At 36.4% G+C, this 72,089-nt stretch overlaps 1 protein-coding gene and 1 pseudogene across 1 annotated transcript; both read right to left on the reverse strand.

Annotated features, from left to right (window-relative positions):
* Positions 1 to 11,478: 11,478 nt before the first annotated feature.
* LOC109679767 (nucleosome assembly protein 1-like 2) lies at positions 11,479 to 13,754 on the reverse strand. The gene has a single exon (XM_020154846.2). The coding sequence runs from the start codon at positions 13,669 to 13,671 to the stop codon at positions 12,289 to 12,291; it is 1,383 nt and encodes a 460-aa protein (XP_020010435.2). The 5' UTR covers positions 13,672 to 13,754; the 3' UTR covers positions 11,479 to 12,288.
* Positions 13,755 to 21,451: 7,697 nt separating this feature from the next.
* LOC109679766 (leucine-rich repeat flightless-interacting protein 2 pseudogene) lies at positions 21,452 to 22,592 on the reverse strand (annotated as a pseudogene).
* Between the last annotated feature and the right edge of the window lie 49,497 nt (positions 22,593 to 72,089).

The raw sequence follows: 72,089 nt of genomic DNA on the forward strand, positions 1-72,089 counted from the left end.
ATATTTATCACTGAACCAAATCCTTTCACCTTTAGATTATTTTATAGCTCAGTTTGCTATTGTCTTTCATATTGTATAGTGGATTAGAATTGAAACCTAGGCTCTAATGAAAACTAAAATAGGTATAACATCTCCTCAGTAAGAATGCCTACTTGAATAATACTATATGTAATAGCTGCTGGGATCCTTTGTACATTGTTGCTGAGAATTTATAACCATCTGACCTAGCAATCCCACTACTGAATATACAACCAAAGGAAATGAAATCAGTATGTCAAAGAGGTCAAAGAGGCATCTGCATTTCCATGTTTATTTATAATAAGAAAATACCAGTATCCATCAACTGATGAATAAATATAAAAATGTGGTGCTTATACACAATAGAATGCAATTTAGTCACAATAGAAAAAGAAATCCTGTAATTTGGGGCAACATGAATGGACCTGGAGATCATTTTCTAAATGAAGTAAGTCAGGCACAGAAAGAAAAGTGTGGCATGTTTTCCCCAATACATGAAAGCTAAAAATGTTTATATGAATGTAGAAAAATGATTTTTGAAGATTGGGAAGGAGATTGCATTTGAGCAGTGTACCATGTATATATATGTTGAAATATCACAATGAACCCATTTAATATGTACAATTGGCAAATGATAATTAAAAAATTTTTAAAATAAAGGAACGTTTGATGGAAAAGAGAATAATGGAGGGCGTTTCAAAAATGAGATGTTAATATATACTATAAACATTGTAATACTTATACAGAATGATATAACAGAGTATAAGTTTCAAAGGCAGACACCAATATAGAAACATTTATTATTTGATAAAAGGATTTATTTCAAATCATTGCTAACAGTCTCAGAACACCAGCTAGAGTTTTTTTAAAAAAAACTTGTATTTGTATATCATATCATGTACTAAAATGAAATTTTTTGAATTTTATTTTATCATTTTTACATTTACTTTCATACATGTGTATACATCATTTAAGCCACCTTCCCACCCCCCTCCTTCTGAGCATAATCTGTTCTGCCCTCTTGTTCTCAGATTTTGTAGAAGAAAAAATATAAAAGAGAATAAGAATAAACATGGCATTTTTGCTAGTTTGAGATTCCTTGTGTTGTTTACATGCATATGTATGTTACAACCCAAATAGGTTCATCTCTACCAGACCTCTTCACTACTTCCTAGTCCCCTTCCCATAGTGGCCCCTGCCAGTTTAAGATTAGCATATTCATTTCTATACAATGACCACATTAACCACATTCAAGTTTTTGGTTTTCCTCTTTTTCCCTATCCACCCTGCGTGCAGTCTCCCCTTAGTGTGTGATCCATGTCCAATAATGTTACTGCCTTTGTTTTAAGTCTATAATCTGTATATGAGAACATGAGATTTTTGGTCTTCTGAGCCTGACTAACTTTGCTTAAGATGATGTTCTCCACTCCCATCCATTTACCTGTGAATGACAAAATTTCCTTCTTTGGGGCTGAATAAAATTCCATTGTGAATAAATACCGCATTTTCTTAATACATTTGTCAGTAGTGGGGTATCTTGCCAGTTTCCATAGCTTGACTATTGTGAATAGTGCTGCAATAAACATGTGTGCAGGTGCCCTTGTAGTAAGCTGAGTCACATTTCTTGGCAGTACATCCCTAGGAGTGGTATTGCTGGATCATATGGCTGATCTATGTTCACTTTTTTTCAGAAGCTTCATATTGTTTTCCAAAGTGGTTGTGCTAGGTTACATTCCCACCAGTCATGCTTGAGGGTTCCTTTTTCTGTATCCTTGCCAACATTTGGTGGTGGTGGTGTTCTTGATGGTAGCAATTCTAAAAGGGGTGAGATGAAATGTTAGTATAGTTTTGATTTGCATTTCCTTTATGGTCAAGAACGGTGAGCATTTTTTCATGTTTTTTACTGATTTGCAATTCTTCTTTTGAAAAGGTTCTGTTTAATTCAGTTGCCCATTTCTTTATTGTGTCATTAATTTTTGGGGAGTTTAGTTTTTTGAACTCCCTCCCTGTATATGCCTGTTATCAGAAAAAGTCACAATGTAAAATTATAAAAGATTAAGTCATTAAAGAGATAATTGGTGAAAAGTAGGTAAATTTAAGACAGTTTTTTTTTATTTTTAGAAAGTTCTATCACTAGCTTCTATTTTTAAAATCCATAGACAAGATGCTTTATTTTATAAACATTCACACACACACATGCACACACACATGTATTCAGACACGTGCACAAATATACATATGTTAAAGGCTAGTGTGAATATGCAGCAGGAATGCTCTGTTGAATCAATAAACCATGCTTCTTTGAAAGCATCAACCATGAACAATTTCATACCCCAGAATGTATGAACCAGAAGCAATGACAAGAGAAAAGACAGCATGGTGCACTATTGCACCACCACACTGAAAGTACACTTTGAAAGGTTCACTAAGGATGCATTCATTGAAACCACAAAGAGCAGCATACATTATGTTTACTGTATTTGAGTATCATGCCTCACTGTATAATAAATTATATGTCAACTTAAAATCTGAAATTATAAAGGGAATGTGATAGGGTGCCTCTAGAGAAGAAAAATGTGGAAATTCTTGCAGCTCTTCTCTCACTGTCATTTTGAAAACCTAATAAACACATTTCTCTGACATGTTTCTTAGCTAAAGGGAGAAAAGAATGAGAACTAAAGTATTTCAACATCATCTACATAAGTATATTAAAATGGAGAATTAATGTAATAATCTAAGATGATCCAGGAATAGCAAATTCAAGAACAGGAGAAGCAACTTGGGTCTCTGTTACCTGGATGATTCTATAGTGATTATATATCTTGAGCAAAGGTTGAATTCTCTATTTTAATTTCTAGTTGATTCCATAGTAAAAAAAAACACAATCACTCTTGGGTACTAATAATGAAAGTCAAGTATAGTTTTAAAACAATTATTAAGATGATTTGAGGCCATAGTAACTCTGGGACAACTACACTGTAACACTACACTTGACTCTCATTCTCCACATTGTATCTTTTCATCCTACATCTGATTTAACCTGCAGCATCAGTGGACAATTTCACCTGTGATCAGACTCAATCTTGTTCTTGTAGAATCTAACCTTAAGAGTGTGATAGATCTTTCTCTTTCCTTCTCAGTCCTTCTCCAATAGCATGGAAATAAATGCTCCATGTACTAAAGATGTGAGATTATTATCCCCAAGAGTAATCCTTAACTAATAAGGAACAAATAACAATGGATTTTGCATCTTCTCATTTAGTGGAAAGCTCTAGCAGGCATTCTGTACACTTTGGAAATTTCAACGTAACTGAGACCTGTTGCTCACAGAGGTAGTCTCAGTTACATACCTCATATTGATGTATATATTTTTCCACCTTTCCTGTCTTCCTCTCTCTGTTCCTTTAATCATGTCCATGGAAATAACTTCCACATAAACCACCTGCATTTTCGTCTTTGTCTGGCTCTACTTTCAGGAAAACCTCAAATAAGACAATGTTAAAGAGAAATTTTTCCTTTTTTTTTTTCATTTTTCTTTTATTATTCATATGTGCATACAAGGATTGGTTCATTTCTCCCCACTGCCCCCACCCCCTCCCTTACCACCCACTCCGCCCCCTCCCTCTCCCCCCCAAACTCTGGTGATCCTGGTATAATCCTATCAGTCATGATTGTTATCTTAAAATATTGCTGTAGCAATTCCACTCCTAAGGATATACCCAAAGGAATATGTCAGGTTACAAATGAAGGCACCTGCACACCCATATTTATTGCAGCATTATTCACAATAGCTAAGCTATGGAAACAGCCAAGATGCGCCACTAATGATGAATGTATTAAGAAAATGTGGTATTTATATACAATGGAATTTTATTCAGCAACAAAGAAGAATGAAATTTTGTCATTTGCAGGTAAATGGATGGAACTGGAGAACATCATCTTAAGCGAAGTTAGCCAGGCTCAGAAGGCAAAAAATCACATGTTCTCCCTCATATGTGGAATATAGACTTGATACAAATACAGCAGGACTATGGAAAACAGGTCACACTAAAGGGAGGTCACATATGAGAGGGAAAGTATACAAGAAGGAAGTTAAGAGAGAGAAAGAGAGAGACAGAGGGGAGGGGAGAGAGAGAGACAGGGACAGAGTGCTGTATTGGTGCAACAACTGTACACCAACAAACTGGATAACTTGGATGAAATGGAAAAATTCCTAGAATCATACAACCTGCTAAAGTAGAATCATGAGGAAATAGAAAATCTGAAGACCTGTAACTAGTAAGGAGATTGAATCAATAATCAAAATCCTCTCAATGCCAAAAAGCCTGGGTTGAGATATCGTCACTTTGTACTACCAAACATGTAAAGAAGAAAATTTCTAAAAATAAAGAAGAGTGCCAGCTAGTGGTGCATGCTTGTAATACTGGCACTCAGGAGGCCGAAGCAGGAGGATCATGAGTTTGAGGCCAGACTGGACCTCATAATGAGACCCTGTCTTAAAAAAACTGAAGAGGAAGGAACATTTCCCATCTGATTTTATGAGGGCAACTTTACCCGGACACCAAAGCAACATAGAGCCTATAAGATAACTTCAGACCAGTATCCCTTAAGAATATTGATGTAAACATCTTTATCAGTATTGGCAAACTGAATTCAGCAGTCATTAAAAGGATTATATATCATGACCAAGTGAGATTCATTCCTGTAATACATGGATGGTGGAACATATGAAGATCAATCAATATAATACACCACATAAACAATGAAGCACAAATCACATTATCATCTTGGTAGATGCAGAAAGTCTTTGACAAAATTCAACACATTTTCATAATAAAAAAATTCAATAAAGTAGGCTATAAACTACCTGTAAAAATATTAAGGGTGTAATGAAAACTCTACACTAACATTATGTTCAATGCTGAGAGACTATAAGCTTTTCCTTTTAACATCAGGAAGGATGTCCACTTTCATCACCTTAATTCAACATACATAATATCGGAGTTTTAGCTAGACTAATTAGGCAAGAAACTAAAATTAAAGACATCTATATTAGAACAGAAGAAGTAAACTTTTCTTTCATAAATAATATAATCTTATATGTATAAACTTCTATAGATTACACAAAAATAATATAGAATTAGTAACTAAATTCAGTAAAGTTCCATTATAAAAAAATGACATACAGGGCCTAGTAAAGTTGCTCAAGTGGTAGAGCACATGCCTAGCAAGTGTGAGGCCCTAAGTTAAAACCCCAGTACCCCAAAAAAATTAAATACAAACCAGTTGAATTATCATGAACTAACAATGAGTGATTGAAAAAGGAAATGAACAAAAAGTTTGTTCAGTTTAATTCAAGTGTTCAACACAATTCAATTTATAATAGTATAAAAAATAATTAAGTATTTGAGAATAAACTTAACCAAAGAGGCAAGAAACTTATACATTGTAAACTACAAAATCTTGCTGAAATTGAACAAGTCATAAGTGGAAAGAACACCCCATGTTGGTGAATTGGAAGAATCAATATTGTTACGATGACAATACTGCCTTAGGTTATCTACTAAATCAATGCAATCTCTATCCAACTATCATGGATGTTTTTGCAGAAATAGAAAACACCATCTCAAATTTCACATTAAATCTCAACTACCTCAAGTATCTCAAATAAGCTTTAAAAGAACAAATGTGAAGGGTTCACACTTATTGATTTCAAAAGTCATTACAAAGTTATAGTAAACAAAACAATAGGCAGCTGGCCTAAAGACAGACTTACAGGCCACTGGAATATTAGAGCTGAGAAATATACCTTTTCATATATGGTCAAATGAGTTTTGACAAGGAAGCCATGACCACTCAATGGGAAAAAGACAGTCTTTTCAATGACTATAGCCAGAAAAATTTGATATCTGTATGCAAAAGAATGAAGTTGGAAAATCCCTGTCCAAACTCACTTAAGTGCTGAAATGTTCTACAAAGACCATGCTGATTTGTACTAAGAGTATAAAAGTTTAATGCTTGAACATGGCATTACCAAGGAAAACCTTCTCAATTCCTCTAAGCTATAAGATGAAGAGTACCCAGTTATAGTGGGGAAAGGAACTCATCACAAATCACTCAATCTTTCCTTATCCATACCCTTTTCCTTTTCCTTATCCTTTCCTGGCAAACTCTAGGTGATATTTTGGACAGCAAACAGTATTGGCCAAACATTATTTCTACTTCTTACTGGTATGTTCTGCAGTAAAACAAGCACATACACAGAAATGTGAGCATGCACACATCTCCAAAGCACTTTTTAACACTTTTGCTCACCTGGACAGCCGATGGACGAATGTTAAATGAGAAAGCACTCATTGATACTGGTTTCACCTGCTAGGAATCTAAGAACTCCTTGTACTCTGGGTCATTCAGACTGTGTGTGTGTGCGAAATACAAAATTTAATAAAAATGTATTTTACTATTTTCACTAAATTGCCTTGTGATATTGTAACTTCAGCACTAATTTTACAAAATAAGAATGCTTAGACAGCTTTTTCCACCCATGGTCAAGTGTTACATTTGGTTGGGATGCAGAATATTTGGTATGAGGTTTAAATTAACAGGTAAATTCTCTACAGAGGTAGTAAACTGACAGATAACAGATTATCTATTCCTTCTCCCATATACACCTACACTAGGATGGACATGGAAGTGCTCAGAGGGTGTCAGAACCAGTAATGCACTGTTGATATGCACCACTTCTTTTAAAAAGCAATTGATAGTACTGGGATTTAAACTCTGGGCCTTGAGCTTGCTGGCTAGGTGCTCTACCACTTGAGTCATGCCTCTAGCCCTATACACACCACTTCTTGTGTGCATGTACATACTTGAATTTATATACACCCGAGTCCCAAATCTGCCCAGGACCAAGGTACCAAAAGAATATTTATTGTACAGTTACTTGTTCACCCCAAGGCCGAACTCATCCAAAACCTCCCAGATTTCCCATATCCAGGACTCTCCTTTCTCCATCCACTTGATTTTTTGTTTCCTCTGGTTATCTGTCAGAGCAGTGTTAACTAGGTTAGCACCCTCCCTCTATACTGCCACCTATCCTTTCTTACACTCTATATAGTTGCTTTAGTGGGCAATCTAGAAGACCTAGACTTAAATGTGGGTGAATTTTCACACTTACTCCCAGCTTTCTGCAAAGCTACTTAAGGCACCCTATACCTGTATGCCTCGACAGGGATTTCCATTCTTTTCACCCACCACAGACCACATGCACATGTACCCTTACACACAGAACATGATTTCATAAAGTAACTGGGCCTGACCGATGATTCACCCATTCCTTTTGACTGCTTCATGAGCACACCAACCTGGGTACACTTTCTGGTGCTCTCAAGCCAAAGATCTGACTAGTTAAGCTAGAGAAAGCGGCCTCTGGGAGGATTTAACCTCTTCTCTCCATCCAGTCCCCTTAGGTATATAAGTACACACTCACAGAGGGATGTTTTAAGAGGGATGGGGTCCTTTATGATGAGTGACTACCCCCCTCCTCATGCACTCCCATCTTACTTCATGCTTCATCACTCTTGCTCATGTACATACACACACACACACACACACACACACACGCATGTGCGGAGTCAGTGGGAGTGTGGAGGTGTGGAGGTTGTGTGAATAAGAAATATGTGGAGAAGCAGGTTACACACTGTGTGCATGACCTCCAGAGTTTTTATTGTCTTAAAACACAGAGAATAGGTCAACAAATGGATCATTTGTAAGCATTTCCCCATACTGGGGATTGAACCCAGGGTCTTGCATTTGCTAGGCAAGCCCTCCACCATTCCCCCAGGCTGTAGTGAGTATCTTTTAAATGGCAGAGATTGCTTTGTTTTGAACATTATTTTCTCTTTTACTTTTAAAATTGTATTATTTGGTAAATAAATTGAAGAAAATACATCTCAGAATGATGTTCTACTTAAAGTTACATTTTAAAAGACTTTTGGGAGGATATAAGGAAAGGGTGTAGGAGGGTGAATGTGGTGAAAATATTATGTACTCATGTATGAAAATGGAAAAATGAGATCTGTTGAAACTATTCCAGGAGTGGGGCAGGGGACAATGTGAGGGGGTGAATTTAGCTAAGATAGACTGTGAGCACTTTTGTAAATGTCACAATGTGCCTCAGTATGATAATAAAAAAATTTTTAAAGACTTTCTACTTTGTAATAGTCAGCTTCATGTTGCATATATCTGTGTGTTAACTGAAAACTCAAATCTGTTATATACCTATGGATGACATATAATTTCATGGGACTTTATTTCCTGTTTTTCTCTGGTTTCCAAATAGTTTAAAAGAGGATCATGATATATTTATTGGGTGGTGAGCAAATGGCCCGTAATGAGTATTGAGCTTAAGAATACACAAATAAAAGGCTAATGAGTGTAGTTGGCAGTGAGAAAGTAGCACCATACTCTCTATATTTTCTTTTTTATGAGCCAGGCTTGTGAGTAACTTAAGTACCACTCCTTCTCAATACTTGCAGATATCTTGGAGATTCTGCTATTGAAATACAAAGTATGAACTTTCAATTTTACTGAAATTAAAAACATATTAGAGGAATAATTCTTAATAACTTAATAAGAATCTACTGCACCCTACTGTATACAGTTTTGAGTATTTATAAACTTAATAATGATAGATACACCCATATAGCATTTATGTACCATGCATAAGTTCTTAGCACTTTATATAAACGGTTTCTTCGTAGTAATTTTTTTTAGTGGTACTGGGTTTTGAACCCAGTGCTTCACACTTGCTAGACAGGCACTCTACTACTTGAACCACTCTGCCAGCCCTTTTTTGCATTGGGTAGTTTCAAGATAAGGCCTCGTGAACTATTTGCCTGGGCTGGTTTTGAAGTGTGATCCTTCTGATCTCTGCCTCTTAAGTAGCTAGGATTACATGTGTGATCTACCAGTGCCTGGCCTTCATAGTAACCTTATGAGGTAAATGCACAGGTATCACAGTATTTTTACAGATATGAAATCTGAAATAACTTGCAGAAGATCATCCAACTAATAAATTACAGAGTTGGGACTGGAATTTTGGCAGACAGACTTTAAAGACTAAACACTCTACTATATACTCCTAAATATTACAATTTACAGTATTATTATGTTTCCAAAAATTGAATTTTATTATATTTATGTATTTCACAATATTCCCTAGAAATGCCAAAATTCTAGCAAGGCCCAATAATTACCTCAATAATCCTTCCAGGACCATGTGAAAAATTCACTTTTTTTGCAGTGCTAGGATTTGAATTCAGGGCCTTATGCTTGCTAGGCAAGTACTCAACCACTTGAGCCATACCTCCAGCCCCCAAAATAAAAGAAAAATATAAGGAAAATTAAAGTATTGCATTTTTGGGGTCACACTTGAGTCCTAAACCCTAGTAAAGTGTGCTGTCTGGTGGCATGAGGCTGGTGGCTTATCTTCCAGCCATAAAGGACCCTTACACTAGTCTAAAGTTAAATCAAATGAACCTCCATTCCAGCATAAGCTATGGGAGAACTGAGAGCCTCAAATTCTTTCCTTGAGAAGAGGTGTAAGAGAAAGGAAATAAAAAGCAGCCCCTAACATCAGGAAGCTGACCTGGTACTCATGGCTAGGCCGCATTATTCTCCTATTGAACATAAACCATTCCATAGAGTACCAACCACAGACAAGGTTACTCTAGGAGTATAATAAAATGAGACAAAGAAAGACCACTTAATTTTGTCTAAGCACAGACAAAAACAAGGTCACTGTGCCATCCACATACTAAACAACCCCCATATGAGTTTAAATGAGTGGCTACAACTTCTTTATCAATTCCAGCTTTATCTTTGTTCTAGTCTTCCCTCCCTATGGATAGATTTATTGAGCTACTAATAATAAAACTGCCCTGATTTCCTGTCAGCATCCAATCTAGTGCACATCTTCACTTTTTAAGGCATTCCTCTAAATCACACAACCAAAGGCCAAGTTCTGCAATAATCCCCACTTACTGATACATACTGTGGTCCTCCCTGATGTGTTTTCCCTCACTGCAACAAGGAATAATAAAAGCTTGTTTAACCATAGGTGTGCCTGCTTTTGGCTGGAGGCCATTGACACAAGAGCTACAGCAAACAGGTCCTGGCCTGCTGAGTAAGTACAGAAGAAGCACCTTTGCCACTGCAGCGCATGGACAGGAGGGGTTGCAAGATATCTGGGTGGCCTCTGTGAAATAGGTGGAAAGATACACCCATGTTTTTCATTTTTTAAATGCATAATAATAGTAGCCACAACTAAAAGGGGCCTAATTTTTTGTGGAAGGAATTTGGGGGCAGTCAGAAATTTCAGAGGTCAAGATCAATGGTGATGAAAATATCTGTATTTACAAACTATACTCCTGTTTAGGTAACTTGACTTTTTCTATATCTTGCCAACTATGGCAGTCCCCACCACCCCAAAAACAATTGAACATCTACCATCATTTCTGGGAGAATGATTTGACATTGAGGAGGGTACTTTCTACACAGGAACAAGAAAGAAAAAGTTTATACGTTCTTTCCCTGCTGACTGTAGAGAGATGAGACAGAAATAAGAAACACAGGCAGTTTGTAAGTTTACCTCTAGGTCAAAATATGAAGAAGGAGGCATGTTCAGTGGTGGAAGAATAAGTCACAAGCAGAACTTTTGTTCCACTTGGTTTATAATTCTGTGAGATCACATCACAACCATCTGGGATAGAAGAGTGATAGGCAGAAATAATGAGACAGAATAAGCATTTCCTAACCACTCTCAGCTCCCACTTGGTATGGAAGGCACCAGGAAGTTCCCTAGGGGGATAGATGTGACCTTCACAGAGTTTGCCAAAGGGAGAAACCAAACTTCTGAGTTTTCACAGTTGAGGAAAGCAAATTTCACCTCTGGGACAAAGTCTGACCAACCACATCCCATTGTTCCCAGTCAGTGCCTCCTTCCAATGTCATAAAGTTATGTATGCCCTTATCATGCAGATGACATTGTGGAAAGGTAGGTAAGATGAAATATAGACTGTCACACAGGAACTTGTTATTTATAAAGTACTTACATTATTAAATAGCAGTGAATTTACTGGATTGATTAAAATTGAGGTTTTTGAAAATTTCCCTGTAACCTTGTGGCATGAAAGTCAACTTGAGATTAATATTAGATCAGTTATAAATAATTAAACATATTCTTTCTTATACATCTTAGTGTAGTGCTGGTAAATTTGCATACATGTATAAACACATACAAAAGTAACTAAAAACTAAGTCAAAGCATCAATAGTGCTTATCTTTGGTGAAGTTCTCATATGGGTTTTGGTTTTAATTAATGTATATATTTTAATATTTTGCAGAAGCCCTCCCATGAACATATTACTTTCATAATAAGACCAATTTTAAAACATGAAATGCCCTGAAATTTTTATTCATTTTATTTTACAGTGAAGGAATATGAAATATCTTTTCAAACTGGTAAACTGCTCACTTTCAATGAATGACTCAATATACTATAGAAAAAGAGAATTGTACACACTAACCATAGCTTACACGATTATACAGAACATTATTTGCAAACTTTTGAAAATACTGTGACTAACACTTCACTGATGAACACTAATCTCAATACAACTAAGTTTTATTATTTATCACAGTCACATAAAATGCAAGAGCCTGTGCACAAGCTGTTACTAACAATAAATGTAGTTTTACCTGAAGTTCTCAAACATGTGCCTATCTCTTCTTCAGCATTCAAGTTTTAAATTCTACTGTATTTCTACTGCATGTGAAGCAGGCACAACAAAATTAAACTCACTAGCTAAAGGACTAAGAAAACAAAAATACAAAAAACCAGCAAAAAGTCTTGGGTTGGTTTCCAAGATTTTCTTTCCAAAGAAATATTGATCTCATTTAGCATTTCTGATAATGTTCACAGCCACAGATTAATAGCTACATGACAAACGGATTTTAGGAGTGTTAAACTGCAGCATGCTACATTAATGTCTTAAATCATTTACCACATTCTACATGTCTTAAAACATTCTGCTACTAAAATGCAAGGTTAAAATTAGAATTCAAACTTTTATATATTATATATATATGTATTTCTGAGACATATGTTTTAATTGATGCGATAAGAAAAATACAGAACACAAGACCGTCATTAATGTCTTACATCTGGAGTAATTGATGTAGGGCAGTTAATTTCAGGGCCACTCTGCTTTAGCGATCAATATCTTCTACCAATGCCTCTGGGTTTTTGCAACAGGCTTTAACCTCCTCTATTGCAGCCATCCAATTATCATAAATAATTTTGTCATAAGTTGTATCATTAACTTCTCTAACTACCCCCTCCTGCTGAGATTCAAGTGCATCACCTGAAAAGAATAATACTGATCTTGGAATTATGTAAGTACGTAAATTGTGACCAAGCAAAAAATCATCATTTTCATCCCCTCCATTTAAGTTGATTCCATGAGGAGAGAAGAAATTGAAGAATGAATCCTTGGGAAAATCTTCTGTCACAGTTCGGATTGTTCCCCAGGTCCGATGCTTCTGCTTCTTCTTCATGGTTTTCAAAGTGACATTCTTTCCTTCATTCCAATCTATTTCACAGCCTGTGGAATACTCAATTGCAGATCCCCTATAGGGATGGGGATCATAATATCCTAGCTTTGACTTCAGCACGTAGGTTTTTGTCAACAGCTCATTTTTGAAATATTCATTGGGTTTGAAGTGAAATTCCAATGTGAAACTGAGAGGCTCGCCAGGTTCGGAAAGCTTGACTTTAATGTCTGTCAGGAGCTTTAAAATAGGCTCATCACATTTCTTAATCAAAGGAGTGAGTGTGGCAACGTTTTTTAAAACAGTCAGCCAAAAGTCCGGAATTCCCTTAGGGTCCTCTTTATTCTCTTCTCTTCCCGTGCCTGCAGCGCCTTCACCTTCCTCCTCCTCCTCCTCCTCAATGGCATAATCATAATAATAGTCCTCATAAGCATCATCTTCATCTACATACTCATGTACCATACCCTCCTCCCTACCATTCATCTCTTCCTCCCCATCCATTTCCTCATCCTTATAGTCCTCAGCGTCTGATTTATATTCACATTCCTCTTCTGTAGGTTCATAGATTGCATTGATGATTTCACGTCTTTTTTCCAGTAAGGGTTGATACATTTCAGCAAACTTTCTTTCGATGTCATGAAATTCCCTCAGGAATTTGGATTCTAAATTGGCTGCTCTAGTTTGAAGCTTTTTAAGGGCTAACACACGGTACTTAACTTTTACAGGGAGACTTTCAACAAAGTCTGTATCTAAGAGATAACCCATAAGCCCTTTCGGACGATCTGGTTCTAAGTCCTTATCAGCACCTTTACCCTTTCCCCCTTCTTTCCTGGACCCTGCAGCACCATCTTCACCTTTTCCTGCTTCTTCCCGGAGCCCGGCGGCGGCGGCTTCTTCACCGCGCTCCCCATCATCTCCGGGTCCAGAGGCGGCACCATCTCTGAGCTCGTGAGGGTCCCCGGTTCCCTCCGTCATTTTCTGGCTGTCAATCTCTTCTGGATTGGATTCTGACCGTTTCTTGTGCTCGGCTAACTCGGCCATTATTGAAAAGATTGTGAACGCCTAAACTGGCTAGCACCGAGATCAGCAGACCTGTCTCCCGCAGGAGAACACTCACCGAAATGTCAGATGCAAATGCAACGGTGGCCGGGCACAAACAGAAGGAGCAGTGGTGGCAGCGATGGTGGGCTGCAAGGGGGGTGAACAGCGGTGCTGAGGCTGCTGAGGCGGCGGCCTGGGCCGGGGAGCAGAGGACAGCGATGGCTGCGGTGATGGGTCCTGAAGGAGGCGGCCAAGCACTGCAGAGTCGAGTCGCAGGGGCAGACCTCCTCACAAGCAGCTGCAGCAGCCAGAGCGGGGGGCGGGGTGGGGGGAACGACAGACAAACAAAAACGGTGCGGCATATGATTACGCAGCAGACTCTGAGCTAAATTTTTTAGGTGCATGGAGCTTACTGCATCACCCTCTTCCCTCCCATAACTCTGCTCTAATCTCATTTGCCGGGCTGCAGTGATTGACAAACGCTGAGCCAGTAAATTATGAGATCTATCAAGTTTCCGAGTCTGCTCACCTTCTCTAATATGGCTGATTCATCCTCCTCCCAGCCATCCAACCACCCCACCTCCCTGCGGAGGTTTCTACAAAACCTAGTGTTTAATATTCCTTCAAATTTCAGCTGACCTTATAGTTTTATAATTTCAAAACTGCTAAAGGAAAATAGTAATTAAATTGTCAGAGAATGGGCGAAGACAAGGCACCCACCCATCCTAAATCTATCCCTTTGGTTTTATCCTAGGGTTCTGGAGAGAAGAGAGGTGGGTGGTAGACTAACTTACGAAGAGATCCTAGAAGGTAAATAACTCTGATTTCTACAGGTGAAGAATCGTGGCTAGTAATATTATGGTTTGTTGCCTACAAGCAAATTGAAGAAAATTTTACGTTTCAGTTATAGGTCAGTGAAAATAAAGGTCTGTTTTCTTCTCTTTCCAAAAAAAAAAAATTAGCATTGGTGGGCTTGGGGTGAAGTTACTGCCAGTGATTTAAATATACTACATTCTGTTTTTCTGTATTTTCAACAAGGTGTAAGATTTTTAATTGGAAAATTCTCCTAACATTTCCCATGGGGGAAGGAGCTGGTGAGGCACAGGTGAAGGTGAAGTGCTAATAATTATAGTGTATCTACCTACATAACTAGTGAACTCACAGGAGAATAAACCAGTCACTTGGCTTATCAATAACCCCCGTCCTAAACTGACTTTCCACTTCCTCTTTATTGATAGTTGCTTGAAAAGACAGTAGGAATTTTAAAAAGAAAACCCAGAATGTAAAGTCATATTTCTTTTTAATAATCATAGCATTTCCTTGACATTTTCAAGCTTATTGGAAATAATCTAAATCTCAGCATTAAGAGATGGTTAAATATACGATAAATTATTCATAGGATGAAATACTGTGTGTGCCCGTTTCCTCTGCATAGATATAGGTTGGTCTGTTTACTTTGTTTATATTTCATACACTGATTAATTGAACATATTTAAAATTTTTTAAGTGTCTGTTATTGTTTTTCAGATTTAAAGAACAGTTTGAATTGTGTTAGTACCACAGAGATATAGTTTACAGAGTGTTGTATTTATTTCCAGATTCTGTCAGTTTGTATGCACATTTTTCAACTTATTTTATTTCTATGTACTGCATACCACTACAGCCTTTACAAAATTCAATTTTCAGGCTCATTTCTCAGTCTGGAAGGTCCATAGTTATGTATCCCATACACTCAGTTTTCCTTCTCTGCTTTTGTAGTTTCAACATTCCTTGTAGTTTTCTGGTAGTAAGTACTGTACATGTTCATTGTAGAAAATTGGAAAATAGGGACATTTTAGGATATAAGAGAAATAACTAGTAATCTCAAAACCCTTAGAGCACCAATGTGGACCTTGTGATCTTTTTATTTCTAATTGTTTAAACATATGTTTCTCTTTTGGCCAAAGGGTTTTAAAAATAAAACTGGGATAAACTCATTCCTAAGCTTTTTCTTATTAGCATATCCCAATGTCCTTAAATATTCTTCAAGAATATGATTTTAAAGTAAACCCCATTGTTATTTAAAAATATTGTGGAGTTTAAACTAAAGTATTAAAAAGGACAAAGAGAAGTTATCTTCATTTACTTTTAAGGCTGAAGATTCCTCAGTCATTCATGCAGTCACAGGGACCACAGGAAGAAGGATGTCTCATCACATAAAACAAGAAAGACATGAGGACACCAAAAGCATAGGCAACAAAGAAAAATATAGTTATCTCTAGTTTTCGAATATGACTTCTTCAAAGTTAAAAACTTTGTGCATCAAAGAACACTATTACTATCAAAAAAAAATTAAAAGGCCACCAACAGTATAGGAAAATCACTTGCAAATCATGCATGTGATAGGAGATTAATATCTGGAATATATAAAGGATCCTACAAATCAGTAACTCAAACAAGAACAACAACAATCAAAACAGCAGTTCAGGCCTGGAACCTTGGCTTAAGTGGCAGAGCAACTGCCTAGCAAGCACAAAGCCCTGGTAACCACACTTTCCCCTTCACTTCCCCCAAAATCCATCAATTCAAACAGGGGCAAGGCTTAACCAGAGATTTTGCTAAAGAAGAGAAACAAGTGGCCAATAGGTCATGAAAAAATGATCACTATCACTAATTATGGAAGTACAAATAAAAACCCACAACTACATACTATTTCACACCCATTTGAATGGCTAAAAAAATGCAGAAAATAACAAATGAGGATATGGACAGTGGAAAGCAGTATGGCAGTTCCTCAAAATGTTACCAATATCTATCAATTCCACTTCTGGGTGTAAATTCAAAAAGTCAAAGTCAGGTCTCAGATATTTGTGCACCCATGCCCATCATTCACAGAAGTAAAAAGTTGGAACCAGCCCAAATGTTCACTGATAGGTGAACAAAATGTGTGTGTGTGTGTGTGTGTGTGTGTGTAATGTGTGTACTAGTGGTCATGGTGGAAATAGAGTACTATGCAACCGTAAAAAGGAATTAAATTCAGACACATGCTACAACAATGAATGAACCTTGAAACTATTATACTAAGTGAAATAAGTCAGACACAAAAGAAAAAATATTATGTGATTACACTTATTCAAGATTCCTAGAGCAGTCAAATTCATAGAGACAGAAAGTAGAATTGTGGTTGCTAGAGGTTAGGAGCAGAGGTTTCAGTTCAGGAAAATGAAAATACTCTGGAAATAGATCGCGATGTTGGTCAAAGCAATATGGGTATACTGTAATGCCCTTGAACTGGTAGTTTAAAAATAGCTGAAATGGTACTTTCCATGTATATTTTACCATTATAAAAGTGTTGAGAGAAACAACAAAGAATACACAATACTATAAAATGAGAACTATACACATAAACACACATATTTACAAATAAGTTATTTCTATGTAAAGAGAAATGTCAATGGCTAAAATTAATAAGTTTAGTAATTCCAAGCCACACATGGTAGCAAAAACCTGTAGTGCCTATAATCATAGCAGCTCAAGAGGCAGAGGCAGGAGGATCACGAGTTCAAGGCCAGCCTGGGCAAAAGTTAGTGAGACCCTAACTCAAAAATAAAATAGAAACAAAGGGACTGGGAGCATTGGACCAAGTGGTAGAACCCTTGCCTAGCATGTACAAGGCCCTGGATTCCATCCTAGTGTAATAAAGATAAAAATAAAAATTAAATAAAAAGTTTAATAATTCCAAATTTGGCAAAGATGTAGAGAAATTAGGACTCATATATATATATATAATATATATATATAATATATATTTATATATATATATATTATATATATATAATATATATTTATATGAGTGTATGGTGTGTGTGTGCTTATGGTACATTTTTTTTCCTTTATTCATATGTGCATACAATGTTTGGGCCATTTCTACCCTTTTCCCCTCACCCCCTCCCTCTCCCCCCCACCCCCTCCTCCTTCCCCTCTACTCCCTCCTTTCCCGGCAGAAACTGGGTACCGGGGTTTTGAACTCAGGGTTTTGAGCTTGCTTAGCAAGCCTTCTACCAATTGAGCCACACCCACAGTCCTTTTTGCTTTAGTTATTTTTTAAAATAGGGTCTCACATTTTTGTCCAGGGCTGGCCTCTGACCACAATCCTCCTACCTATGCCTCCTGTATAGCTTGGATTACAGGCATGAAGCACCATGCCTGACTTGTGATTTGGGGAGGGAGTCTCATTAAGTTTTTGCCTGAGCTGACCATGAACTGCGATCCTCCAGATCTCTGCATTCCTAGTATCTGGTATTACAGGCATGCACCACCACGCCCAGCTGGGACTCTCAGATATTGCTACTGGGAGTATAAATTGGCATAAAAATTTTGAAAAACTATTTGGCAGTATCTATTAAATGTAAACACTTGCCTCCTCTAAGACTCAGCAATTTCTAGTTTAGGTATACTACAAATGTTCTTTGTCACCTTTATTTATGTTAAAAATAAGTCCATTGGGACATATTTTATGCAACATGTTATATACCCTTATAAAGTACACAAATCAATGATTTTTAAAATTAAAATTACCAAGTTGTAAGGGGTTGGTGGAGTGCCTCAAGTGGCAGATCATCTCCCTAGCAAGTGTGAAGCACTGAGTTCAAACTCCCATACCATCAAAAAATTAAAAAAAGGAAAGAAATTTACCAAGTTGTACAATCACCACCATGGATTAGGTTTAGAACGTGTTCACCATCCCAGGATCTTCCTTCATGAACAATTACTGTTAATTCCTCTTATACCTCCTGTCCTGCTATTGGCACCACTAATCTACTTTCTGTCTTTATAGTTCTGCCTTTTCTGTGTTTTTCATACAAATGGAATCATGTGACATGATATGCAGTCTTGTTGCATCTGATTTCTCTCACTGAAAGCAAGGTTTCTGAGATTCATCTATGCCACAACATTATCATATTTGGTTCCTCTTTCATGCTGAATAGTATTTAAGCATATGGATACACCATAGTATGTTTAATTTTTCACCAGTTGATATATACATAAAATGTTTCTAGCTTTGGCTACCATGAATTATGCTGCAATGAACATTTGTGTGCAAGTCTTTCAAATTTTATCCCATGAGGTGTAATTTGCAACCCCAATGACTATCTTTTATTGTGCTCATTAGCCACTTACATATTTTGAGACATATAGATATGGAAAGTAAATCGCTTGTTCAGATTTAAATTGATTTATCTTTTTTTTAGGGCCGAGGCAGTACTGGGAAGGCACTCTACCACTTGAACCATTGAGCTGGCCCTTTTCTGTGTTGGGTAGTTTTGAGATAGAGTCTCACAAACTATTTGCCTGGGCTAGCTCTGAACCACGATCCTCCTGATCTCTTTCTCCTGAGTAGCATATGCTGAATATAAAAGTCCTTTATATTTGCAATATTTTCCACCAGTATCTTGCATTCCTTTTTTAAAACTATCATTGTTTAATGGACCATGTTTGGTGCCATAAACAAGAAATCTCCATATAACCTAAGGCACTGAAGACTTCCTCCTGCTTTTCCTAAGCATTTTTGCAGTTTTAGCTCTTAAGTTTAGGTTTTGAGTTAATTTTTGTGTATGGTGTGAGTTAATAGCCTTATTAACTTTCTGCCATGCAGATGTCCATTTGTCCCAGCCCATTTGTTAATGGCTCTCCTTTCTTTGATGAATTGCCTTGGCACCTATATCATAAAACTAGTTGACTGCAATATATCTGTATATCAGTCCCCAAGTTGTTTACTTCCTTGCTACCAACTAGAACTGTTAAGTCAAAGTGTGTTGGCATCAAACTCAAATTCTTACACATCCAAATGTTTTAATTATAGTCAAAATAAGTATATTGTTGGCATTTCTAGAGCCTGCTTGTTGCCACACAAAACTCTTTGCAGCATCTGCTAGCCATAGACAAGACAAACTTACAGTCTTAAGAGATCCCAAAGCACTGCTCACCCAGAATCTTTTTCATCTTGCTGCTGAAGGACATTATCTATACATATAAGCTACCACTCTGGTTCACCTCTCTCCCTACACTTCCCTTGCCCATTCGCCTTCCAGATCTAGCCCTGTGATGTTGTTTGTGGAAGGACTTCTATGGTGAGGAATTTACTCTCTCATAAAACCCTGTCGAAGCCCTATCCAATAAAACTTGTTGTGGACTATTGCCATTGTGTTGTCCCATTTTTCTCTTTTAATCAGTCCTGCAGTCCTCAAACTCTCCATAACCATAAATATAGGATCTATTTTGGGGTTTTGTTAATCTGTATGTCCGTCCTTATGACAGTACCATACTGTCTTGATTACCATAGCTTAATATTAATTTTTTATTGAGAAGTGAAAGTCCTCAATCATTCTTCTTTTTTCAAAATATTTTGACTATTCTGAGTCTTTTGCATTTCCATATATAATTTATAACTAACTTGTCATTTTTTGAAATTTAAAAGAACCCTAGAATTTTGATAGGTTTTACATTAAATGGATATCAATTTAGAGAGAATTAGCATTTTAACAAGATAAAGTTGTAGATGAACAAGTAAATTCTTAACTTATGTAAACAAATTTACTTTATTATTTTTATTTATTTTATTTTATTTCACTTGGCATAAGTTTTCATCCAAGTCAGCACAAATAGCAGTATTTTCTTCTATTTTAAAGCTGAATAATATTCCATTGTATGTCTATAGCTAGTTTTCTTTAGCCATTCAACTGTTAACAGACATTTAGGTTGTTCCCATGTCTTGGCTATTGTGAATAGTGCTGGAGGGAGCATGGGAGTGCAATATCTTTTCAAGTCCTGTTTTCTTTCTAGTTGGGGGAGGGATGTGGAAAAATATGTTTACTAGAAACTTCAGGTGCATTTCCTATCTGCTTGCCCTGCCTCTCTCTCCCTCTTTGGGCTTGTCTGAGGGTTCATCCAACAAATAAGCAGCAGATCAAATATCTGACAAGTATGCATTGGTGGTATAGTGGTGAGCATAGCTGCCTTCTTAACAAGATGCAGCAGAGTTAATATCGAAGAATAAGAACCTTACTCTTATTTTAACAGTTTTATACCTTGGAATTCCCTGATCTATGCAATAAAGCAAATTTTAAACACACTCTCCATATCTTTTTCTAACATTTTCTTAAATAAATGTAAATATTTTACAAAAAGGATTTTTCCTCCAAACATATAAATTTGAGTATAACATGGATTCTCCACCTGTGAACTTGTTTGCTCAGAAAATATAAATGCTGTCTGATATAAAAAGTAAATTCCTTTTGAGTGCTAGAATCTAAATGGCACTGTAGAGAGAACACCTGTGTTTTCTAAGGCCTCCAGCAAATGTCTCTGTGCATACTCATAAAATTGCTGTCCTCTAGAACCTGTGATGAGGCCTTGGGGTGTCCAGTCATTGAGGCAGTTGGGAGGAAAAGTTGAGTAAACTCAATTCTAAAATTATAGATATTAAAAAATAAAAGCAGCATGAACCAGTTTTTAGTCTTGCATCAAATTATAAATAAGAAACAAAGTGCTTATTCATGAAGATTTGAAACTATTTCATTCTCTCATAAATTATAAAATACAGTTAGAGGTGTGGTTAAAGTGGTAGAGCACCTGTTTTGAAAGCATGAAGCCTGGAGTTCAAACACCAGTCCCACCAAAAAATAATAAATAAAATACAAATACGGCTATATTAATGACAAAACTCAAATACCACTGAAAGGGTTTATATCAATGGACAAAAAGCATCAGTCCCTCTGGGCAGGGCCCCAAGGAGCAGCACCTAGGTCAGAGGGAGGTCAGGGTATTGCTGGGCCAGAATCACCGTTCAATTAGCCTTCATCTTTTCCAGCCACTTGACCAGGTGGTTGATGGTCATCTCCATCTCCTCAATCTTGTCTAGTGCCATTCATAACTCTCCTTGTAGCTTCCTGTTCTTTTGTTTTCAGTTCTTTAACTTTCTTAGCTTTCCCAACAGCAGCTTTGTAATGCTACACCTGTCCCTGAAGTTGACCAAAGTGGTTATACCCTGTTCTTCTCTTTTTTTCAAAAAGCTTAAGTTGCTCTTCTCCAATCTGTCTAACAACATCTCTTTGCATTTTGATGAACTGCAAGTCTGAGTCTTTCTACAGTCCCCCTAGGACTGGAGTTCTGCTGTTCTTTTTCTAACTGCAGCTTCACTTTTCTAAGCTGTGATAGTAGCTCTTCCTTTTCACCAGCATGTTTGCATAGCTTTACATCATCTAGTGGCCCTTCTGCTGACTCCAAGGCAAGCAGTTTCCTGAGACACAACAGTAATGGTTCCAACCAGTGGTTAATGATTTAGGAGTGTCACTGGGGATTATGACTAAGCCATGTTTCTCACTAAGCTACTCTTCTTTACTGAAGGTCTTTACATTCATCTATCTTATGCTGCAGTATGCTACACATATGGTTCTGCCTTTCTAACGCCTTTGATTTTCCCTTATTTTCACTACAAAATTCCACCATCTGTGACTCCTGTTCTTCAATAACATCCTAGTAGAGCAAATTGTTCTTTTTGTTGTCTAACTGTGAACTGCAGATGATGTCTTTCTTTTGTTTTGCTTCCACAGTTCATTTAATGAGATGTCTGGATCTATGAAGCTGCTGGTGTGTCCTCCCACCCCTTGTCTGGATAAGTTTACACTTGGGTTGTTGCCAGAGCAGAATTTCCAGATGAAGACCTTATGTAATTTTCAGCCTACTTTTGATCAAATTTTTCGTCCAGCTCTTTTGTTATTCCAGTTCCCTCATGCACTGAGCTCTTGCTTCTTCCCAGGCAGCCCCTTTTGCTACTAGATTTGCATCTGGCCTATAGCAATAATTCTCAACACTTCATCTTCTACAGAAAATTGGCCTTTCACAGGTGTTCTTTTCCTTTCAGAACCAGGAACTCCTATCATGTTTTCTTAATAGTCTTTTGACTCTGAAAATGATTTTTTGGAGGTAGTGGGGGTTGAACTAAGGGCCTTGCACTTGTTAGGCAAGCACTCTACCACTTCACAAAGCCTATTTTAAAATAACGTGTTGAATAGCTCATGTAGCTTATTGAGTATTATGCTGAAATTGAAACACAGAGTGGTTGTATGGGTATGCTTTCACACTATTGGAAAGTCGAAAATTCCTAAATCACACCATCAAAAATCAGGGACCATTTGTACGTACATATAAACATAAATACTGGTGATACCCAAATTGATACTTCCAGGTAAGACCTTTCTTCTAAACTTCGTACCCTATATGTCTATTCTCTAGGTAGAGAGTAGGAAGACAAATAAGCATCACAAATTTAACATGCTAAAATCAACCCTAATCTCTGTCCAGACTTATTCTACTCTTAGTCTTCTCCATCTCAGCTAATGGCAATACTATTCCTCCAATTGTTTGGGTCAAAATTCTTTTGCACAAATCCCACATATAATTGCCCATCTAGTCTATCTTCAAAATATATCTTCAGAAATATATCTAGTATCTTGTTCCTTCCCACATCTCCATTTTTCACAGCATGGTCAGCATAATCTCTCACCTGGGTTATTTAAGAATTTCTCATTCCCTGCTTCTGCCCTGGCACCTCTACAATCTTTTCTAAGCACACGAATTGTCACAATGAATCCCCCCATACATGAATATATCCTAATAAAAATGAAAAAATATAAGTCACTTTTATAACTTTACCATCTCGATCTCAATAAGTGTCAAAGCCCTTTAAATTGTCCACATGGTCTAACTCAATTTGCCATTGCCTTACCTCATTTTAAATACTTTATTGAAATACAGTTCACATGCCATAAAATTCAGCTATACAAAGAGTATAATTCAGTGGTTTCTAATATGTTCACAGAAGTGCGCAACAATGACCAAATCAATATTAAAACATTTCATCATAAACTGGATGTGGCGGCACACAATTATAATCCCAGCACTAAGGAGATAGAGGCAGGAGGATCATGAGTTCCAGGTCAACCTGGGTTGCATGGCAAGATCCTGTCTCCAAAAACAACAAAAAGTCATTATTACAAAAAGAAAGCCCATAGCCATTTGCAGTCACTTCCTATTCTTGCCTCACTCCCCAGCTCCATCAATCTATTTTCTGTGTCTATAGATTTACCTATTCTGAACATTTTGTATGCGTAAAATCATAAACTGCTTGGTTTTTATGTCTGGCTTCTCTAACTTCTCTAATATAATGTTTTCTAGGTTCATCCATATTGTATCATGTATCCATAATTTATTCCCTTTTATTCTAAAATTGAGATAGAAATCACATGACATGAAAGTCATCATTTTAAAGATTCAATATTTGTGGGCCACCAAAATTCAGATGTTAAAATATATGGGATACTTTTTTCCATTCATTTACTTTCAGTCTATGTATATCCTTAAATCTGATGTGAGTCCCTTGAAGATTGGATATAGTTGAATATTGGGGATTTTTAAAAATCCATTCAGGCAGTCTATGCTTTTTGATTGGAGAATTTAATCTATTTGCAACTAAGGTAATTATTGATGGGTAGGGATTTATTGCTGCCCTTGAACTGTTTTCTGATTGATTTAGAGTTCTTTTTTTCCATTCTTCCTCACTTGCTGTCTTCCTTGTAATGAGGCAATTTTCTGTAATAGTATGTTTTGATTCCTTTCTCTTTGTCTGCATGTGTTGTAAATTTTTGATTTGTGGTAACCATGAGGCTTACATAAAATATAGTTATAATAGGCTGTTTTAAGCTAACAGCAACTAACTGATCACACTCAAAAACTCCTTTTACCTACCTGTCTCCTACATCTTATGTTACTCTTTTTTAGATAGGGTCTCACTATGTGTCCAGGCTGGCCTCAAACTCATGATCCTTCTACCTCAGCCTCCAAGTGCTGGGATTATAGGCATGTCCCACTGCGCACCACTGTGACCAACATATCTTATATTTTTGAAGTCATAATTTGCATCTTTTATATTGTATACTCATTTACAAAATGTTATACTTTTAATATTTTCTGAACCTTTATACTATTAAATGATTTTCATATAACCTTTAGAGTACTAGAATGTTATGAAATTGACTGTACCTTTACCAGTGAATTTTATACTTTCATATGTTTTCATATTACCAATTAGTGTCTTTTTGTTTCAGCTTGAAGAATTCTCTTTAGCATTTCTTGTAAGACAGGTCTAGTGGCCATGAATTCCTTTAGCTTTGGTTTGTTTTGGAAAGTCTCTATCTTGCCTTCATTTCTGAAGTATACAACATTGCTGGTTAGCAGTTTTTCCTTTCAGCACTTTGAAAATATCATTCTACCCCTGATCTTTATAATTTTTGTTGATTAATACGCTGATAGCCATACATGGGTTCCTTCAAGGATCTTTTTTTCTCATTTTCAAGAATCTTTGTCTTGATATCTAAAAATGTGATTATAATATGTTCTTGAGTAGACTTTTCTAGATTCAACTTTATTTTAGACCTTTGAGCTTCCTGTACCTGGATATTAAGACTTCTCCTAGATTCAGGAAGCTTTTAGCCATTATGTCTTTAAATAAGCTTTTTATCCTTTTTGTTCTTCTCCTTTTTAAATTTATTATGAAAATTTTGGTTGTCTTCATGGTCTAACAAGTCCTATAGATTTTTCTTTATTCATTTTCATTCTTTTATTCCTCCTCTAACTATACTCTGAATGTATTAGAGATAGAGAGAAATACATTTCTAAATGATTTGCCTTTGAATTCACAAATTCTTCTCTATCAGTTCTGTTGGTGATATATTCTATTGCATTTTTTCATTTCTTTCATTGTATTATTCAGCTTCAGAATTTCTGCTTGGTTCTGTATTATGATTTCAATTTCTCTGTGAATTTTCTCATTTTGTTCATGCATTATTTCCCTGAAATCTTTGTATTATCTGTGTTCTCTTGAAATCCACTGAGCTTCGTTAAAACAATTATTTTATTCTTTTTGTTTGGTGGTACGGGGGTTTGACCTCAGGGCCTCATGATTGCCAGACAGGTGCTCTACTTGAGATACTCCAACAGCCCTTTCTTGTAATGGGTTTTTTCGAGACAAGGTCTCACGATCTATTTGCCCAGGTTGGCTTCGAATGGCGATCCTCCTGATCTCTGCTTTCCAGGTAGCTAGGGTTACAGATGTGAGCCATTGGTACCCAGCTAAAATGATTATTTTAAATTCTTTGTTAGTCAGTTAAAAGGCCTCAATTTTGAGGGGAGTAGTTACTAAAAAATTAATGTGTTCTTTTGAAAATGTTGTATCTTGGTTTTTATTATTATTATTATTGCTTTATGTTGATTTATGTGCCTTGATGGAGCAGTCATCTCTTCCAGACTTTAAAGAGTGGTTTTGGTGGAAAAAAGACCTAGTTCTATGGGTGAGTGTGGAGGTTCTGACTGGGTAGGGTATAGAAGTTCTGGCTTTGCTGAAGGTTATTGCAGCATAATCTCCATACAATTCTGTCAGTTAAGGTCAGTGCTGGTGAAGATTGTAAGGATCAATCTTCAGTGGCTAAAGTTGCATGTATTCTTAAAGCAGCAAGGACTGTTGTGGTCATTGGTGCAGGGACACTTGATTTCTTTTTCTTCCACTGAGGAAGTTGTGACCAAGGAGGTGACCAAGGAGATTCTTCTTCACATCAGGTTTGACATGTGAGATACTTCAAGCTGGTGGTGGCACCAGTGTCTGATGGATGACACCCTTGAACTAAACCATTGATCCAATATCTGAAACATGGGTTCACATAGAAGGATGAAGACTATGAGGTCTGATTGATACTAGCACTTGTGCTTGTGCTAGAGATATCCCCACTTCCATACTGGTAATAGTGTATGAAGTGCAGGTGCTTGTGGAACAGATGGAGAGCTGGCATCTGGAGCATATGTACAGAGTCACAGCAGCTCCAGGGTCCAGGGTGCAGACTAACCCATGAGTGTGGTGGATCTGCATCTAAGGTATAGGCACATACAGTGCAGCTGCATAGTCATGGTCTGGACATTAGCTATAAAAATAGCTATTGTGTCTCTGAGGTTTAGAGATTGGAATGGCTCACCATACCTGTGGCTCAAATGTCAAATGCACATTGCTCATAAAGCAATGCAGTGATGCACAGAGTGACTGAAACTCCAGGGCTTGAAAAAATACTAGATCAAAACTGCAGAAGCTCCAGTGTTTGGGGTATTGGTGCATGCAGTGTGGTTACATAGCCAGGATATGGAAATCAGTCAAAGTTGTAGTGGCCATGGTTTCAGGGCCAGGAGTGCATATGGGTTTGGGATAGATGGTGGTTCCAGCTTCAGAAGGACACAACAGCAATTCCTTGGTTAGGACTGGAGTGCCGGAATATCTCCCTCTTAGAGTTCTACACAGGAATGGCTCTTGGTTATCTCAGAGGCAAAAGATGCTAATGCCTTTTGCAGAAAGGCCACTGGGGACCACAATAGCACCCACCATGTGCCTGATAATGTTAGCACCTTCCCTTCTTCTTTGTTTCTAGACATTAGAGATATGCTGGTCTCTCAGCAATCACTTCTTCAGAGGTATTTATCTTTCTCATGTCCCACTGTGTTGCTGCTGGTTCTTAAATAGACCTTGAGTACTCCCAATGACATTACTTTCTCATGATTAACTGTCTGTTTGTTGTTTTGTAGGAGAAAAGAGGCTTATAACTCTTACTTCACCATCTTCCTGACATCACTACACACTTAACACCTTTATTCAACATAACACTGGAAGTTCTAGTCAGAAAAATTGGGCAAGAAGAAGAAATAAAAGCCATCAATCTAAATTGAAAAGAAGAAAATTGTCTCTGTTTTCAGATGACATACACAACAAACACTACAGACTGCACACAAAAATTCAGAACTTGATGTACCAAGATGGATGAATAGAGCACCCAGCATTCACCTGCTATTCCACAAAGAAGAACCAAAGCAACAAGTGTATAGCTGCATATTGAGGTCAGTATTCACAGGAAAACACTAGGCATGCCTTTCAAAGGAATGCCCCCAGTGACTTACTTCATCTAACTGAGCCTTCCTTACTTTCCTACTTCTACCATCTCCAATAATGTCACCAATTTATGAATCCATCAAAGGATTAATCCATTGATTTGGTCAGAGCCCTTATGATCAAATAACTTTACAAAAGTCCCACCTGTGAACATTGCATTGGGGACCAAACCTTAAACACATGAGTTTTATGGGGGAACACTTCATATCCAAAGTGATGGAGAGCCTGTCTTCTGAAACACATGGATGCCAAGACTGAAGATATTTGCTTACACAATTCCCACCCCTCTAGTGCATCATATGGACACCTGTTACTAACAACATGAAGAAACAACTCTATGGTTTCACTGAACCCCTGCCCACAGAAGCATGCTGAGCAGTGTCAAGCAATACTACCACATATCTAGCCACCACCCCTCCTATGGGGTGTACTGCTCTCAAACACTCCTGAAATCATCTCAGCTAAGGAATTTTGCCCAGTTCCATCCATGATCTACTCTGACTCAATATCTGGCAGGCACCAAAACTGAAAGAATTAGAGTGAGAAAAATCTCTGACTGTTGTCCATCTTCAGGTGTGCAAAGATTAAAAATCTTAAACCAAAACTAAAGAAACCCCACATCCCCAAATAATTGAATCAATAAATGGGCAAATAACTGAACAGACACTTCTCAAAAGAAGTACAAATGGCTAATAAAGACATGAAAAACTGTTCAACAACTTTAGCTATCAGGGAAATGCAAATCAAAACTCCATTGAGATTCCATATCACCCTATCCAGAATGACTGTCACAAGCGATATGAAAAGAAAAACAATAAATAATGGTGAAAATGAGGGGGGAAATGATTCCTTATACACAATCGGTGGGGTCCTCAAAAAGCTAAAAGTATGGCTACCATATGATCCAGCTATACCAATCCTCAGTATATACCCAAAGAAATTAAAGTCACCTTACTATACAGACACCAATGTTTACTATGATGCAATTCACAATCGTCAAGCTATCAAATAAGCCTAGGTGCCAAACAACCAATAAATACAGAAAATGTGGTGTGTATATACACCATCGTGTTTGTTTAGTCATAAAGAAGGAAATCATGTCATTTGTAGGAGAATGGATGGAACTGGAGCTCATCATGTTAAGCGAAATAATCCAGACTCAAAAAGACAACTGTCATATGTTTTCCCTCATAAGTGAAGTCTACAAAAAGAAAGATCACAAGAAGGTAGAAAGGAGACCATTAGAGAAAATGAAAGGAATCAGGGGAAGACGAGAGAGATGAGCAAGTAGAGGGATAATGGTGGTGGGAATTATCAAAGTATATTATATTTATGTATGAATATGCCAATATGAAACCCATTATTCTGTATAATCAACATGCACTAATAAAAATTAAGATAAATGTTAAGGGCATAGAAAACCTATCCAATGAAGTAATAGCAGAAAACTTTCCTAATCTTGGAAAAGACACTTACATTCACGTGCAGGAGGCTAATGGAACCCCAAATAAACGTTACTAGAAAATTTCCTTACCATACATATTATATATAGATTTTCTTCTAGTTATTTTAACATTCTTTGTTCTTCTCTTCCTCACTTACTCATCTTTGCAGTGACAGAGAGAGAGAGAGAGAGAGAGAGCCAGAGAGAGAGAGAGAGAGAGAACCCAAATAAAATTAGACATGAAAAAGGAAACATTACCATTGATACCACAGAAATTCAAAGAATCATTAGGAGTTATTTTGAAAAATTATATGCCAAAAAAATTAAAAATCCAGAAAACAATGGACAGATTTCTAGACACATGTGCTCTACCAAAGCTGAACCGAGAAGTTTCAAAACATGAATTGGCCTATAAAAAGTAATGAGATTGAATCAGTAATAACAAGTCTCTCAAAAAAGAAAAATCCTAGAAGTGAATGACTTTATTACTTAATTTTAACAGACATTTAAAGAAATAACACTAATGTTTCTCAAACTATTCCCTGTAACTGAAAGGGAGGGAACACTTCCCAACTCTTTCCATGAGGCCAGCATTACCTAGTTAAAAAATCTGAGAAGGCCACAACAAAAGATACATAGACTAATGAAAAAGAATAGAGGGCCCAGACATAAACTCATACATCGACAGCCACCTGATTTTCAACCAAGGTGCCTAAAAGAACATCTTTTGGGAAAGGACAGACTCTTTCACAAATGGTGCTGAGAAAACTAGATATACACATGCAAAAAACGAAAATTTGAACCTATCTTTTACCCTGTTCAAAAATAAACTCAAGTTGGATCAAAGATCTTAACTTAAGACCTGAAACTCTGAAACTCCTAGAAGAAAACAGTTTGTGGTATTGGAATAGACAATGATGATGTTCTCAAGAGTACACCAAAAGCACAAGACACACAAAAAAATTGACAAATGAGATGATATCAAACTTAAAACCTTTAGCACAACAAAGGAAACTACTGAATGAAGAGGCAACCTACAAAATGGGAGAAGATATTTGTCAACTATTCATGGAAGAGGGAATTAACATACAGAATACATAAAAGACAAAAAAAAACTTAATGAAACAAGTAATCCAATTAAAATGGGCAAATGACTTGAAAAGGAGAAACACAAATGGCCAATATAAATGAAGAAATGCTCCATATCAATAGCCATCAGGGAAATGCAAATCAAAACTATAATGAGAGAGGGGACAAAGATGGCAGATAGGCGATAGACCTTGGAGCTCAGGGGAGCTCTCACCAGTCTGAAAGAAAACTTCAGATTTGTAGTAGCAAGGATTGGATAACCAGGCTTTTCCGCCAACTAAGATACTGCCAATACACAGGGGGAACATAATATACAAAGACCAGTGTTTAAGTTAACTTTTTATAGAAAATAACAGCCTAAGAAGCCTGGGTGCCATGGATCAGTAGCTGCTGGACTGCCCACTGGAGACCAATTTTTCCTTTTTATTTTTTGTTTTTCCTCTCTCTGAAGAGCAAAAACACAACACAGAGAACTGCAAGAATCTGGGATGTCCTGGACCCACCAAAATTCATGGACATGGAATCTGACTGGCACCTACCTATGGGGACCCAGGCTGACCTCATATACGACTGAGTGAAACTACAACCCTACCAGGTGAGTGTGTCACATCATCTGCTCTGGAGGAAACCACACAGTCCAGCACAGCTTATGAGCAGACTGCACCTCTCCTGGAAAAAACTGGTGGCCTAATAATCAGAGGGAAAAATTTCACCTCCATCTGGTGGGGATTGGGCAGAGTGATGAGCTGACTCAGTCTGTGTGGGGGCCAGGCAGCCTAACAGCAGTCTGGGGAAAATAGTTACATTTGGCCACCTTGGAAACTAACAGCCTTTCCAGAGAAAAGCAGTTGATCAAAATGCTCAATTTTAGCACCAAAGCTTGCCCTGTGGGTGGAAGGGGCTGGCAATTGCTCACATACCAGCTCCTTGCAGGACCACTCTGGAGAACCCATCTACAGAATAACAAGCTGACCCAGACAACCCATCCCCCCAAGTAGAGCCTGGGTTCAAACACCCTAAGTGGATCCCTTCCCCCAAAGAAGTCTGGTAGATAGAGGCACCATCCATTGCCACACAGCCCAAAATATCAACCTGAAGTAGGGCCAGGAACACAGAGAAAGCCCCTGTGAGAAGGAATAGCACCTGGATTAGAAGTCAGAGGAAAGAGACCAGACCAATCAATGAACTGAGAGGAAACCCAATTTTCTCCATAGCAAGGAAGAAATTTGGAAAATAATATATTTTTAATTAAAAATTTTTTCCTTTTTAAAAAAATTTGTTGCTATCTATCTCCTTTTTCCATTCTGTTCAAATTTCAATTTACTTAGCCTTTCTTGTTCCATTTTCCTTTTTCTCCACTGATTTTCTTCTTCCTTTCTCTCTTACTTTCTTCTTCTTACCTTCTTCTCCTCCTTCCTTTATCCCCCCTGCACTGTCCATACCTCCCCCACACTAACCACTCACTGAATAGCCTATTATACCAACTTTACACATTACTCCCATCCTTCCTATCCCTCTGCATTCCCTGAAAATAGATCCCACCCCACAATGAGTGAACTACACCTTTACACACATTAGGGCCTTATTACCCTGTAGCCCCCACACCTCATACCTCTTCTCTCCCTCACCCCTTCCCCTTCCCTGCCTCCTCGCAACATCATTTTAGTTGCCTAAGTATCAATCTCTATGCAAACAACTGTTATCTCCCCAACACCCACTGTCTCTAGATAATATTGCCAAGGGTTTTAAATATCATGTAAATAACTGGCTTAGCATTGAATCTGTGAATTTATTATTGCTAAGTTATACCTCCAAGTCAGTGAACAGAAATATTCCAACAACCTAGATAACAACTAAGCTAGTCAGAGCATAGAAATTAAGTCAAGGGAAAGATAACAGGTGATTAAAACCCCCAACAAACTAATCAACAACACATGCATATGCACAGAATAAAAACATGGGGGAAGAAAGAAAGGAGGGGAGTATGATTCCTGAAAAGGCTAAACTGATAAAATAGAGGATTTGGTGTAAATTGAAGAGGATGAGTCCTTACTTACTGATGTCAGAAGAATGATCATAAGAATGTTTAATGAGCTTAAAGAGGATGTACAAAAACAGCTCAATGAATCTCAGGGGAACATGGATAAAAAACGCCATAAGACACAGAAACAACTAAATCAACTGAAAGGATTTCAACAAATTCTAAAACAAAATGAAGGAGACTATAAGAAAAGAGATAAATAAAATAAAAAAGACAGTACAAGGTATTAAAGAGAAGCTTAACAAAGATCTGGAGAGTCTCAAAGAATCAAACAGAAACCCTGGGAAAAAAGTTCCTTAATCAAATAAAAAATACAGTTGAAAGCCACTCCAGCAGACTGGAAAAAGTAGAAGATAGACTTTCAGGACTCAAAGACAAAGCAGATATTAAAGAAAAAACAGAAGAACACTTAGAAAAAAGACTAACAACCTGTGAAAGTATATGCAAGAATTCTGCAACCCCATAAAAACACCAAAACTGTGAATCATGGGCTTTGAAGAAGGAGAAGAGGCTCAAGCCAAAAGTATAGATAATATATTCAACAAGATAATGGCAGAAAATTTCCCAAATCTCTAGAAAGAGATGCCTATTCAGGTACAGGAAGTCTCCAGGACACCAAGCAGACATGACCAAAATAGAACCTCTCCATAGCATATTATAGTTAAAACAATTAGCACCAAGAACAAGGAAAGAATATTGAAGGCTGTAAGAAAGAAAAATCAAATAACATATAATGGTAAACCTATGAAAATAACAGCAGATTTCTCAACAGAAACCTTAAAAAGAAGAACGGGATGGAGTGAGATATTTAGAGCACTGAAAGAAAACAATTTCATCCTGGGATACTCTACCCAGCAAAGCTATCATTCAAAACTGAAGGAAGAATAAAAACATTCCATAATAAACAGAAACTAAAATAATACATGACCACTAAATCACTACTACAGAAGATTCTGAAAGGAATCCTACACACAGAAGATGAAAACAAACAGTTATGAAAGGTTGAGAATTATTAAATCTCAAGAGAAGAGAAGACAAGTAATTAGAGTGAGCATAGAATTCGTTGCACACATACAAACCCTTAAACAACAAAAAACTAAAGGGCAGGAATTACCACATAATCTCTCAATATTAACATTCAATGTTAATGGCCTCAACACCTCTATCAAAAAACAATTGGCAAACTTGATTAAAAAGGAAGACCCAACAACTTGTTGTTTACAAAAAACCCAACTTGCAAACAGAAACAAACATTGTCTAAAGGTGAAAGGGTAGAGAAAGATTTACCAAGCTAATGGCCTCTGAAAACAAGCAGGAGTAGCAATACTTATATCAGATAAAGTAGACTTTGAACCTAAGTTAGTCAGAAGAGACAAAGAAGGTCACTTCATACTAATAAAAGGAGCAATAATACATCAAGAGGAAATAAGAATTGTTAACTTATATACGTCAATGTTGGTGTGCCTAACTTCATTAAATGTATACTACTGGACTTAAAAACCACACATAGACCCCAACATAGTGGTGGGAGACTTCAATACTCCTCTATCACCAATAGATAGGTCATCCAAACAAAAAAATCAACAAAAGAAACTCTAGAATTAAATGGCACCATAGATCAAATGGACCCCACAGATGTCTACAGAGTATTCCATCATGCAACAGCACAATATACATTCTTCTCAGTGGTCCATGGAACTTTCTCCAAAGTAGTCCACATTTTAGGTCACAAAGAAGTCTTAACAAATAAAAGAAAATTGAAATAACCCCCTGCATACTGTCTGACAACAATGCTATAAAACTAGAACTCAACAACAAAAGAAACAGCAGAACATACTCAGACACCTGGGGACAGAACAACACATTGCTCCATGATCAGTGGGTCATAGCAGAAATAAGGGAGGAAATCAAAAAGTTCCTGGAATTTAATGAGAATTAAAGCACAACCTATCATGACCTATGGGACACAGCAAAGGCAGTCCTAAGGGGAAAGTTTATAGCCATGAATGAGTATATTAAAAACACAGAAAGATCTCAACTAAATGACCTAATGCTGCATCCCAAGCTCCTAGAGAAACAAGAACAAGCTAAACGTGGAGCTAGCAGAAGGAGATAAAAAATAAGGGCCAAAATGAACAAAATTGAGACCAAAAAAATCATATGAAGAACCAAAAAAACTGGTTCTTTAAAAAGATAGATTGGCAGTCCCTCACAAATGTGACTTAAATGAGTAGGGAAAAGACCAAATTTAATAAAATTAGAACTGAAAAATATGGAACTCATAACAAACACCAAGGAAATCCAGGGAATTACAAGCTCATCTCTTTAATGAACTTAGATGCAAAAATCCTCAATAAAATATTAGCAAACTGAATTCAATATCATATCAAAAAGAACATACACCATGATCAAGTTGGTTTCATCCCAGGGATGCAGGGATGGTTCAAAATATGCAAATAATTAAACATAATACAGCATATTAACAGAAGCAAAGACAAAAACCACTTGATCACCTCAATAGATGCAGAAAAATCCTTTGACAAAATTCAACACCCTTTCTTAATAAAAGCTCTAATGAAACTAGGAACAGAAGAAATGTACATCAAGATAATAAAGGCTACATATGACAACCCTATAGCCAACATCATACTTAATGGGGAAAAACTGAAAACATTCTCCTTAAAGTCAGGAATGAGACAAGGGTGCACACTTTTCCCACTCCTATTCAATATAGTCCTGGAATTCCTAGCAAGAGCAATAAGACAAGAAGAAGAAATAAAAGGAATACAAATAAGTAAGGAAGAAATCAAACTATCCTATTTGCAGACATGATTTTATACCTAAAAAAGTGAAAAAAACCCACCAAAAAATTCTACCTAAAAGTAGAAATGTGATTACTGTGGACTGAAACCATTGCTGGAGGCTGGAAGTAAGGGTATGAGGGAGGGTCATGGACATGATCAATGCACAATGTAAGCATATATGAAAATTTCCTAGTGAATCCCATTAATTTGTACAACTGATATGTGTTAATAATAAAAAGTCAAAGAAAGGGAGATAGTGAGCTCTCATGAAACAGGAAAAAAATCAGAACTAATAAACAAGTCCATAAAGTTGCAGGATACAAATTAAACATACAAAAATGTTGTTACATTTCTATATACTGACTATGAACTACTCAAAAAGGAAATCAAGAAAACAATGTGTTTGTAATGCATCAAAAAGATTAAAATGCTTCAGAGTAAGCTTACCTAGGAGGTAAAAATTCATATACTGAAAACTACAATACATTAATGAAACAAAAATTATAGAAAACACAAATAAATAGAAAGATATTCCATGTTCATGTAGTTGCTAAAATGTCCATACTATCCAAAGTGATCTATGGATTCAATTCTATTCTCATAAAAATCCTAGTGGCATTTCTTGTAGAATCAGAAAATAATGTAGTAAAATTCACATGGAACAACAAAGACAGAATAGTCAAGGTGATCTTGAAAAAGAACAAAACTGGATGCATCACACTTCTTCATTTCGAAAAAATACAGTAATTAAAACAGTATTGCAATTGCATAAAGACAGACAATATAGATCAATTGAACAGAAAAGAGACCCCAGAAATAAACCCACAGATATGTGATCAACTGATCTTCTGAAAGGGTATCAAGAATACATACTGAGGAAAGGATAGTCTCTACTATGGTGTTGAGAAAACTGGATATCCATGCACAAAAGCATGAAAGTAGAATAAAAACAGAAAGTAGAATGGTCACTGCCAGGGGATGGGGGAGGATATGAAGAGTTGCTGGTAATGTGTTTTAGTTTTTGCAAGATGAAATAGTGTTACAAAACAATGTGAATACACTTAACGCTAGTGAAGTACACAGTTAAAAATGGCTAGATGTCAATTTTACATTATGTATTTTTACCACAATTTAAAACTTTTTAATGAAAAAGAGTTTATAGTGGTTGTTAAAGTAATACAAATGAATTTCCTATGTGGCAGGAGCTGTGCTAGACAGCTTTCCATCGCTGTGACAAAATATCTGAGAGGAACAACTTATAAAGAGAAAAGACTTATTTTTGACTTATGGTTTCAGTCCATGGTCAGTTAGCCTGCTGCTTTGGACCTGTGGAAGCATGGTACATAGCTGTGGTGGGAGCACAAGGTGAAGGAAGATGGTTCATCTTGAGGCAGCTAGGAAGCAGGGGTGGGGGGTTGGGGTCCCTTCAAGGGGCATGCCCCTAATGGCCTAAATTCCCTCCACTAGGACCCACCACCTAAAGGTTTTACCACCTTCTCTTCAGAGAAGTCTTCAAAAACATGGGCCTTTGGGGGACATTTAAGATTTAAACTATAGCAGGAATATACATTAAAAGCTCCAGAAACACTATACATTGATAAAATTTCTAAACTATTCCTAAAGGTGATTAAGATCTGCCTTATCAAACTTTGAAACAGATTTTTAGACAGTTTAGCCAAGATGATTTAGACTTGTTTCTCCTCATTACTTTTAGCTAAGAAAAACTACAAGGCCTGGAAACAATGCAAGAGACAACAAAAGGACAAATGTGAAAGAAGGAAAGAGGAAGAGAGACCAATTGAAGACCCCAGAACTGAAAGAACATAGTGGCAGACAGAAAAGGATGACCTAAGTCTAGTGTTCCTAATCCCCAACCTAGAAATAAATATCCCAAGTAGGTTCGTTTCTTGCCTAGAAGATCCTTCAGTCTATTGACTATCTGATAAATGAATGTTTTTTAAACTTTAAGAACTCCAATTTATCTATTCAGTAACCGCAAGGTTAAACACACTGTGGTGCATGTATTAAAATAAAGAAAAAGACACTCTCTTTGGACATAATATCTTACTTGAATCATCAGAGAATTCAACCCCCAAAGCTTACTTAATGAAACTATAATTTACACAAAATTTTTAAACTTTATTTTTGATTAGCATATATTAATTATACAAAGAGATTTCATTGTGATATTTTCATGCATGCATATAATGTAGTTTGATCAAATTCATTCCCTCTGTTACTCTTTCTCATTCCCTCTCCACCCTTTTAAAACAATTTTAACAGGTTTCATTATTCTATTTTCATACTTGTATATAAAGTACTTTGATCATTTTCACTCTTCCATACTGTCTCTTTTCACCCTCCTCCTTCTCTTTTTTTTATTTATTGTTGTGCTGGGTGGGGGTACATTGTGGCTTTCACAAAAGTTCTTACACTATATCAAATATAGCATACTTTAATTCACCCCCTCCAGCATTCTCTTTTATCCCCCCCACTCCTGGAATAGTTTCAACAGGTATCATTTTTCTATTTACAGACATGTGTACGCAGTATCTGCACTATGTTTACCTTCCCACACCCTTTCCCCACCTCTTCTCCCCTCCCACTGATACCAACCTCCCCCCCACTACCTGTTCTGATCTCCTGCTCTCCTATTTTGTAAATGGGAAAAAATGACATTTTTGTTTGCTTAAGAAAGCTACACAGAGAGTTTCATTGTGGAACTTCCATGTACATATGTTTTATAGCCCGAATTGGTCCATCTCCTCTATTTTTCTTCTTTCTACCTTAGTCCCTTTCTTATGGTGGTTTCAACAGATTTAAAAATTCTATATTCTTTCTTGTATAGAAAGTACGTCAACCATATTCACATTCTTAACTTCTTTCTTTTACCCTTCCACTCTCGTATGTGACTTCCCCTTAGCATAACCTGTTTTTCATAATATTGCTATATTTGTATTAGTTTTATACAAATGTGGTTTCTTTCCACATGTGAGAGAAAACATGCCTCTTTTGGCCTTCTGAACCTGGTTTACTTCACTTAAGATGATGTTCTTCAGTTTCATCCATTTACTTGTGAATGACAAATTTTCATTCTTCTTTGTGGCTGAGTAAAATTCCATTGTGTATCAATACCATGTTTTTAATCCATTCATCAGTAGTGGGGCATCATGGCTGTTTCCGTAGCTTAGTTATTGTGAATGGTGCTGCAATAAACATGGGTGTGCAGGTGCCTTTACTGTAAACTGGCTTACATTCCTTCAGGTATATCCTTAAGAGTGCAATTGCTGAATCATATGGGAGTTCTATTTTTAGTGTTTTGTTGCCCTTCCCCTTCTTATTGGTTTCTATACCCAATTCCTGTTTCATACTCCTGCATGCCATTCATTTTTAAAGGTTTAGATTCCACATGTGAGAAAGAACAATGTTTGTTTTTCTCAGTCTGACTTAACTTCACTTAACATGATAATCTCTAATTCCATCCATTTTCCTACAATTGGCATAATTTAATTCATCTTTATGGCTGAATAATACTCCATTTTGTATATACATTTTCTTCATCTATTCATTAATTTATGGGAACACCAGGGTTAATTCCATAGCTTGGGTATGTGAACAGTGCTGCTATAAACATGACTGTGCAGGTATCTCAATTGTATGCTCACTTCCATTCATTTGGATACATGCCCAGGAATGGTATAGCAGGATTATATAGTAGATCTATTTTTAGTTTTATGAGGAACTTCCATACTAATTTCCACAATGGCTGCAAAATTTACATTTCCCACAACAGTATATGAGGATTCCTTTTCCCCTGCATCCTCACCACCATTTGTTGCTTGTTTTCTGGATGATTGCCATTCTGATTGTGGTGAGATGGAATCTCAACGTTTTTATGATTTGCATTTCTTTTATGGCTAAGGATGTTGGGCATTTCATCATGTATTTATGTTTGTCATATTTAGAGAACTGTCTGTTCAATGCGTTTGCCCAATTATAAATTGAATTGTTTTTTGGTTTTAATTTTTTGATCTCTTTATACATTCTGAATATTAAGCCAATGAATAGCTGCAAAGATTTTCTCCCATTCTGTAGACAATCTCTTTTGATTCTGGTAATTACTTCTTTTCCTGTGAATAAACAGCTTATTTATCTGATGCAATCCCATTTGTCAATTTTTCTCTTATTTCCTGAGCTATTGGTATGTAATTCAGTAAACATTACCTATGCCTGTATCTTCAAGTGTAATCTCTATGGTTCTCTCTGACAGTTTCAAGCTTTCAGGTCTTACATTAATATCTTTGATCATTTTAAATTAATTTTTATACAGTGTGAGAGTTAGGGATCTAATTTCAGTCTTCTATATGCATATATCCAGTTTTCTCAACACCTTTTGCTAGAGTCTTTCTTTTCTCAATAATGATTCTTGGTATTGGTACCTTGGTCAAAAATCAAATGACTGTGGCTGTATGGACTTATTTCTGAATCTTCTATTCTATTCCACTGATCTTTGTGGCTGATTTTGTCTAGTACCATGCTATTTTTAAATACATAACTCTGCAGGATAACTTGAAGTCAGGTTTTGTGATACTTCCAGTGTTGCTGCTTTGCCTATTTAGGGTTGTTTGTGATTCCAAATGAATTTTAGTACTGATTTTTCTATTTTTGTGAAAAATTATGTTGGAATTTTATGGTAATTGCATTTAAACTGTAGATTGCTTTTGATAATATAGCTATTTTCACAACATTAATTCTGCCAATCTATGAACATGGGAGATCTTTCCATCTTCTAGTTTCTTCTTCAATTTCTTTTTTCAGCATTTTATAGTTTTCATTGTAGAGGTCTTTCACCGCCTTAGGTTTATTCCAAGGAATTTATTTTTGAGGTTATTGTGAATGGAATTTTTTCTAATTTCTTTCTCAGCTTGTTCATTTTTGGTATATAAAAAAGCTACTGATTTTTTTTGTTGATCTTATATCCTGCTACTTTGTGTAAAGTTGTTATCAAATCTAAGAAATTTTGGTAGGATCTTTTAAGCCTAGGATCATATTGTCTGCAAAAAATGGATAATTTGACTTCTTACCTCCCTATTTGTATCCTTTTTGTTTCTTATCTTATTGCTTTGGCTAAGACTTCAAGCACTATATTGAATAAGAATGAAGAGAGAGCACCCTTGTCTCATTCCTGACTTTAGAGGAAATGGTTTCAGTTTTTCCCCATTTAGGATTATGTTGGCTCCTAGGTCTTTCATATATAGCCTAATTATGTTGTAGTACATTCCTTCTATTTCTAGTTTCTTCAGGGCTTTTATTGTGAAAGGATGTTTAATTTTGTCAAAGGCTTTTCCTGAATCTATTGAGATAATCATGCGATTTTTGTCTTTATTCTATCCATGTGCTGTATTACATTTATTGATTTTTATATATTGAGTCATCCTTATGTTACTGGAATAAAACCAAAATGATCATGGTGTGTGATCTTTTTTAATGTGTTGTTGAATTTGGTTTGAGAGTATTTTATTAAGAATTTTCACATGGTAAACCAGGTGCCAGTGGCTCACATCTATAATCCTAGCTACTTAGGAGGCAGAGATTAGGAGGACTGTGGTTTGCCCAGCCCCGGCAAATAGTTCGTGAGACCCTATCTCAAAAAACCCTTCACAAAAATACAGCTGGTAGAATGACTCAAGGTGAAGGCCCCAGTACCACAAAAAAAAAAGAAAGAATTTTTGCATTTTTGCATCTATGTTCATCAAGGAATTTAATCTGTAATTTTCTTTTTTCACTTTGTCCTTATCCAATTTTGGTGTCAGGATGATACTTGCTTCATAGAAAGAGTTTGGTAGTGTCCTTTCCCTTTTTATTTTATGGACTAGTTTGAGAAACACTGGTGCTAATTCTTCTGAAAAGGTCTGGCAGAATTTAGCCATGATCCATCCAGTCCTTGTCTTTTCTTTCTTGAGAGACCTGTATTACTTCTTCAGTTTCATTATTTGTTATAGATATAGGTCTGTTTAGGTGGTTTATATCCTCTTTACACAGTTTTGGTAAGTGATATGCATCTAGAAATTTGTACATTTCTTCTAGATTTTCCAGCCTATTACAATGTAAGTTTTCAAAGTATTCTCTAACAGTCCTCTGGATCTCACAGTTATTTGTTGTGATATCCTTTCCTCATTTCTAATTCTATTAATTTGCATCTTCTCCCTCTTTCCATTTTTGTTAGTTTGGTTGAGGGCTTGTCAATCTTGTTTATCTTTTCAAAGAACAAACTTTTTGTTTTATTGATTCTTTGTATTGCTTTTTATTCTCCATTTCATTAATTTTGCACTAATCTTTACTACTTCCTTTTGTGTACTGCTTTTGGGTTTGGCTTATGGTTGGTTTTCTTCTTTTTTATTTTATTTTATTGTTGTACTGGATAGGGGTATATTATGGTATTTGCAATTATGGTTGGTTTTCTAAGGGCTAATAGTGCATCATTCTATTATTTACTTGAAATCTCTCTGATTTTTCAAAGTAAGCAGACATAGGTATAAAGTTTCATCATAGCACTGTCTTTACTGTGTTCCAAAGGTCTTGGTAAGTTGTGCTTCCATTTTCATTTGATTCTAAGAATCTTTTGGTTCTCCCCTTATTTTCTTGATGACCTACTGATCATTCAAAAGTTAATTATTCATTCTCTATGTGTTAGAATATTTTCTATAGTTTCTTTCACTATTGATTTCAAGTTTTATTCCATTGTGGATTTGTTACTAGGTGCTGGGGGTTGCATCAGGAGACTTGATCCGAGAGACAAGAAGTGTATGGTAAAGCAGCAAAGTTTATTGAAAGCAGAAAATGAAAGTAATGCCAACAGGGAGAAACCCTAGGCTGCAGTCAGTTCAAGAGCCCTGTGGTCCGGGGTCAATCTAGCTTTTATGTGTCTTGGATCAGGCTGGCAAGAGAAACCTGGGCATTGTTGCAGGTGAAGTTAGGATGATTGGCATATTTGATTAACAGTCAGATGGCAAATATAACATTTCTGATTGCACATGTCCCTACCCATAATTCACATTCTGTTGTAATTGTATGAATGAGAAAATAATATTCATGAAGTCTCAAGTCAGGAAAAGCACCTAAAATATTACTTAAGGTGATGGGGTGGGGGGAGCTACACTGCTCATGCCTTCAAAACTGGTTGGAACTGATTATCTCTCCTTCCCCTCTTTGGAGGATGCAAGGGACCACAAAAATAGAGGTGTCAATGGAAAATGGGGTGTTTCTAGGTGTTCTGGGAGAGACTTGGATTTTATCTCCCCTGCCAATGGCATCTGCCAGTCTTCACATTAGCCCTTTATGCTCTGGACCCCTACATCAGCCTGATGAATGCAGGAAGTTATTCCAATTTTATTTGTTAGCATTTGCTTTATGTCCTAAGTTATAGTTTATTTTGGAGAAAATTCCATGGGCTGCTATGAAGAAGTCATATTCTTCAGCTTTTGGGTGGAATATTCTGTAGATGACCTTAAATCCATTTGTTCTATAGTGTCATTTAATTCTGAAGTTCCCTTGTTGATTTATTTGCCTGGATGACTTATCTGTTGGTGAGAGTGGGGTATTAATGCTGCCTGTTATTGTTGTGTTTGGGTCTACTTGTGTTTTCATGTTCAACCATGTTTCCTTTATGGCTTCGCTAACATTTGGTCTGTATGTTTTTACAATTGCTATATCCTTCTGTGGATTGTTCTCTTTATCAAGATGAAGTAACTTTCTTTGTCTTTTCTGACTAATTTTAGTTTGAGGTCTGCTTTGTCAGTTATGAGGTCCTGATTTCTTTTCAGCTCCATTTGCATGGAAAAACTCTTTCCATCCTTCACTTTCAGTTTGTATGTGTCTTTGCCAGTGGGGTGCTTCTTGTAGGCAACAAATGGTTGAGTCTTGTTTTTTAATACAGTCAATCAATCTGTGTCTTCTGTTTGGAGAACTGAGACCATTAACATTCAGAATTACTATCAAAAGGTACATAGTGATTTGTGCCATTTTGTTGTTTTTGCAGTGTGTGATTCTTTTCTATTAGTCATCTATTTATTTGGTGCAATTTATTTTTTTCAAGTATTTGCATGGTTGCTTTTATTTTCCTATTCTGTGTGTGGGATTCCTTTAAGTATCTGCTACAGAGCTGGTTTGGTAGTCACAAATTGCTTTAGTTTTTGTTTATAATGGATGGGTTCTATTTGTTTAATTATGATAATAGCTTTTCTAGGTAGAGTAATCTAGGTTGGCAATTATTTTCTTTCAGGACTTGAAAATCATTGTTCCATGTCCTCCTTGCCTTTAAAGTTTCCCTTGAGAAATCTGTTGTTATTCCGATGGATTGGCCTTTATAAGTGACTTGTTTCTTCTCTCTTGCAGCTTTCATTATTTATCTTTGCTCTATATGCTTAATATCTTAACTATAATATGATGTAGGAAGGTTCTATCCTGATCTTGTTCATTTGGATTCTTAAAAGCCTCCTGAACCTGGATGACCATCTCTTTCTCAATATTTGGTAAATATTCTGTTATAGCACTATTGAATATGTTGCCTATGCCTTTAGCTTGCACTACTTCCCTTTCTTCTATGCCCTTGATTCATAGGTTGGGTCTTTAGTAGTGTCCTAGAGGTCTTGCATATTCCAATCATACTTCTTCATTCTTTTTTTATCTCCATCTGATTTAAAAAAATGCATCTACCTGGCCTTTAAGCCCTGATATCTGTCTTCAACTTTATCTAAGATTTTATTTGACTTGCAAAGCTTTTCATTTCCACAATTTCAATTTGATTTTTTTCTCAGGATTTCTATGTCTTTATTGAATTCTCCTTTAATATCTTATATTGTCTTATTTCATTCAGGTATTCATTTGTATTCTCTTAAAATTCACTTAGCTGTTTATTTGTATTCTCTTTCAATTAATTGAGGTGATTACAATGTCCTCTTTAGTTGCATTGATTATTCCTATCATTTTTTAGTTCAATATTGAGATTTCAACATCTTCCTATATTGTGTGATTTTTTTACTTTTCAAGGTGTCAGGGTGCCTATTTTTATATTTTCTGTGTTTCTGCACTGAGATTTGCTTACCTGAAGTCAAGTTGTTGGTTGAAGTTTTACTCACCTAAAGTCTTTCAGTTGAATTAGTCTTTATGTTCTCAGAGTTCTGGATAGTGGCAGGATTGATGGATATTTTATCATCAATGGCCTGAGGTCATAGCTCAGCAATAACAGATTCACAAATTCAAAACTACACCAGATATTTACATGAAGTAAAAGACCATTGGTAACATGATCTACATCCCTCAATAACATAATATGTGAATAACATAATATGTGTACACTATATAGTACACTAGGAAGTATATTATAGATATAGGATTTTAAAATTAAGTAATATATTAAGGGGATGAAGGAAGCAAAAATGAAGGAAGATGGAAAGAAGAGAGGTGAAGCATGTGGGGTGAAGGTAAACAAAACTATAGTGTTTTAAACTATACATAGCTTAATTATTGTGGAGAAAGGTGCTATAGTCATGTATTGTAAAAAGGATGGAAAATTTAAGAATAATAAGAAAGGAGGTAGAATAAACTACCAATGAACATTTTATAAAAGAGAAATAGAGAAATAAAAGTCTGTCTTCTTAAAGAGGAGAGTATATATCAGCTGGGCTCCATCAGTGCAGTAGATGTTCTCATCCAATCTCTGACCCTCTGCATTTTGTCTGTGATCCTCCTGTTGTGTTTACTCACATATCCTCTTTGGGCCTGAGATTGTCCAGGAATTTCCTCTGAATGCAGCCTGGATGTGGTGTTCCATGGCCAGTTTAGCCTCTGGACCAAGTGCAGTGGTTGGAGAGTGGCAAGGCAGGTTCTGTGGTGTAGCAACAATTCCTAGGGACTGGCTTCCTTGAAGCATGGGGCAGCTTTGTTCAACTGTAGGGGTTATGGTGACGGTGAGGCATATCCAGACATGTGAAATAGCAGTTGAGGTGGGGTTTATGGGGCTTCCAAGCACAGCTAATGGGTCAGAGAGCACTCTTTCAAGTGTGCCCACTCTTGAAATCCATGCCTTGCCCTGCACATGGTATCCAGTGGCAGCTTCAGATAGTTTGTAGCAAGCTTTTCCTTCTGGTTTGATGTTTTCTTTGCAGAGTGATGGTCCAATAGCTTTTGTCTCATATATATATATGCTTGGCTGGGTGGTGTATTTAGGTGTCATCCAGTCTCTGACCCTCTGCATTTTGTCTCACTTCTATGTCTGCCCTTTGTGCCCTGGACAGGGGACCAGGTGCTGGATATCTTCCACCTGACAGAAGCAAGGCGTGGCAGCTCATCTTTCACAGAAATGCACAGGCACTTGTATATACATATATATGGGGGGCTGGATGATAGGTTTAAGGCTGTTGCTGTTTAACTTTCTCTTATGCCTGCCCTTAACCCTGGCCAGGGGGCCCAGGAACTGGGAATCTTTTTCCCAACAGGAACAAGGCTTAGCAGCCTCTATTCAGCTTGTCAGCCCTCTGGTGGCTGGGGTAAGGCTTGTCTGCCTGTGCTTAACCCTTCCAGCTGCTATTTCCTTTGCAGTGTGTCATGTGCAGGTGGCTCTTGCCAACAATATGGGGAATTGATATGATCTAGGGATGGAGCATATCAGTTGCCACTTCCACAGGAATGCCCTGGGCTCCACCTGAGCAATATTTTGTTTCTTTTATACATCTAAACTTCAATATTTTAATTTTCTCTAGCCATTAGCTATCTAGTCTTTTAGTGGTGCCCTCCCTTGCCTTGTTAGCTTGCCCACCTTTCCTTATAGCCACATAACTCAAATTTTATTTCTGGTTCGTGGAGAAACAGGTATGTGGTGGGTTTCTGCAATCCAACATCTTGAAAGTCTCCTATGTGACATTTAAATGTTCAAGTTGTACAACTATGTGACAGACTATATGACAACTATATCCCAGTGGTCAGGGGATAGTTAACAGGAAGAAGGCAAGTATGATCATAAAAAAAACATGGCATCCTTGGGGTCATGGAACTGTTCAGAGTCTTGATAAAGTATTATAGAATTTAACACATACACACACAAGTATAAATAAAACTGGGGAATTATGAATATGTTTGGTGGATTTTTATCAATATTCATATCCTGGTTGTGATATTATACTATGGTTTCCAAAATATCACTATTGAGGAAAATTGAGGAAGTGTTCATAGGATCTTTCTCTACTATTTCTAACAATTGTGTGTGAATCTACAATCTGGTCAATAAAAATTTCAATATGTAATTCCTGAGTCATATGGAGACCTGCAATTGTATAATTGGACCCTAGAAAAATTAAAATTTATGTTTGTACAAAAACCTACATATTAATACCATAGAAACCATTATTTATAAACTGGACACAATGACTCAATCCTGTAATCCTAGTTACTTGGGAAGTGATCAGGAGATCATGGTTCAAAGCCAGCCTGGGCAAAAAGTTCATGAGACTCCATCTCAACCAATAAAAGCTGGATGTGGTGGTATACACCTGTCATCCCAGATATTCATGGAGGACAAATAGGAGGATCATGGTCCAGGTGAGCCTGAGCATAAATACAAGACCTTATTTGAAAAATAACTAAAAACAAAAAGGACTGATGAAGTAGCTCAAGAGGTAGAGTGCTTGCTTAGTAAGTGTGAGGCCCTAAGTTCAGATTTTAGTACCACAAAAAAGAAAAAGAAAATATTATTTTTAATAGTAAAAACTGGAAACAATCCAGATATCTTTCAATGTGGGAATGGATAAAGAAACTATGATGCATTCACACCTTGGAAGATAACCGAACAATTTAAAGGAATTACTGATACATGTAGTAACTTAGATGGATCTTAAGGGAATTGTGCTGAGTGGGAAAAAAGATAAAAAAATCCCAAAAAGTCAAATACCATATGATTCCATTCATAACATTCTCAAAATGACCAAATTATTGACATGGAGAACAGATTAATGCCTGCAAGGATTTAAGGACAAGATTTGGGTAGGAATAACAGTGGATGTTATTGCAAAATGATCAAGGTGTTTGTGGTGATGAAATACGCTATATTGTTTACTGTGGAAGTGTACACATGAACCTATGTGTATCATTCATGCACAATAAAATTGTACAGAAAACACACATTTACACAAGTACAAATAAAATGTAAGAAATGTCAATAAGATGAGTGACTTGCATCTACATTAATATACTGATTATGATACTGTACTGTGGGTTTTTAAAGTTTACAATTTGACAGAGTATATAAATGTCACATGTAACTTCTTTGTATGATTTTTAAAAACTGTATGTGACTTTACAATTATCTTAGAATAAAATTTCAAAACATAAGCCTTTAAAAAGATGAAGCTTATCTGCATGTTATGTATTTGCCTCCTGTAGTAAAGACCAACCCTCTTAAAGATGACAAACTCTAGCACAAAACAATGTTTAATTCACAAGAAAACATCTGTTTTTTGTTGATTACTATTTTAATTTTTGAAAGGTTATACATTTTACATAGCTTTCCATCAGAACAAATAACATTTTAAATTGAGTAAAGCCAGAAATTGTTCCAAGGGAACAATACTGTCTCAGTAAATAATTTGACTTAATCCCAGACAAGAATTCCTGCGATGTCTACTTCACATTATGGGTACTTTAGAGTAAGCTTGAAGTCCAATTTTCTTGTCTTCAGGTTGCATTTGGGGTTCAATGTCAATTGCTGGTTGTATTCTGGCCCTAAATGGCATCTTGCCCTGTGATGGGATTATCCTGGATTGAGATTGATTTGGGGTGCTTTTAGCCTCAAAAGCAGCAGCTATAGGTGCATCTGTAACCATTTTAGAGGGAGTTGAGGATTCACCCATATAAGCTACTGGTAGGATCTGGAGTCTATCCATATCAGCTTTAGGACTAGTTGGAGATTTTATGAGACCAGTCGCAGATTGACCCTGTGGCTTCATAACATAATATTCAGAAGAGAAACTCCAGGGCTCAATTGTACTAGTTGGTAGAGGAACCCATGTGCTATCAGCAAGGTATGTCTGTAAAGGTTCCTCTTTATCTGCTACTACAGAATCCCAGGAATCATCTGTTGTCTTAAAGGTTTCATCTGAAGTAAAGGATTTCCAGGGTCCCTCTGTATTAGCTGAAGGAGAACTTTGTGATGTGCTAATTGTAGAAATAGTGGGTTGATTCCAAGGTCCCCCTGTATTGGCCTTCAAGGAATCCAGGTACTCACCTATATTAACAGTGGTTTCTGTCTGAGATATACCTGTACTACGTTGAGCCCAAGATGCAAGTGTTCTAGTGCCATAGAAATTATGGGGCTCTACTACATCACCTCTTAATGGAGTCCATTGTTTGATTATATCAGCCATGAACTGGTCCCAAGATTCATCTGAATTACTCTCTTGAAAACTCAAAGGTTTAAATATATCAGCCTTTGAAGAATCATGTGTGTTAGAAATAACTTGATCTTTTGAAAATACTACAGAATCCCTTGGATGATTCGTATTAGGTGAAGGGGTGGCCTGATGATGTTCAAATAAATTAAATCTATGACTTTCTGGAAATTCAGCAGCAGAGGAAGTCAATATTTGCTCAACTAGAAACTTGTTATCTTGGGGGGTCTGACTTTTTACAAGGGGAAACTTATGACTATCAGTGAAAGCATCTGCATCATTAAAAGTAAACCTTAGTGGAGAAATTTGGAAATGTTTGCTTTTTGGAGAAATGCCTCCATTTCCTCCTAAAGAGTCCTCATATGAGGCCATGGTTGGGCAGTATTTATGGCCATGACTGCTTTGGGAAACCTGCTTACTCTCTATCCTGCAATTTAAGGATGAAACAGGATTCGGTAGCCTCTTGGATGCTTTGACAAGCCGTTTCATCCAGGCAAGGTAGGGAGCTGTCCTGATGATGACTGTGGGATAATTACATATCCTTGAGGTCTTATGTACCAGGCCCACCAGTTCCCAGTGGTTCTTTAGAAGACATAGTACAGGACTGGATTGCTGTACCTGAATAGGAAAACCAAGAAATTATATGTATTATATATATAATGATAAAGTACATAAGCACTTTATTATCCATGCAGTGTACTATGCATACAGTTCATATGATATGCTGTTTGAGGAACAGAAAAAAATGATGTCTATTGTCAAGGAGCTCCAAAAACATAACAGTTTATGGCAGGGGCATACATAATTGAATCACAGAATAATAGATAACAAGTGTTAGGGCTAATTATAAATTTTCAGACTTCCACAACTAACTGCTTTATCAACACTGAACTTGGATGCTTAAGAATTATCTCAAACATAATATTAAAAGAGAAAAACAGAACCCATGATTTTCATACAAAATCTTCTCTATAGGTTGTTCTTCTGCTAATGTGACTCCTCCCTTCCAAAGGTTTAGGTTAAAAAAAAATCAAAGTCATTCTTAATAGTTCTCCTTCCTCTGTTACCAAGCCATCAAGAAATATTGTCTCTGATACCATAAATAATTTTTCCAGAAAATATTTTTAATGATTAAATATTTTCTCCATCCAAGTCTGTAGCTGTTATTGCTAGAACACATGGTATCTTTATAAAAAGGCACAATTCTTGCTCCCCTTAAGCCTAATCTTAAAATAGCATCTAGAATTTTCCTATTAAAGTATAAGACAGAACATTACATCTTTCTGCTCAAAACTTTCCAGTGGCTTTCAACCTGAATGAGATTAAAAGATTAGTTCTTACAATAACTTAAAAGGCCCTCCAAGACCTAATCCCTTGTTACCTCCTTGATCTCATGTACTGCTCTTGCATTGTCCAGTGAACTACAGCCACCTAGCCTCCTTCCTGTTATTTAAATACACCAGACATATTACTATCTCAAAATCTTTGTGTTGACTTTTCTTCTTCTTGTAACACTGTTCTCCTAATAGTCACAGATGCTTTCATTTTACTTCCTCTACAACTCCATTCAAATGTTCTTTGCAGTGTCTTTCCTGATCACCTGTTCCTATTGAATGAGGTTGTATCCAGACAGAATTCCTGCCAATGTCTATTTTATGTTTCAAGTACTTTAGATTGAGTTTGGAGCACAGTTGTTTCAAATTCAGGTTACAAACAGAATTCAAGGTCACAGTAAACTCTGCCCTATGCTCATTATTCTGATGTATTCTATTTAGTCTTTATCAGTCCTTGCCTTATTAGTGCTTATTTTTATCACCATTCAAAAATACATAAACTCTATAAGAATATGAGCTTCCCTATCCTTATAGCTATTACTCTAGTCAGATTAGATCATTATGTAAGATTGGAAAGTACATAAGGCTCTCTACTCTAAATTATAGCATCACATTCCTTCAACAGGCCTTCCCTTTTAGGCAATTTTTCACACCAGCCATCAGAGTGAACCCTAAAATATAAAATTTTTCATGTCTATTCTCTTGTCAAAATCCTTCCATGGCCCCCCATTCCCTAAATAATATAGTTTGTGTGTAGTAATAAAAAATAATACCTTTATAATCTGTCCTATGATTATTCATCTCTTATACATATCTCCCAAATCATACTCAGGTTAGCATTTCTTCCATACTCAAGGTATTTTTAGAGTTCTCAGACATGTCTTACTCTGCTCCCTTTGATCAGAACACCATCACTTCATTTATACTCCTTATTCCATTTAGTAAATTGCTACTTGTCTTTTAGTACTAGTTCAAATACTAATTTCAGCACATTTTAAAGTAACCTCTTCTTTGACGCTCAGTACTAACTGCACACTGTTCAGATATCTGTCATAGTGCATACAATATTTTATTGTATTTATCTTACTGAACTGCATTTCTCTATTCCCTCTACAAGAGGTGGATTTCTGAGTCTTAGGACCATGGATGGTTTCTCTAATATCCTCCTCACATTGTAAGGCCTTTGATGACTGTGGCCAGTCTGGTTCCTTTATCTCCCCTATCAGTGATTCTGGGGACTGGTTCCAAATCTGTTTCTTTTCTATCTCACCAAGTAAACTTCGTAGTCCCTTTAAGTGTTTGTTCCACATCCTTTTTCAATAGCATATCTCTAGAGATTAGTACAAGGCCTGATATCCAGTATATGTCTACAGAAATATATTGATATTCATTCCATGAGCTACTATGAGCTACTACTTCTTTAATTTTGCATTTGCTGTTTCCTCTGACTGTATTTGAATATTGTTCCATTCATGCTTATTTATTCTTTGTCTCAAGACCTATAAAGATATCATAATGAAACCCACTAAAAACTGTTTGAAAGGAGGAGAGAGGAGAGACAAGAGTTAACAAAGAGTAATATAGATGGGGTGAATTTGGTCAAAGCACATTACATGCATGTATGTAAATATCACAATGAAACCCCTTTGTACAATTAATTTATGCTATTAAATTGCTTTTATTTTCATCTTTTTTTTTGGTGGTACTAGGGTTTAAACTCAAGACCTTCTGCTTGCTAGGCAGGTGCTCTCCCACTTGAACCATGCCCCTAGCCCCTAGATTGTTTTTTATAAGTTAATTAAAATAAGAAAAAAAAGACTTAGCTCTCAAGGAGTAGCATATCCTTCAGCAATTCAGTCAATGATCTTCTCAGTTTAAGATAAAGTTTCCCTTAAAGTCTTTCAATATTATTTGTGTGCATGCTTTTAGTTGCCGAGGACACATTAATGTCCATATTACCTTTGCCATACAGGTACATAACAATTTTCCTGTACAGGACTTTATTTTCCATATCCTCTCAGTGTGTCAATACTGAGCTGAATTGCATTTGTGTCTTTTAAACCTCTCCACACTTAAGTTTATTCATTATAGCACTCACAAAGAGGCTATAAGAAAATTAGAAACAGAAACATTCAAACCATTTTCATGTCAATTATTTTTCTATATTTTCCTATTGGTTTCAAAGGCATTCCCTGTGGTAAAATATATGCCTTCAACTATCCAATGAAATTTCCCAGATTCATATATTTGTGCCAAAGAACAAAATTCCCTATGACTTATTATCTAGTCTGCACATTTATGTAATTCTACATTTTTACATTTCCTTCCCATTTTTTATATTGCCTTGGTGCATAAGTACCCAGCAGTCTTTCCGTGGTTGGCTCTGGATACACAATCCCTCATTCTTCTCTAGTTGGGAATATTGATGGTGGCACACTTGAAGATCCAGCAGCTTCACTGATATCTTATTCACTCTGGCAGTTCTAAACTCCTTGTTACCTGAGGGGATGGATGATGGATGATAATGAGACCCAGATCACCCAATCTCTGGGCTTAGTTTGGCATCACTCTCTCAATTCAATCAAATGGTCTTCCCAATACATTCTTCCCTTTCCTCCCCTTTTTCCTCCCTCCATTCAAACCATGTATTAATTCCATGTGCTTTCTGAACCTCCCACACCTTTCTTAACCTGGGAATAAAAAGAGTTCTGTACTGAAAGTTGAAAGATGTAAACTCAAGCATATCCCTTTTCTTCCTTATGCTTTAGTTTATTCTCCAATGAACTGAGATGCTATGGGCTTAAGGATCTCCAACATTTCCTCCAGATTCTTGTCTTATGTCACAGAAGCTTAATTTCTTTATAAAACTAATCATTAGAGTTAAACTTACAAAATCATGCAGCTTAACTCCTTTTACTTACTCTGATATTGATGCACCTGGCAGATTCTGTATTGGCACCTAGAACAACTCCTCAAGGATACATTAGGATCTTGTGATAGTGTTATATCTTCATCCCAGACAGGCTTTTGAAGAAGAAGCAGGCCAATATCTGCTTTGACTGGATCAAGTCCACCTTGAGAATCAAACTTGGGATAGAGGCAGATATTTTGTCCATGGAGGATGTTTTCTATGTCATAAAGTCCTGAAATTTCCAGGTTTGACAGTTCCCTAAAGAAAGGGAAAGATATGCAACAACAACATTAATGCTAATAAAATAGAAATTATTCATTACACTTCATTATGGAGCACATTGTTTGACAGCATGTTGAAGTTATAAAATGACCCAGTTGCCTTTATTTGGCAACATGAGATTATCTTAATTCCAAAATCTAGTATTAAATAAATTGTGAAGTGTGCCATATTGTGAAAATATTAACTCATGTATAATCCTAGTAGGTGGCAATATGCAATTTTGAGAAGAAAGATTATTAAAAATTTTGGGAAGACAGAGAAAGGAGGGCTTTTATTCAGTTTCAAACACTATACAGTATAGATTGGAGAATGGACAGCTATTCCAGAATCAACATCATGAATAACTGAATTACAGAGATAGCTGTAGAGAATGAAGGTGAAGAACTGAAAGACATTAGAAAGGAAGAAATCAGCAGGATTTTGCAACTGTCTAGATGTAAAATTAAATAATAATAGACAAATTCTGGTTTAAAACCTTAGCAATAAAAAGGATGATATTGCCACTACCAAGTTAGAAAAGCTTGTGTTTCTTGTTATAGTTGTGATAAAATCCATTCTCTTCAGATTGCAGAGTTCTTCCTTTATCTTTGATCAAATATGCTATAACCTCCACTAGGACTAACAAGTCTTCAAGAATAGAGATTTTATTTTTCAGCCGTGACTCTACAGACTTAGTTTTGAGTCTGACAAAGGTGGATACTCCATATGTTTTTCAAAAAAATGAACAAGGGAAGGAAGGAAGACAGAGAAGAATGAAATGTGGGAAGAGGGAAAAGAGGTTGAGTAGAAAATAGCAACAAGCCCATTACCTGATTTTAGTACCAGAAAGGGATCCTTATCAATATCTTCCTCATTTTTTTTCTCTGAAAGTATCCACTAGTTGGGATCCTGAAAGGAAAACTCACCTAACCCTTACCCAAGCCCCAAATATATTGATGTTTTTCCCCTACTCACGTTTTCTTCAGACAATTAGCTGTAGAGAGGATCCACCATCCACTCAAGACAATTCCCTGACAGTTTCCAGACAAAGAAACCAGCCATGGTATTTCAATTGTGGTCTCCCATGGTGGTGTGTTTGGGAGCAATGAACTCGACTGCAGCATCTCTCTCGGATCTTGGGCCACTGAAAAAAGTATGATAGAGATGGGACAGGATTAAGGTACCATGAAGAGAGAGATGATGGGGGTGAGGTGAACCTAACCAATGTACAATGTAAGCATATGCAGAAATGTCACAATGAATCCACCCTGTACAACTAATGTATGATAATAAAAATGCTTTGAAAAAAGATACCATGGAAATCAATCTCTTCTTTCAATGTTTATGAGCTTTCTGGTTTTAGAGTTAACCTACTCAATTTGAAAGACCTTGGCTAGAAAGTTTCAGTTACTTACTCAGTGTGGCCTAACTTCCACCACCTGTGTGATTACTTATGTGAAGTGAGTGTGAGCGTGGTATTTCTACCATGATCACAACCTGATTCTATGGTTCCTTTCTTATTTCTTGAGCATTTATTAAAGAAAATCTAGAGTTAGCTTAAGGGATATTCCATAATGTTAGCATAATCAGATATTCCTTCTGATTTAGGGAGATAAAATGAGCAGGGAGAAAGTAGAGGGAGGGAAAGCATAGAGGAAGGACTTGGAAAGGGGAACAGAAAGTGTAAAAGCTGAAGGAAAAGAGAATAGGGTGATGTACTGGAGAAGGAAGGATGAAATAGTTTAGAAAGGAATAGGAAGTAAAATAGGGGAAAGACAAGGAACAGGAGGTTCCTTTGGACATTCAAAGAAAACAGAAAGAGATATGTATGTCCAAGTATGACTTACCAACACAGCAGTAAGGAACCAAATACAACACACTGTAGAGCCAAAGTAGAGCCTTCATGTTGGCTCAAATGCGAAGAGATGTGTTGTAGAGCTCCTGGGGCAACAGTGGCTCTAGTATTCAAGAGGCAGAGTTCATAGGTTATAGAATGTCTGACATCATAAAATCTACTGTGAGGTCACTTCCCTTCTTTTGTCATAACCTTAGGGCTGCTTTAGGTGGGGAATTAGGGACAGCAACATAGTTTAAAATCAAACAGTATAATCTCTAAGTCTTCAACATTTTCATTATGGGCAGAAGAGCTCTCCTCTCTATTACATGATTACCAGACCATCAGTATCTGTGTCCCACCAATCCTATTGCCTCATTGTATAACCAAATACTTTCTAATATTATGAGAAGAGGAGAGCTTATGTTTGCCCCAGTCTGTTGTGAGAAACTCTTCTCTCCATTACATGGTTACCAGAACATCAGTATCTTTGTGTTTCTCCAGTCCTATTGCCTCGTTGTATAACCAAGTATTTTCTATAGCTGCTTTTCCCTTCTCTCTTTCAAATTTCTTTGATGGTTTACATATCACATACCTCAAAGACCTTGGCCACATACACTCACTGTTTTATTATCTGGTAAGTGTTGGGGGAAGAGCATTGACTTTTATTGTCACAAGTTCTGAAGAACTTCCTCAGTAAGATCCAGTTCTGACAATTCTTATATTGTGGGATATTACTCAGCAATAAAAAAGAACTATAGATATATTTAACAACTTTAATTACTCACAATGTGTTGATGTTAAGTGAAAATACAAATCTCAAATGACTATACAGTATATGGTTCCATTTACATAATATTCTTGAAAAAATTATAGAGATAAAGAACAAATTAGCAGTTGCCATGATTTAGAAAAGGGGTGTCAAAGAAGAGGGGCATTTCTATGAAAAAGCAATCATGAGGGAAATATGTAGTGATGAATCAGTTCTGTTTTGGTTGTCATGGTAGCTATAATAATCTATATATGTGATAAAAATTACATAGAAACAAGTGAGTACATATAAAACTGGTGATAGCTGAATACATATGGAGTACACCAATGTCAATTGACTCATTGGATGTTGTGCTATAGTTATGCAAGATTCTATCATTAGAGGAGACTAGGTGAAGTTTGTGTAAGACTTTCCTGTTAATTTTTTTGCCAGTTCCCATGAATGTAAAATTATTTCAAAACTTAAAAAATCATTTGGGTATTGTTTTTGTGTATATGTGCTTCTACAATGAAATACAACAGAGTGAGTAATTTATAAAGAACAGATATTTATTTCTCACACTTCTGGAAGCTCAAAGTTCAGCATCAAGTTGATGGTAAGTTCAATGTCTGGTGAAGGCCCATTGCTCATAGATGGCACTGTCTAGCTGTCCCCACATGGCAGAAAAGAGGAAAGGACAATAGAGGGATAGATGCTGTGTACTCACATGGAAAAAGAGTGAAGAGAGAGTACTCTCTTTAGCCTCTATCCTTTAAAAAAAATAAGCTGTTAATCTCATTTTTTAGGGCAGAGTCCTCTTGACTTAATTATCTCTCTAAGGCCACATTTCTTAATACTGTTGCATTGGAGGTTAATTTTCAACATGAATTTTGGAGGGGATACCATCATTCGAATAATAGTATTGCACCTTTGACCTTCTCCCCCAATTTATGTCCTTCTCACATACAAAATATATTCATCCCATCCTAATATCTCTAAAAGGTTTTAACTTGTTCCAGGGTTAGTATTATCATTTAACTCCAAAGTCCCATGTAAATATCTAAATCAGACAGAAATGAAATTCAAAGTATGACTCATCTTGATGCAAATTCTCTGTTCATCTGTAAGGACATGAAATCAAATAATTTATGTGCTTCCAAAATACAATGGTATAACATGCATTGGATATATATTTCTACTTCAAAAAGGAGTAATAGAAAGGAAGAAAGTCTTGAGAATAATCTTCCTTGACTCCACAACTTATTGCTCCAGGAGGCCCCAACCCCACAGCTTTTCTGGGAAAAGCATATGCCCCAGCTGTCACAGGTTGGATTCTTATGCCTGTAGCTTTCCCAGGCTTTAAGTTGCACACTTGTGGCTCTAGAGTTCTGGGGTCTAAACTCCTTATCAAAAGGTTGCTTGGCCACATCCTTGATTTTCCCTCCTAAACACATTTAATTTTATTCTTTACATGGCTAGGCTAAGAATTTTACAAATCTTTGCATTCTGTTTCCCTTTTGGTTATAAATTCCATTTAAGTCGTTTCTCTCCTTTTGCAAGCAATATTACAGGGGCTGACATTGCTATCGTTTGGATCTGGACTGTTCCCTAAAAGATTATGTGTTCAAATCTTGGCCCTTAGACCATGGTGCTATTGGGTGTTGGTGGAGCTTTTGTGGAGCCTACTGGGGTGGGGAGCTCTAGTCATTGGGAGCACGGCCTTGAAAATGATAAAGGGATGCCAGCCTCTCATCTTCCTCTCTATCCTGTCTCCTGGCCATAAGTTGAGCAGCTTTGCTCCACTGTGTATCCCCTGCTATGATGTGCTGCTTTGCCACCGGCCCAAAAGCAACAAATTGAGGATGGACTGGAATCTTCAAAATAGTGAGCCATAATAAGCCTTTCTCTTTATGAATTGATTATAACAGATATTTTGTTGCCATAATGGAAAGCTAACACTAACACAATTCAGCAAAGTTCTTTGCTACTTTGTAGCAAGAAGGGCCTTTTCTCAAGTTTCTTTTTCTTTTTTAAATTTATTTATATTTGCTTACATTGTTTGGGCCATTTCTTCCCCCTGCCCTCTGCTCCCTCCCCCGCCCCCTTCAAGTTTCTCATAAGACATCCCTCATTTCTATCTAAGACCGCATCACAATAGCTTTTACTATCCATATTTCTGCCAACTTTCTGTTCTTAACCAACCAGGTAGTTTGCAAGACAGGCTTTCTCTATAGGTCTCCTCTTCTGAGCCCTCACCATAATTGCTCTTAATATTCCATTTATGGCAATCTAGACTTCTATTAAGCATTCATTTCAAAAGTATTCCATCCTCTATCCATTAATTATTTCAAAACCTGATTTCATATTTTAGGTGTTTATTATAGCAACACAAATCTTCTCTGGTAACATTTTCTGTTTTAGTCTGTTCAAGATTCTATAACAAAATATTTGTAATTATAAAAAACAGAAATTTATAAGGATGGCATATCTAAAATCAACTTGCTGGCAGGTTTGTGTCTGGTAAAGTCTTGTTCCTCATTGATGGCATTGTCTAGGTGTTCTTTCATGGAGGAAGAGATAAAAGAACAAAAGAAGATAAATGTTGTGTCCTCACATAGCAAAAGAATAAAGAGCAACAGAGTTCTCCCTTCAACCTTGAGAGCTTTTATGATCCCATTTAAGAGTGGAGCATTAAAGACTTAATTATCTCTTAAAGGCCACACTTCTCAATACTACTTCATTGAGGATTAAGTTTCAACATGGATTTTGCAGAGGACACCACTGAAACCAAAGGAAAACCTGAATAAATGGTCTAGACTTAACTTGCTGTACTAGCTTTTAGATGACTTTAAAAATCACCAATTATAGAGATCACATAGCTAAGCAATATGTGATTTGTCTCTTGCTAGCTTTGCTGTAGATATTATGGGTTATAATTATAATGTTAGCCTAAGTTTCTTTTCAGGAACATAGATACCACATTTGTCTATCTCAGACCACTTGAAACCACTGACCCTTCACTTGGGCCTGCAAAAGTGTCTGATGGGTGATTTATTTGATATCAAACTTCACATCATGATAATGTATTAAACATATGTTCTATGAAGAGCTATGAAGATTGATTATGGAAGCACAGATCAGTGACTAATTAGCTTTTCTTTATCTTCAATCTCCTTTCCCCATGCCTTGGACCATCTCATTTCTTTATCCCACAAATATCCCAAATTTTGTACCCTGGCAGGAAGATTTGAAACTTGCTGTCTCATTTCCTCACTTGGCTGCCTCATGAACAAACTCTTTCTCTCTTATGAAACTCATCATTTCATTGATTGGCATACTACACAATAGCCAAAATGGGCTTGGATTGGTGACACCATTGTCCATGTCATAGGAGGCTTAACCATATGGATCTTTTTCTGGGAGATTTATTCTGTTGTATTGATCTATGTAACTATTCTTGTGCCAATGCAACATGATTTTGATGCTGTAGGGATACAGGTGGTACAGTGAAAAAAAGTGTGAACTTTTTTTTCTTCAAAGTTGTTTTAACTATCCTAGGGCTTTCTGACTTAATTTTGGAAATAAGCTAATATATGTCTACAAAATATTCTTCATGAATTTTGATAGTAATTTTATTAAACTTATAGATAATTTTGACTGAATTAACATCTTTACAACATTGAACCTTCTAATCTATAGATAAGAGTGTCTCTCCATTTATTTAGATCATTTTAATTTGTTCTCTCAGAGTTTGACAAATTTAACATAGTGATTCTATGCATGTGTTTTCTCTCATATGTAGAATTTAGATTTTTTAACTGGTTAACAGTCTGCAAAAAACTGAAACTGGATTCATGTTTATCACCCTATATCAATATTAGCTCAAAATGGATCAAGGATCTTAATATCAGACCACAAACTCTAAAGTTGATACAGGAAAGAGTAGGAAATACTGTGGAGTTAGTAGGTATAGGCAAGAAATTTCTCAATGGAACCCCAGCAGCACAGCAACTAAGAGATAGCATAGATAAATGGGACCTCATAAAACTAAAAAGCTTCTGTTCAACAAAAGAAATGGTCTCTAAACTGAAGAGAACACCCACAGAGTGGGAGAAAATATTTGCCAGCTACACATCAGACAAAGGACTGATAACCAGAATATATAGAGAACTCAAAAAACTGAATTCTCCCAAAATTAATGAACCAATAAAGAAATGGGCAAGTGAACTTAACAGAACCTTCTCAATAGAAGAAATTCAAATGGCCAAAAACACATGAAAAAATGCTCACCATCCCTAGCAGTAAAGGAAATGCAAATTAAAACCACACTAAGATTCCACCTCACCCCTGTTAGAATAGCCATCATTAGCAACACTACCAACAACAGGTGTTGGTGAGGATGCGGGGAAAAAGGAACCCTCTTACACTGTTGGTGGGAATGTAAACTAGTACAACCACTCTGGAAAAAAGTTTGGAGGCTACTTAAAAATCTAAACATAGATCTACCATATGATCCAGCAATACCACTCTTGGGGATATACCCCAAAAATGTGATTCAGGTTACTCCAGAGGCACCTGCACACCCATGTTTATTGCAGCACTATTCACAGTAGCTAAGTTATGGAAATAGCCAAGATGCCCCACTACTGACGAATGGATTAAGAAAATGTGGTATTTACACACAATGGAATTTTATGCAGCCACGAAGAAGAACGAAATGTTATCATTCGCTGGTAAATGGATGGAATTGGAGAACATCATTCTGAGTGAGGTTAGCCTGGCCCAAAAGACCAAAAATCATATGTTCTCCCTCATATGCAGACATTAGATCAAGGGCAAACATAATAAGGGGATCACGTGATAAAGCAAGAGCACACAAGGGAGGTATGAGGATAGGTAAGAGACCTAAAAAACTAGATAGCATTTGTTGCCCTCAACACAGAGAAACTAATGCAGATACTTTAAAGCGACTGAGGCCAATAGGAGAAGAGGACCAGGAACTAGAGAAAAGATTAGTTAGAGAAGAATTAACTTAGAAGGTAACACACATGTACAGGAAAGCAATGCGAGTCAACACCCTGTATATCTATCCTTATCTCAACTAGCAAAAACCCTTGGTCCTTCCTATTACTGCTTATACTCTCTCTTCAACAAAATTAGAGATAAGGGCAAAATAATTTCTGCCTGGTAGCAAGGGGTTGGGGGGGTAAGGGAGGGGATGGGGGAAGGGGGGAGAAATGACCCAAACATATGAATAAAATTTTTAAAAAATTTTAGATTTTTTAAAAGACATGAAAGTAGAAGGGGGACTTTTTGTAAGGAAGGGAGATCAGCAACAGGAGGCAGGAGGACAAGAGAGGGTGATGGGAGGTGAATATGATCAAAACACATAGTATATATATATGAAATGTCATAATGAGATCCATTGTTTTGTATAATCAATTAAAATTAAATTATAACAAAGATCCCATGCATGTATTGTCATAGTTGAACATATGTATTTTTCCAATCAATTTTATTACATTTTTAATTTGGCTTTCACATGTTTGTTTCTCATACATTGAAATACAATCAATTGGTTTTAAATTCATTGATAATTTTTGTGTAATCTTTTATGTTGCAGCATTAATGAACTGTTTATTACTTCTATGGTTTTTAGATTACTTGGAATTGTTTATATAGACAATCATGTCATCTGCAAATAGGGACAGTTTTACTTCTTCTTTTCAAATATTAATGCCTTTTCTGTATTTTCTTGCCTTATTGTTGTTACCTCACTGGGTAGTACTTCCAGTAAAATATTGAATGAGGGTGAAAGATATACTTGTCTTGTTCTTGGTCTTAGAGCAAAAGGATCCAATCTTTCATTTAATAGATTTTTACATGTAGGTCACTTGCAAATATTCTTCATTAAATTGAAGGAGTTAGCCTATAATGTCAATTGACTGAGTTTTTTTTTATCATGGATGAGCATTAGCTTCATCAAGTGATTTTTTATATCTTCATGTTATTGAATTGTTATGTGAATACACTATTATCAGAGAACATACTTTGTCATTTTAGTTCTTCTTAATTTGCTGGGACTTGATTTATATGCGATAAAAGTTTCATGGGTGCTTGTTGTTGGTAGGTGGTGCATGACTCAATTTTGATAAGTTGTGCATGTCAATGAAATTATCCATCTCTAGGTTATTGAATTGGTAAGTATATAATTGATAATAATATTTTGTGTTCCCATGTATTTCTGTAGTATCAGTTGTAGTGTCTCCTTTTTCATCTCTGATTTCATTTAAGACTTCACTCTTCTTAGTCTAAAAATGTGTCTACTTTGTTGACAACTCTTTGTCATATTGACCTTTTCTGTCATTTTTCTACTTTCGTTACATATATTTCTTACCTGATATTTATTATTTACTTCATTCTACTAATTTGGGGCTGAACATTTTCTTGTTATTCTATTTCCTTGAGGTGCAACATTAAGTTGGTTATTTGAGATTTTTCTTCTTTTTGATATAAGATGTTATTGCTATAAATGTCCTGTGATATATTGTTTCTATTTTTGTTTGTCTCAAGAAATTTTTAAATTTCCCTTTCAATTAATTTCATTTACCCATTGGTTATTTAAAGGTATGTTTTTAAAATTGAATTTCCGTGTGTTTGTAAACTTTACTTTTGTTAATTATTTCTACTTTTGTACCATTGTGGTAAGAAAGGATACTTGATATGATTTCAATTTCTTCTTAAATTTTTTAAGACTTGTTTTGTGGCCTTAACATATGACTTATCCTAGAGAATGTTCCATGTGTATTTGAGAAAAATGTGTATTCAGCAATTGTTGAATGGAATCTTCCTCAGGTGTGTAGGTTCATTTTGTCTAGAGTATAGTTTAACTCTGATGTTTCCTTATTGGTTTTCTATCTGGAAGCTCTGCCGATTACTAAAAAAGTATGCTGTTGAAGTGCCCTACTGCAGTCTACCTCTCCCTTCAGATCTAGCAATATTAGTTTTACATGTTTAAATTGCTCCAAAGTTGTGTGCATCTATATTTAAAATTGTTATATCCTCTGCTGAGTTGGCCCTTTTTTATATAATAAACTTATTTTTTTCATTTTATAGATTTGATTTAAAAATCTACTTTATCTAAGTATTGTTACTCCTGTTGTTTTTGTTTCCATTTGCATGGGATATAATTTTTCATCTTCAGTCTATGTGTGAAACTGACATGAGTGTCTTAAAGGTGGTATATAGTTGAACATGCCTTTTTATCCATTCAGCCACTTCATGTCTTTTGATTAGATAAAGAATTACTGGTGGCAATTTGTAAATTATTTTCACATTTTTAAAACAGATTGTTTATTTCTTTCCTCCATTCCTATGTGTTACTTTGTGTTTGAGGTAATTTTCCTTAGTGGTAGATTTTGATTCCTTACTTTTTACTTTTTGTGCTTCACTATGGGTTTTTGCTTGGTGTTACTATGAGGCTTGAAAAAGAATCATATATTTATAACATTATTTTAAGCTGATAAATTTAATTGCAAATATCTTTATAATTTTATTCTACTTCTCCCATTTTGAAATTTGGGGGGGAGGAGGAGCTGGAGATTGAACCCAGTGCTTTGTGTATGCCAAATATGTGCTCTACCACTGAGCTACATCCTCAACCCCCATTCTGATTTTTAATGTCCAAATTTGTACTTTTTATGTTGCATACCTCTTAACAAATTATTGCCCTTATCATTTTTAATAGTTTGCCTTTTAACTTTCATATAAGTGATTTATTCACAAGCATTATAGTATTAAAATATTCTACATTTGATTATGTACATACTTTTATCAGTAAGTTCTATACTTTCAGATGTTTTCATGTTACTCAATACCATCCCTTTTCAGTTTGAAGAACTTCCTCAAGCATTTCTCTTAGAACAGGTCTGGCAGTAATAAACTCACTCAACATTTGTTTGGATAAGAGTTTATCTCTTCATTGATGAACAACAACTTAGATGGGTATAGTGTTTACTTGGTTTGTACTTGTTTTCTTTTGGTACTTTAAATACATCATTCCACACTCTTCTGGTCATAAGGTGTCTGCTGCTAGGCATATTGAAGTTCCTGATATGTCATTTGCTCCTTTTCTTTTGCTACCTTCAGGATCTTTTCTTTGTCCTTAACTTTTGACAATTTGATATAATGCCTTTGCTGTGTGGGCTTATTTCTGGATCTTCTATTCCATTGCTCTACGAGTCTGTTTTTGTGACAGTATCATGCTATTTTTTGCTACTATGTCTCTATAACTTAATTTTAATTCAGGTATTGTGATACCTCTAGCATTACTACTTTTGTTCAGGATTGCTTTGGATATTCAGGGTCTTTTGTGCTTCCATATGAATTTTAGGATTTTTTATTTCTGTAAAAAATGTCATTGAAATTTTTGTGGGGATTGCATTGAATCTGTAAATTGCTTTCAGTAGTATAGCCATTTTCACAATATTAACTCTGTGGATCCATGAACATGGGAGTTCTTTCCCTCTTCTAGTGTCTTCTTCGAAGTTTTATAGTTTTCATTGTAGAGATCTTTCACCTTCTTTGTTAGATTTATTCCAATGTATTTAATATTTTGAGCCTATTATGAATGGGATTGTTTTCTTGATTTCTTTCTTAGCTTGTCCATCATTGGTATATAGAAAAGCTATTGATTTTTTATGTTGATTTTGTATCCTGCTACTTTGCTAAAAGTATTCATCAGCTCTAATAGTTTTATTGTGAAGTTTAGGGTCTTTTAAGTATAGGGTCATATATCATCGCTAGTAGGGATAATTTTACTTCTTCCTTTCCTATTCCTACCCTTTTATTTCTTTATCTCACTATATTATTTTGAGTAAGAATTTAAGCACTATGTTGAATAAGAGTGGACAAAGTGGATACCCTTGTCTCACTCTTGATATTAGAAGAGTTTCAGTTTTTCTGCTTTTCTTTTTTTACAGTCTTTTCATACCCTTTATTATGTTACCATAGATTCTTTTTATTCTGAGTTTGTTTGGGGATTTTAATATCAAGGGATGTTGAATTATGTCAAAGGCTTTTTCTGCATCTATTGGAATGATAACATGATTTTTGTCCTTTATTATGTTTATGTGCTAAATTATGTTTATTGATTTACATATGTTGAACCTGGAATGAAACCAACTTGATCATGGTGTATGATTTTTTGACATATTGTTGAACTTAGTTTACAAGTAGTTTATTGAATTTTTCTGTCTATGTTCATTAAGAAAATTGGTCTGCAATTTTAATTATTTTTTTTGTTGTGTCCATATCCAGTTTTAGTATCAGGCTAATCCTAGAATGGGTTTGGTAGATTTCCTTCCATTTCTATTTCATGGAATAGTTTGAGGAGCATTGGTGTTAGTTCTTTAAAGGTCTGGCCTAATTCAGCTGTGATCCATCTGGTCCTGGGCTTTTTTTTGGTTGGGTGACTATTACTGTTTCAATTTCATTGCTTGCTGTAGATATGTTTAGGTAATTTATACTCTCTTTGCTTAATTTTAGTAGGTCATATTCATCTAGAAAATTATACATGTCTTCTAGATTTTCCACTTTTCAATTGACTTCCTAATTATTCTCTGAATTTCATTGGTGCTTATTGTGACATCCTCTTTCTCAACTCTAATTTTATCATTAGGGTCTTCTTCCTCTTTCTTTTCATTAGTTTTGCAAAGGGTTTGTCAATCTGTTTATCTTTTCAAAGAATGAAGTTTTTGTTTCATCAATTCTTTATATTGTTTTTTTAGTCCCCATTGCATTAATTTCTGCCTGATCTCCATTATTTCTTTCCATCTACTGCTCCTGGATTTGGTTTGTTCTTGTTTTTCTAAGAAACTGAGATGTATCATTCAGAGTTATTTGAAATCATTTTTTAATGAAGGCACTGCCTTTAATGAGCACTGCCTTTTCTGTGCCCCAAAGATTCTGGTAAGCCATATTTTCATTTTCTTTGGAGTCTAAGAATTTTTAGATGTCCACCCTTATTTCTTCAATGACTACCTGATCATCCAAGTGTGAATTGTTCAGTCTCCATGTGTTTGGATAATTTCTGTATTTTCTCTTCTTATTTATTTCTAGTTTTACTCTATTGTGGTTTTCCTTGTACTTGTTAAGACTTGCTTTATGTCCTAAGATCTGATCTACTTTGGAGAAAATTCCGTGGGATGCTGTAAAGAATGTGCATTCCATGACTGTTCAATGGAATATTCTGTAGATACCTGTTAAGTCCATTTGATCTATAGTGTTAATTCTTAAATTTCCTTGTTTTTTATCTGGATGACCTGTCTATTGATGAGGGCAAGGTGTTGAAATTATTCAGTATTATTGTTTTAGAGGTCTGTCTGTGTTTTTATGACTAGTAGTGTTTGCTTCATGAAATTAGTAGTAATGGCATTCAGTATGTACATATTTATGATTGTTTTCCTACAGGATTGTTTCCTTTACCAATATAAAGAGAACTTTTTTGTCTCTTCTTATTAATTTTGCTCTGAAATCTGCTTTGTCAGATATGAGTATAGCTACTTCTGCTTACTTTCAGGCTGCATTTACTTAGAAAATCTCTTTCTACCTTTCTCTCTAAGCCTGTGTTTGTCTTTGTCAGTGAGATACATTTCTTATAGGCAACAAATTACCTATCAAGTATTGGGTTTTTTTTTTAATTCAATTTGCCAATCTGTGTCTTTTGGTTGGAGAACTGAGGCCATTAACATTTGCAGTTATTATTGAAAAGTATGTAATAATTCCTGCCATTTCATTGGTTTTATAGTGTTTGATTCTTTCTTACTCCTCTTTATTATCTACCCATCTAGGCAGGCACTCTACCACTTGAGTCACTCCACCAGCCCTTCTACTCAACTAGTGAGACTTATTCTTTCCCATATTTTCCTGGTGGTATTTATCTTCCTCTTCTGTGTGTAGGATTCCCTTAAGTATCTTCTGGTCATGAATTGCTTTACTTTTGTTTATCATTGAATGTTTTTATTTCTCCTTCAATTATGAAGGATAGTTTTGCTTGGTACAATAAGCTAGATTGGCAGCTAATTTCTTTCAGGGATAGAAATACATCATTCCTTGTCCTTCTTGCTTTTAAATTTTCTCTTTAGAAATCTGTTGTTATTCTGATGAATTTGTCTTTATAGGTGACTTGGTGCTTTTCTCTTTCAGCTTTCAATATTCTTTCCTTGTTTGGTATGCCTATTTTAACTGTAATCTGACGTGGGGAGGTTTCTTGTCTGTTGTCCTAAAAGCCTCCCGCAAGTGGATGACCATCTATTTCTCAAGATTTGTAAAATTTTCTGCTACTATTCATTGAATATGTTTTCTATGCTTTTAGCTTGCAGCTGTTCTCCTTCTTCTTGTGTGTATGGTTCATAAGTTTGTTCTTTTAATGGTGTCCTAGAGGTCTTGCATGCTTTGTTCCTTCATCTTCAGGTTTTTCCATTATATCTATCTGAATGTTCTAATATGTCTGGCATATTCAAGCCCTAATATTCTCTCTGCAATTTACCCAGTCTACTGGAAAGACTTTCAACTGGGTATTTTTATTTGAGTTATTGAACTTTTTACTTTTCGAACTTCAGCTTCATTTTTTTCAGAATTTCTATACTTTGTTGAATTCCTCTCTCATGTGCTACATTGTCTTCTTTATTTCATTCAGCTATTTTAGTTTTCTTGGAATATACTAGGACATTTATTAGTATCCTCTTTAATGTTATTGGTCATTCTTATAATCTTTTTTTAATTCTTTGAGATTTTATCCACTTCACTATCATTAGTGTTTATTTCTGTGCAGTTAAGTTTTGGAGGAGTCATGTTGCATTTTTTTTCATGTTTCTTCTGTTCCTCCATTAGGTTTTACATATATGAGACTAAATCATTGGTTGAAAGTTTCATTCACCTGTAGCCTTTCAGATGAAGTATTCTCAATTTTCAGGCAGAACAGTGTAGTGGCAGGGTTGAGGTGTTATTTCTCACCACTAGACTGGGGTATGGCTCAGTAGCCCAGCATTTACCCACATGCTTAGGGCAACAAGCCTGATCCCCAGCACTGCTCAGATTTGGATAAAGTAGCTGGAGTCTATTGTAGAAGGGGCAGTTGTTCCCTTCTTGTGTATAGAAGCCAGTGCTGGCTGCAAGGAACTTTATAGTCTATGGGATGGGCAGGTTCCCACTTGCTTCTCAAGTCCCCCAGTTTTTGTCCTTAGGAGTGGTAAGGATCCAAGCCTTAGAGTGACTTTTGAATGGGTCAGAGTGTGTGTGGAGGGGAACAAACAGAGCACTGAGTTATGCAAGGGAACACTGAGTGACCTAGTTGCTCTGCCTGCTGGTCTTAATGTTTACCCTGTCCAGCAGTTTACCTCCCTGTGGGGAGGGGGAGTCTTGAAAGTCTTATGATTCAGAAAGTCTGGACTCAGGGCCCTCAAATTGCCCTGGAAGCTATCACATGCAAGGAGGCAGCTCCTGGAGGTGGGCCTTAGTGCCTTAAGATCCTACCCTGCAGTTCACCTACCTATGGAAGGAAGGAGGCTGTAGAAATCATGTGATTTGGCAGGCCTGGCCTAGGCATTCTTAGACTTCCTTAACAGCAAACATTCTCCAGTATACGGTTTATGGAGGTGACCTCAGTGCCTTCAGACACAGTGTGGCAGTTCACTTCCCAATTGGGGAATAGGAGATTATGGAAATCACGTGATTTGGCAGGCAGAAATGGGCTGGGTGCTCTCTAACCCACACTGTAGCCAACACACATAGCCAAGAGAAAGGCCTTGCAGGCTGAATATTCTGCCAGCCACAGGCTCAGTACTTTGTTTCTACCCTGACCCTCAGGCAATGGGACTTGCTTCTCACCAAGAAGGGCAGGGCCTCTAACCACTAAGCTCTTCATTGCTGGAGCTCCCCACTGCTTGTACTTTTCTGTGGGATCACATCAGATCCTCTCCCTCTCTATGACCACCTGTCCTGGCTGTTTCCCACCCAATCACTGTGGTAGGATGTCCCAAGACTCCCTGGGTCATGATTAGTTCTCATTTTCAAGACCCAGTGTATCTCAGTCTCAAATAACAGTCCCTCTCTCAAGAAGACATCTTGCTACAGCCCAGTGCAGTAAGGAGAGTGACAATTTTTTTTTCACCAAGTCTAACCTTGGGTCTGGCAGAGTGGCTCAAGCAGTAGAACACCTGCCCAGCAAGTATGAGCCCCTGATTTCAAACTCTAGTACTGTCAAAAAAACCCCAACAAAACCAAGGTTAGTGTTTCACACTGCAGCAATCACCATCTCACCAAATCCCCCCACTTGGTGTAAGACTTGCAGCTAGATTTGCCAGTCTGTCACTAGGGCCATCTGGCTTACCTGGTGATTACATCTTCAGCTTCCCTTCCCCCTCCCAGGGAGCCAGAGACAAGTTTGGAACTGTTTTTTTGTTTTTCGCTGTCTCCTCAGTTTCTCTGTGCTTTTCTGCTGTTCTGCCACCTCTTTTATGATTCTTGATGCTCTTCCTCTCTTCCACTCTTCATAATTTAGTCTCTCCTGTGTTATCTGACTCTTCTCATTAACAGAATCAAAATGGTGGATGCTTCTAATCTACCATCTTGGCCTGTCAAGATGAATTCTAGTAGAACATTTTCTACTAGAATTTCTCTTTTCTAGTTGTTAGAACTTTTTTGAAGAACATGATTCAAACTGTATGCCAAAGTATACACAATATGTACATTGTATTACATTCCATTGCAGCATTTGTAACTCCAAAGTATCAGACAAAATCAATTCCAGTGCTTTCCCAAAATTATATGGAGAACACTTGTAATCTCTGATTATGTACAAAGAATGTGTGGGGAATTTAGCCACTTTAGAAGAGAAATTACAGAAAATTATCTGCATGTTCTTCAAAAATTGAAATGCAAGATCAATTTTAATGCTTGTTTATGTGATATAGGAGTTTAGTCTTAACTAATACTAAATGAAGTTCATCACAGTTAAGATACATTAATGGCATTTGTGCATAATCATTTAAACTTCTTTAATATAAATTTTTAGTTTTTTCTGGTGTTGGGGATCAAACCCAGGGCCTAGTGCATGCTAGGCAAGCACTGTACCACTGCACTACAACTGTTAGCCTTATTTTTAACTTTTTACATATGATAACATAATCCACATTGATAGAAATGGATTAGTAGACAAATGAAATTTCCTGAACATGAAATAACAAGGAGAAGCACAATCAGTGAAGAGAATTACAATGTAAAGGTTAAAGCTTAATTTGTTTGTGTGGTGACACATGAATTAATAAAAGTCATAATTTTTAAAAACTGCTGAAAAAGAAAAATTATCACCAAGAAAAAATATGTGTGTGGATAATGAATTTGATGGACAGGCAATATATTGTCATTTTATCCACCACATTAGAAAAATTTATTAAATGCTCACATAAAGCTATTTACTTCCAAAGCCCAGGGAAAACTCTGATAAACTCAGAGCTACTTTCTAAAATATTAGTTGCACAATTATTGCACAATTATTTTCTTGTACATTACAAAAGTAGGGATATTTAGAATTTATTAAGCATACTTTAAAACAAAAAAACTGACATCATCATTTGAAATAGTTTTGGCAGCAAAAAGTTTAAAAATAGGATGACGAAAGTCATAGGAGAAGAATCAGAGATCTAGGTCATTGACAGAGCACTTGCCTAGCATGCACAAGGTCTAGCACTGCAACAAAAAAACAAACAAACAAAAGGGCTTAGGATATCATCAGTCATCTTTATATACATTTGAAATGCTTTTTATGTATCAGATAAAGTAAATTTAAATTTTACAACTAACAAACATAAATAAAATTTAAAATTATCTTTAAAGTTAGCTTTAATAATTTAAAAGTGTTAAAACTTAGAATTATTATCACATATGCATGCTGGCCTATGTTTTACTTTATAGAAGACTCACTGATTTTCATTATATAAATCAGTTCTTTGCATATGATGAGTAGATAAGAGAGGGAGGAGTAATGATTTTTTTATTCTCTATAAAGATTTATGGATTCATTTTGGCACAACTACAGCCATTTTGAGCTATAAGTATCATGATTGCCCCAGAACAACCCTAGGTGATTTTTTCTGAATCATTTCATAGTAAACCAGAAATAAGTAAAACCATTAGAAGTCTGTGTGAAGGTTTACAACCACACCCTGGCTCCCAGAATGTGCCAGACTCTTCTATATTAAGATATCTTAATATCTTAATATTATCTTAATAATATCTTCTATATTAAGATATCTCCAACCAGAGGTAGAGAAGAGATTGCAGATTAGAGACACTCAGCACTTTCTTGTAATTCTAAGGATCTGAAACAAACTGCCAGGTATGTGGCTGCAGGGAGAGATGGGCAATGCGGAAGGGAAGGAAGGGCAACAACAAACAGTAGACAGAGACCAAGTGAAATCCAGAAATACTGAGCTTTAGATTTATGAAAGAAACAAAGGATCTTAACATAGAGTGCTAAGCAAAATGGTAGAGAAGGGGGAGAATTCTCCCCAAGGAAACTGCAAGTAAAAGAGAAAAGGAAAGCCTCCTCTAGAGGCCCCACAAGTACAGAAGCTGACACTCTGCAAACATGAAGTTTAAGAGTGAAGTTTGGCAACACATGTAGCAAGCAGATGAATAAGGAGCTCCCTGTACTTCCTAATTCACTCACTGATGCCTTGGAAGCAAGTCATCTTAGGAGAGGAGAGCAAAAGCCCCTGTATCTTTATATCTTCAAATCTAATGGCCTTCCCTTTCCGCAGGCTCAGCAAATGATCACCTTGAGAATCAGTGTGAACCTAGGAAACTGATTGTGCCTTGGACTCAGATTCATAGACACAGAACTACTTGGGCAGAAAGTGCAAGCCATGAGCCAGGAGCCATGCCATGCTGCAAAAGGATACTTGGGCCATGCCACATCACAGAGGGGAGCCATGGGCCATGCTGTGCTACAGAAGGGAACAATGGACCTGCTGCACCACACAACAGTGGAAAGCTGCAGGCAAACACATTGGGGAAGGTGAAGCCCAAACTTTGGTAAGAGGAGAGAGACCAAATGTGAGTGGGTGGTAGTGTTGCAGGAATCTCAAGCTGCGATATGGGACACTGAGGCAGTTTAGCAGGAAGCAACATTTTATTGTGCCAACACAGACCCAGTGAACTTGTGTCCAAACTCACCTTATATACCCTTGCAAGCAGGTTACAGAAGCAAAAAGCAAAACTCAATCCACATATGGCTGCATGTGACTTCATTGGCTATTTCATTCTCCAAGTGCTATGTGACCTTCTTCATGTTTCAGTTCTTTAAGTTTTATCTCTCTGCTTTGCCATCCATTCCCCCTGCCTCATTATCAGAACACAGCCTGTCTGTTTCTCTTCTGGTCCTCCTCCCTGCTACATCATTCCCCACTTTGATGCTCAGACCTACCTAG

The sequence above is a fragment of the Castor canadensis genome, unplaced genomic scaffold (genome assembly GCF_047511655.1).
Source record: "Castor canadensis unplaced genomic scaffold, mCasCan1.hap1v2 HAP1_SCAFFOLD_229, whole genome shotgun sequence".
Classification (NCBI taxonomy): Eukaryota; Metazoa; Chordata; class Mammalia; order Rodentia; family Castoridae; genus Castor; species Castor canadensis.

What these genes read in the sequence shown, in the direction of transcription:
- LOC109679767 (XM_020154846.2), bottom strand. Translation starts at nt 13,671, where the DNA reads ATGGCCGAGTTAGCCGAGCACAAGAAACGGTCAGAATCCAATCCAGAA.